The sequence below is a fragment of the Coccinella septempunctata genome, chromosome X (genome assembly GCF_907165205.1).
Source record: "Coccinella septempunctata chromosome X, icCocSept1.1, whole genome shotgun sequence".
Taxonomy (NCBI): domain Eukaryota; kingdom Metazoa; phylum Arthropoda; class Insecta; order Coleoptera; family Coccinellidae; genus Coccinella; species Coccinella septempunctata.
The window spans coordinates 22702869-22774957 of NC_058198.1; the positions used below are offsets into that span (position 1 = coordinate 22702869).

At 39.0% G+C, this 72089-nt stretch overlaps 3 protein-coding genes and 1 long non-coding RNA gene across 6 annotated transcripts; 3 read left to right on the top strand and 1 right to left on the bottom strand.

Moving 5' to 3' along the window:
• Positions 1-14090: 14090 nt before the first annotated feature.
• On the top strand, positions 14091-25887 carry LOC123322394. Its single transcript, XM_044910339.1, has 3 exons — positions 14091-14199; positions 22060-22906; positions 24715-25887. The coding sequence occupies exons 1-2, from the start codon at positions 14091-14093 to the stop codon at positions 22890-22892; spliced, it is 942 nt and encodes a 313-aa protein (XP_044766274.1). The 3' UTR covers positions 22893-22906; positions 24715-25887.
• A 418-nt stretch (positions 25888-26305) lies between these two features.
• On the top strand, positions 26306-27095 carry LOC123322039. The gene is made up of 2 exons (XR_006539031.1): positions 26306-26836; positions 27062-27095. It is a non-coding gene; the product is annotated as an uncharacterized LOC123322039 (long non-coding RNA).
• An 8598-nt stretch (positions 27096-35693) lies between these two features.
• On the top strand, positions 35694-39805 carry LOC123322133. Of its 3 annotated transcripts, none has more exons than XM_044909978.1 (4): positions 35694-35976; positions 36029-36278; positions 36558-36716; positions 39601-39805. In XM_044909978.1, exons 1-3 carry the CDS (start codon positions 35934-35936, stop codon positions 36586-36588), a joined length of 324 nt encoding a protein of 107 aa, XP_044765913.1. In that variant the 5' UTR covers positions 35694-35933; the 3' UTR covers positions 36589-36716; positions 39601-39805. The 3 variants fall into 3 exon arrangements, 2 of the variants coding, with proteins under 2 accessions (XP_044765913.1, XP_044765912.1); XM_044909977.1 differs by lacking the exons at positions 36558-36716; positions 39601-39805 and adding exons at positions 36971-37340; positions 37445-37587; XR_006539054.1 differs by lacking the exons at positions 35694-35976; positions 36029-36278; positions 36558-36716 and adding an exon at positions 38894-39478.
• On the bottom strand, positions 37917-38861 carry LOC123322395 (serine/threonine-protein kinase PkaA-like). The gene has a single exon (XM_044910341.1). It carries the CDS (start codon positions 38859-38861, stop codon positions 37917-37919), a length of 945 nt encoding a protein of 314 aa, XP_044766276.1.
• Positions 39806-72089: the final 32284 nt, after the last annotated feature.

Genomic DNA, 72089 nt, shown 5'->3' on the forward strand with positions numbered 1-72089 from the left:
AGCAGTCTTCAGAATGCTCGGAAACTCGCCAGCATAGACAGCCGCATTAATGGCATCCGATAGGTATGGAGACATTTCATGTTTGCAATGCTTAATCAGCTTCATCGGTATGTCATCAAAACCTGTGGATGATAAGTTTTTCGATAAGTCGATAATCCTTATAATATCTTCTGGGCTTACTGGCAAATAACCCATCGACCTGAGTGAAGAACATTTGCTTTTAGTGCAGTGGGCTAAGAGGAAACCACTGAAATGGTCCCTTTGCATGTTAGCGACTACCTGTGAAAAGAACAGGCCAAACTCATCAGGAGATATTGCACCTGTGCAGGTATACTAGTTCTTTTTTTCTTTACCAAGAGTATGTGCTTAGACAGCAATTGCCAAATGATCAACATATATTGTTAGTGCAACTTTCATAGTAATAACTGTCCTTTGTTAAATTCAAATTATGCATCAGGCTTCTTCAATAAGGCACTTTGCGCATGCTTGGTTGCGCGAGAAAAGATAATCGATTTCATTCAATCGATAGAGACGGTCACCGACATTTTGCGAATTTTCCACGAGTTTTTCACGAGATTTTTAATTTCTTTTAAATATTGAGATTGTGTGCTGGAGGTGAATCTTCGAGCAGAAAGGGGATCCCCAGGACCACATCACCGCCATCGACGGTAAGTGTCAGAAGGGTTTCGATGCATATTTTCATTCTTTGTGTTAGCGATATTTCCAAATTTCAAATACAGTCCACTAAATTTCACAGAAGCGCTAACATTTTGGTCCTTCGAGCCGGATTGACTAGTAGTCATTTCATATTTTTCCAATTTCCTTTACATTTCGAAGTCATCGTTGAATTCCATTCATAATTTTCACAGCGCAATAAACGCTTATCGCGCTCTTCCTCATAAAAACCTGGCACCTTATGCTCTCGATAAGATCGATCCAGTCTTCGTTCTAGCAGATTCAACATATTCCTATATATTCGTCAATTCATTTCCATATTTCCGATTTCGTTGAAATAAAAAGAATAATTTCATATTGCTATACAATTTCGAATTGAACACCTACATATCCTAATCTTTGTATATCTGAAATAAATAGATTGAGTTATAATGAGTAATTTAAAGAAGATGGAAAACAAACAAAAAATATATACCAGCCGAATTTTCGAATTTTATACCATCGCTGTTCAGAGTTCAACTGACATCTCTAAAAGAGGGCAGTTGAAACCTAGGTATGAAGGTATTTCAAAGATTTTTGATCGCTTTTCCGAATATCATAATGAAATTATCATGTTAATAGAAGGAGAAGAAGAATTCGAGTTACAAGAAAAGATTCGAAAGGATACTGAATATTTTTATTACGAAGGTCTTTCCATCTATCATAGTTTCAATAAAACTGATGCTCCCATTACGTCTTCACTCAGTGTTGAGGCTACTGCAAAACTTCCACCACTTAATATACCTTGCTTTGCCGGAGATCCGAAAACTTGGTCAACCTTTCATGATCTCTTCGAGAAATTGATTCATGAAAATTCCAATCTTTCTAATGTTGAGAAGTTTAGATATCTTCTATCTTTTTTAAAAGACGAACCTTTAAAATTACTGAATGGTATCGCTATTGATAATGATAATTACAACACAGCATTCAAGAAACTTACAGACAGATATCAAAATAAAAGACTTATAGCTTTCAATGCACTGTATTCCATTTTTTCTGTTTTATTAAAAAACAATTCCGCCAAAAATTTTCGTGTGTTACTCAATACATTTTCCGAATCGTTAGCAGTGCTTAATGCTTCGAATTTCAATACCGATGCATGGGATTTTCTACTTTTTTATACACTTCTAGGAAAGTTAGACATAGAAACACGTACCAATTTCGAAATTCAAACTGATTCCAGTAAAATTCCAGAATACATAGAACTTTATACTTTCGTGGAAATCAAATGTAAGGCTTTAGAATCTGTTCAACATTTAAATATTCCTAAAAATAAAGTTGCTTCATCGAGTAAAGAAAAGTATTTTAACAGAAATATTGACAAGATTGGTAACACCTTCTCGTTACAAACAAATGTTCAGAGCGATTCCAGAGTTAAGTGCTATTTTTGTAAAGGGTCACATACTTTAAACAAGTGTTCTGAATTCTCTTCAAAATCGCCGAAAGATAGATTTTCATTCGTAAAACAGAATAAACTCTGTTTGAATTGCTTACATCATTCTCATAGCCTTCAAAATTGCACTTCTTCATTCAAATGTCGTACATGTAGCAGTCGTCATCATTCGTTGATACATGTTTCAAAGAATAATTGAAAATAATAAGCTTCGACTTCCAGCATAGAGAACAATTCAATTTCTTCCACTCTATCGGCTAAGCCCGGGTGTCCACTGGAAGCGTACTCGAGCGGCTACGCGCTCACACGAAACGAGCGTGAACGTGCGGCAAGCCGCTACAGATCCCAAGTAACGTATTTCAATACAGCGTTGTCCACTGCAAGCGACTTCGAGCGGGCGTTTTCAAGCGGCTACGAGCTCGTACGCGCGATCCGCCTGAAATGGGATCTGTAGCGAGTGTAGCGCGTGCACGCCCGTTGGCTCATTCATTTAAGTCCGGTTAAATTGAGATTCAGTAAGGATTTTGCGCCTATAAAAGATTTCTATTGCTTAAATGGCTTCATCAGTGACCGAATTAAATCATCTTGGCTTTTTTCCTTCAAACGAATTGAGCATAACTTTTGGCGGCCAAGAAATAGGGTTTTTTGTAGTTTTTCAATCATATGTCTTCAAGTAATAAGGATATCGACTGATTACTTGCGAGAAAAGCTATAGAGTACTGAATTCTACGTAGAATGAGATCAAGTGTGTACTTTTTCTCACTAATTGATCCCAAAGTTCAAGTTTCAGGACAATTTCCTGAAACATTTTAAAATGTTATATTTCATATTGATTTCTCGGAAAAATCTTTGAAAGCAGCTTATATATGAGAGAAGTATAAAAACGTATAAAAAAGTTGTAAAGCATTAAATTTCACATCGATTGAAAACACGCGTTCATTACACAAATACAATTTTTTCGTTAAGATTTCAGATTTAAAACATCATAGACCATTTGGTGGTCATGGACAGTCGACGACAATATCACTGAAATTTTGCTCAACATTGATATACTCTAATATGGAAACGGGTTGAGGAACGCCGCCTCAATCGAGAATTTAGTGATATATAATAAAAAAAATTGAGCTTTGTTTATATTCAGTTTTCTAGGGGAGATAAAATCGAAAAAAAAAACGAAAACACGCATTTTTGGTCATCAAAAAATTAGCTGAGGAAGAAACCTAGGACAGTTTTTCTGGATGAGTCGTTCAAACAATTGAATACTTATTGGAAGAATTGTTTCACGTTGTTTTCATCGCATTGTCAGTAAAATAATATTCGATTCATTCAGTAGTGGTTGGGAAATATATAAGGTCCGTTCTTCGGTTGACAGTAGAAATGGTTGAATTCTCGATTTGATTTTGGCTATAAAAATTGCAGCCATCGCAAACAACAAGCGATCCTTCGGCTCCAACACTGAATTTAACGCACGAAGCCGCCTCCAGTGGAAAACCTCTGTAGCGCCGCGCCGCCTGTTTTGTAGCGGCTACAAACGCTCGTTTCGCGTGAGCGTGTAGCCGCTCGAATACGCTTCCAGTGGACACCCGGGCTAATACGTATTCGAACTGTAGTACTGTTTTGTTAGCTACTGCAGCGGTAGACATACGTGATAGGTATGGAGCATTTCAACAAGTGCGAATTCTTATCGACTCAGGAAGTCAATTAAACTTTATTGGTGAGAAATGTTTTCGCAATCTCGGGTTGAAAAGACATCAGTATTCCACAGCAATTTTTGGTTTGAACGAAATAGGCATAACGTCGTGCGAAATTAAGCCTAGAAATTCGGAAGGCCCAGTATTTTCTTTCGATGCTATTGTTATTCCGAATCTTTGCTCCAATATTCCTTCTTTCACAATTAAAAAACAACAGTGGGAACATTTACAGGGATTACCTCTTGCAGATGAGAATTATTTTCTTTCCAGATCAATAGACATTTCAATTGGCGCTGAATTATTTACTCACATTTTACTAAATGGTCGTGTTGTGGGTAAATTAGGTCAACCTACTGCTCTTGAAACTATTTTTGGTTGGGTTCTTTTAGGTAAAATTGATAGCTTTCATTCCGATTCGTCAATAAAGACATTTACAGTTCAATCTGATGCCCTTGTTGACATCTGTATTCCTAAAATTTGGGAAATAGAACAAATTCCTGAAAAGCAGTTTTTCTCCGTTGAAGACGAAAAATGTGAAACTTTCTTCAAAGAAACTTATACTCGGGATTCATCTGGTAGATTCATTGTTCCACTTCCTTTCAGAAACTCAAAACCAAACTTAGGTGATACTTACACTCAGGCGCGTCGCAGATTTCTATTACTTGAGAAACGCCTGATTAAAAATCCGTCATTGTATTCATCTTATTCTAACTTTATGAAAGAATACCTTGAAACCGGACATATGTCTCCTGTAACATTGAAAGACCAAGTTGAGGGTTATATTTGGTACTTACCACATCACTGTGTCCTAAAGCCAGAAAGTGTAAGCACGAAGCTACGTGTAGTTTGGGACGAATCGGCAAAAGGTTCAAAAGGGGTCAGTTTGAATGATACATTACTTCAGGGTCCAAAATTACAAAAAGATATTGTTTCATTACTTTTACTTTTTCGGCTAGACGCAATAGTCTTTGTGGCTGACATTAAACAAATGTTCAGGCAAGTTTTGATTTCACCCTCCGATCGAAACTTTCAGAGAATTTTGTGGCGTTTCGATCCCAATGATCCTATTTCAAAGTTTATATTAAATACAGTCACTTTCGGTCTCAACTGTAGCCCATATTTAGGGATGCGACCACTTTTAGAACTAGCTAAAATAGAGGAGAAAAATTTTCCGAAGGCCAGTCACATACTTCAACATCAAATTTACATAGACGATATTCTTGGAAGTGCCTCGTCTGAGTCTGAGGCTATTTCATTTTAGAAAGATTTGATAGATCTACTTAGTCGGGGAGGTTTCGAGTTGAAGAAGTGGGCTAGCAATTCTCCTAAATTACTTTCGTCCGTTTCGCCTTCCGACTGTCAGGTTGTTTTATCCTTTGATAAGGATGACCCTTCTTTTCTCAAGGTACTAGGTCTTCAATGGTATCCGTCTCTTGACACATTTTCATATAGTTGTCGAACATCCACTAATGAATGTACTGAGAGAGGCATTCTTTCAGATATTGGTAGGGTTTTCGATCCTTTGAGGTTTTTGTCGCCTATTTTATTGAAGGCCAAATATATAATGCAGTGTATTTGGTCTATGAAAAAGGACTGGGATGAGTCGCTTCCTCTTTCAATTCAAAATCCATGGAAGCAATTGAAGTCAGAGTTATCAGAGCTTTCCAAATTGAGTTTACCAAGACGAATTCTTGTTGATGATTTCGAACGATGGTTGCATGGTTTTTGCGATGCTTCGACATTAGGTTATGCAGCTGTAATTTATCTCAGAGTACAAAAGGCCGACTCTATTAATGTATTTCTTCTTTGTTCCAAAAGTAGAGTTGCACCTTTGAAGACACTTACCCTTCCTAAACTTGAGCTTTCAGCAGGAAAGCTGTTGGCGGATCTAGTCAAATTCGTCACAGATAGGTTTTCAGATCGACTTCTTTTCGATCAAATTACTTGCTGGACCGATTCACAGGTAGTACTTTCGTGGCTCAATGGTTCACCGAGCCGTTGGAAGACTTTTGTAGCCAATCGTGTACATCACATACAGGAGTTAGTCCCTCCAGAATCATGGAGTTATATTCCTTCGTCCTTAAATGCGGCTGACTGTGCGTCTCGAGGAATGAATCCCTCTCAGCTGCTTTACTTTAAGACGTGGTGGAATGGGCCGGAATTCCTATCGCTCGAAAAGGGTAAATGGCCGATTTTTCAGTTTCAGGAAAAAACCGGTCATGAAGAGGTAGTTTCCGCTGAAGAGAGGGTGCTTTCTTTTTATGTAGATGTTCCAACAGACGACTTGAAGAAGTTGATGAATAGGTTTTCCTCGCTTGAAAAAATTCAGCGAATTCTAAGTTACTGCTTAAGATTCTCAAAAAATTCGAGAACTTCAACTCTCAAGCAAACTAGTTTTAATTCAGTTCAAGAAATGCACGAATCTCTAATGTGTTTGATAAAATATACTCAGAACTCTGCCTTCTCAGATATTATAGAAAAACTTAAAAAAGACTGCTTGTTACCGAAACCATACCGCAGGCTTTCACTTTTTCTCGATTCCTTGGGTTTCCTCAGGGCAGGCGGTCGTCTTAAAAAATCGGACTTCATTTCTTATTCAGCGAAACATCCCCTGTTGCTACCAAGTTCACATAGACTTACGACCTTAATCATAGAATCTACTCATAAACAATACTTACACCCGGGAATGAAAACTTTACATAACTTACTTCTCCAACAATATTGGATATTATCTGCTCGTCGAGCGATTAATAGGGTTATCTCAAACTGTTTTCGTTGTTTTCGAGTTCGTCCAAATAAATTTAAGCCTCCTTAAATGGCTGATCTCCCGACATTCAGGATCTCACAACTGAAACCTTTTTCACATGTTGCGGTTGATTTTTGTGGACCTTTTTTCGTTACGCCTCATCGCATGAAAGGCGCAAAATATTTCAAGTCTTACGTCTGTGTTTTTGTTTGTACTGCCACTAAGGCAATTCACTAGAATTGACCGAACATGAGCGGTATAACTCTGTTTTCCACAATTACCTAGCCTAAACATTGGCTTGAGCAGGAAATGGCTCTATGCGTTGCTCAAGTTACGTCTCAGACCTTGTCGTCTCAGGATACCTGTGCCACAAGATAATCTAGTCGTAGCCGCAACCAAAGTTGCACTGACAGCGTTACCAGTGCAGCTTTTAAACACGTTCTAACGCAGCTCCTACAAAAAGATGGATCAGTCGAACAGGACAAAATTTGTATCCGGAGGTAAAATACCCTCCCATTCGGATCTCTGGGGGAGGGTGCCTGAGCGAGTGAATCATCGAACAAACACCAATGAAAAGCACATAGCTTTTGCAGCATGGAACGTCAGAACCTTGCTAGACAACCACAAGGTTGACCGACCAGAGAGGCGTACTGCCCTAATCGATAAAGAACTGAAACGAACATCCATTGCAATAGTTGCCTTGAGCGAGACACGCTTTTCGGGCGAAGGTAGCTTGGTAGAACAAGCGTATACTTTTTTCTGGAAAGACTTGTCGGAAGGCGAAATCAGACAACATGGCGTAGGCTTTGCCATTAGAAACGACCTGGCCACCAAACTTACCGTAAATCCAGTTGGTATCTCAGAACTTTTAATGACCCTACGCTTTCCTGCAGCGAATAACACGTTTGTGAACATCATTGCAGTATACGCACCCACTTTGAACTCCTCTGACAACTTGAAGGACACTTTCTACGAAACACTCGTTGCTATATTAAGTAAAATCCCAAAACGGGAACGAATTATTCTCCTTGGAGACTTCAACGCCAGAGTGGGCCGATGTCAAGACTCAGAACTATGGCCGGGAATAATAGGGAACGGCACAGACAGCATCAATTCGAATGGAGAACGTCTGCTGGCTCTTTGTGCAGAACACAATCTGTGTATAACGAACACCTATTTTATTACGAGACCCAATTCAACGGGGACCTGGCGCCACCCGCGCTCAGGGCATTGGCATACCCTCGACTATGTGATCGTGAGAAGAAAAGATCTGAAAGAGGTGTTGGTCACTAAACCCAGAGCAGATCTGGAGTGCTGGACTGATCATAGGCTGGTAATCTCGAGAATGAAAATCTCAATGCGCCCAAAATACCAACGCAAGCCAAAGTATCTAAGAGAGCGCCTTCAAATCTCCAAACTACAAAACCCTTCTACGAAGGAAAGATTCACAGCTGCCGTCAAAGATAGCCTAACACCACCGGATTATAACGACGACATTGAGACTCATTGGCTTCGCTTCAAGTCATCTCTTACCAATACAGCGAAAGAAATACTGGGCACAAAACGCTCCCGAAAATCCCCAGACTGGTTTGCCGATAGCGAAACTCATATCGCACCCCTTTTGGACGCAAAACACAAAGCGATGAAAACCGCAATTAACAAGCCTGGCGATGTTGCAGCCCAAAAAAGTTTTATAAACATAAAACGCGAGGTCCGTCCAGAAAAAAGAAAAATCAAGGATAGCTGGTGGAAAAAAAAAGCAAGGGAAATACAAGCTTACGCCGATAACCATGACCACAGGCGTTTTTTCGAAGCTATCAAAACTGTTTACGGTCCGAGCAGAAAAGCTAGCTTTCCTATAAGAGATGCTCATGGAGCTATTCTAACTGATGATAGAAAAATTTTCGAAAGATGGAAGGAGCATTATTCACAGGTCTTGAATCAAAATAAAGAATCGGATTTATCCATTTTAGACCAGCTCCCCGCGTATAGTCCGATGACATCGCTTGATGACGAAATCTCAACGTCGGAAATCATAAATGCGATTAAAAATATGAAAAATGATAAGTCACCTGGTCTAGACGGCATTCCAGCGGAGATATTCAAAGCCTTGGATGAAGACATTGTCAATAGTCTCCTAACACTATTCTGCAAGATCTGGGAACAGGGAGATGTGCCACAAGACTTCAGAGACGCTTTAGTTATCAACCTCTATAAGAACAAAGGCGATACGTCGAATTGCAACGATTACAGGGGCATATCGTTGCTTAGTGTGGCCGGTAAAATTCTCTCGAAGATCATGGCTAATCGTCTGGTTCCACTCTTAGAAAAACTATTACCTGAATCCCAGTGCGGCTTTAGACCAAATCGAGGTACGGTGGACCTAATTTTTACACTGCGACAGTTACAAGAGAAGGCCCGTGAACAACAATCAAGGATTTATACAGCCTTCATCAATTTAAGTAAGGCATTCGACTCGGTGAATCGGAGAGCGCTATGGAAAATCATGGAACGTCTTGGAGTACCCGAAAAATTCTTAGCTGTGTGTAAAAGCCTTCATACCAACAACACCGCCAGAATACAGCATAATGGCTCTACAACCGACCGTTTCCCAACCAACTCCGGAATAAAACAAGGCTGCGTATTAGCGCCTTTACTGTTCAATATTTTCACCATAGCCGTATCGATAATTGCAGATATGAGTATGCCCGTAAGAGGTGTTGGGATAAGATTCAGATTTGACGGAGGCCTGTTTAACCTGAAGCGCCTCAGAGCAAAAACCCGTACCAAGTTTATCACGGAACTTCAATATGCAGACGACTGCTCACTCATCGCTAGCAGCTCAGATGATCTACAGATAATGATGGACACCTATAAACATATATACGAAGCTTTGGGCCTTAGACTCAATGTCGACAAGACCAAAATCCTGGTAAGTCCGCCAGAAAGCCTTCAAACAGATATCAGCCTGGAGAATGAAACTCTAGAACAGGTCGAGCAGTTCAAATACTTGGGAAGCTTCATAAATACTAGGGCTAATAACGATATTTTCTAGAGTATGTGAATACTCTACAACAGCGATTCAAGTGGGCTGATCCAGCCAAAGAAATTGAGGTGAACGACCTTGTTTTGATAAAAAGCGATGTCGTTCCTCCACTCAAATGGCCAATGGGGCGAGTTGTTGAGGTGTTTCCGGGAGAAGATGGACATATTCGGGTGGTTACGTTGAAAACAGCCGCTGGAATATTCCGTAGGCCGATTGTAAAACTTTGTCCACTTCCAAAAAATTAATTCAATTTCATTTGAAATAACCATTATTTTTTTTTAATGGAGAAATTTGTTTTTATTCGATTTGAAACGGTGGTTTTATCCATTATCCTTCGGCTTCAAAATTAAACTTTAATTTTCAATGGTGACTTACATAATGGTCTCGAGTGACAAAAGTTTTCTTTATTTTTATTTCTTTTTGTTTTCTCCAGAAAACACTATGAGGGTTTTGGTGGCCGGCTATGTTAGTGCAACTTTCATAGTAATAACTGTCCTTTGTTTAATTCAAATTATGCATCAGGTTTCTTCAATAAGGCACTTTGCGCATGCTTGGTCGCGCGAGAAAAGATAAAATCGATTCATTCAATCGATAGAGACGGTCACCGACACTTTGCGAATTTTCCACGAGTCTTTCACGAGATTTTTAATTTCTTTTTCAAATATTGAGATTGTGTGCTGGAGGTGAAACTTCGAGCAGAAAGGGCATCCCCAGGACCACATCACCGCCATCGACGGTGAGTGTCAGAAGGGTTTCGATGCATATTTTCATTCTTTGTGTTAGCTTTATTTCCAAATCATCAAAGTTTTCACATCCTTGTGTATTCATGATTGAGATTTCACAGGAATAGGATAATGAATAAAATAGCCTTTTTCTTGACTAAAGCCGACGTTTCGTTGGTATTTTCCATTTTTTCAAGGCTGCAAAATTTAATTAAAACAGTTTTAGTGGAATACAATGGTAGAAGTCGAGACAACATGAAAAGGAACATACACTTAACCTACACAAACGTCTACGAATAAAATAAATAAATAAACATATAAGTAAGACAAATGTACCTCGAAACAAGTTATACGAACTCAACAAGTCAAACAAAGCTAAATTGAAGATCTTAATATTACGCATTGGACACTTTCGTCACCAAAAGCACATAGGTACTACGAGCTAAAAAAAACTGAAAGATCTTTTTGAAACATTCGTTCATCGGGCATTACAAGCACCCTACAATATTTATATTCGACTATTATATGAGTGGTTTTTAGCTTAGGCTTTATAACAACTGTATTCTTTGAGAAAGTACTTTTTTTTATATTATTATAATGAAGTGACTAAGAAAACCAAAACAACAACCTTGTCACAACCGCTCATGCTCACACCCACGCACGTATTGTGGGCTGCCTACACGTTATCAAGGCGGATTAACATTCAATTTGTACCTGTGTAAGATATTTGCGTAAATGGAGCTCAGATTTTGTGTGTCCGTTCTGTTGTTGACAGTATCATTTAATTTGATTTGAATCATTTCGCTGATGTTACGCTTCAACCAATTTTCTTCTCTGTCTAAAATTTTAACATTATCAAAATTGAAGCAGTGGTTGGTCTCAAAATGATGGGATGCCAAAGCAGTTTGTTTTCCTCTTTGTCTATTCTTTTCACCACAATCATAACAGTGTTGTCTAATTCTGTTCTTCAATAACTGTCTGGTTTGTCCAATGTAGGATTTAGAGCAGGAATTGCATGAAATCTTGTACACAACGTTGGAATTTTCAAGTGCCAGTGTTCTGTCCTTCAATTGAGAAAACAACAAAGATGTAGTCATGGTATTATATAAAGCGAATTTCGTGGAATCGGAATATGTCTGGACAATTCTTTCCATCTTCAGTGAGACCACTGGAATATACGGAAATCTGAAAAACGAGTACTGAACAGGGGTTCCCGAACGTGAATCAGGCTGATACTCATTGATGATTTTATTAACTAGGTTGGATGGGTAATTATTCATTCGAAGAACCATCCTAATTTTAGCAAAATTTTCATCTCTAAACTCAAGATCACTGAGTTTGATCGATCTGAACAACAGATTCTTTATTGATGCAATTTTGTAAGATCTACTGCATTCTGAATTATAGTTTAGTATACGATTGGAACTAGTAGGCTTAGAATACCACTGTATCTTCATAGATCCGTTGTCCTGCCTGATCACTCTAACATCTAAAAAGTTTAAAACACTATTATTTTCTTGTTCTATGGTGAACTGCAGGCGCGGGTGAAAACCATTGAACACCGATAAAAGTTCATCAGATTAATCTTTAGGGATCGCCAGAAATGTGTCATCCACGTAAATTTCGATGAAGGGAACAACAAAACTCAAACGCCCCAAGCACTCCCTCACAGCCTCCTCCATGACAAGTGCAGCCAAAGCTGGACTAGCGGGATTACCCATCGCACTTCCATCCAACTGTAAATAGTATCTTCCCTGAAAAACAAAATAACTCGAGTCGTAAATGAAATTTATGATCTCCAGAAAAAACTTCTTCGGGATGTCATAGTATGCAGAAATGTACGGCCAATTCCTTGCTATTATCTTTGTTGAGAGGTCTCTCGGGATGTTAGTGAAGAGAGAGACGACATCTAGTGACACCAGTATATAATCCTCAGGAATTTTCGCAGTCCTGATGAAGTTGACAAATTCATATGAGTTCTTCACACTATAATGTGATGTTGAAGTTGAAGCCCGACAATATGCCATGAATGAACTTAGATAAGTTATATGTTGGTGAGTTGTTACAACTGACTATAGGTCTCAGACTCAAGCCCGGATTATGAGTCATACGCAATCCATACAGTTTGGGTGGAACAGAGTTGTGTCTCTTCGTTTGTAGAGCCTGTCTGTCACTAATTGCACCAATTGATTTTAAATGATCAATGATTTCCTTAGCCTTAGTTTCAAATCTCCTGGTAGGGTCATAGTCTATGGCTTTGTAAGTTTGTAATATACTCATGCTTATCCATTACCACAGTCGATTTTCCCTTATCAGACCTCATTATCAACAGGTTCGGGTGGGCCCAGAGGAAGTTTCTTGCACTGAACCCCTGTTCAGTACTCGTTTTTCAGATTTCCGTATATTCCAGTGGTCTCACTGAAGATGGAAAGAATTGTCCAGTCATATTCCGATTCCGCGAAATTCGCTTTATATAATACCATGACTACATCTTTATTGTTTTCTCAATTGAAGGACAGAACACTGGCACTTGAAAATTCCAACGTTGTGTACAAGATTTCATGCAATTCCTGCTCTAAATCCTACATTGGACAAACCAGACAGTTATTAAAGAACAGAATTAGACAACACTGTTATGATTGTGGTGAAAAGAATAGACAAAGAGGAAAACAAACTGCTTTGGCATCCCATCATTTTGAGACCAACCACTGCTTCAATTTTGATAATGTTAGACAATTTTAGACAGAGAAGAAAATTGGTTGAAGCGTAACATCAGTGAAATGATTCAAATCAAATTAAATGATACTGTCAACAACAGAACGGACACACAAAATCTGAGCTCCATTTACGCAAATATCTTACACAGGTACAAATTGAAATCGTATTCCTGTGAAATCTCAATCATTTATTTCCAAATTTCAAATACAGTCCACTAAATTTCACAGAAGCGTTAACAATTGGTAAGTCTCAACGGTACAGGTAGAAAGAAAATATACAACAGGCAGATAAAAGGTGATTCACAATTAATCGGATAGGTAAATCAACCCTATTCAATTATACCAATTGCGAAAATGAATTTTTCAATGTCCAGAAATTCACTCACCTTCAATGAGAAATTAAAACAGTTCAATTCGAACAGCTCTCAATAAGCAGAATAATGAGACATCGGAAATCATTTTCACTAATATAACGGAGTAAGAACAGTTCAATTTTCAACAAATCAGTAAAAGAAATAATCAGAAATCACAAGTTATTTTCAATGCGATTCAACACAGGTAAATTCTCAATAATTCGAAATACAGTTCAATAATTCACAAGTTTATAACAGTTCAGTTGGCAAGAAATAGAACACAAATCCAGTATATTTTTCACTGTTTTCTCGTTCAAGAAATAGTAACTCACTGTTCTGGGAATTCACTCACTGTCCGGGAAAAATTCTCTCACTCCCATTGCTTCCTACCAGATTTGGAATGGTTCCTGCTCGGGCACCATTTTGTAATGCCCTTTTGTCGAGTATCTCGAGAACCAGCTATTCTTTAAATGGGAAAAAGCAAACCTACCCTGGTGGCTTCGAGTCGAAGACAAGGTTTCGTGTTATCTGGGTTATTAGCGATAACCAGTGAAAGTCAAAACCAGAGTTCACACATTTATTCGTTGACTTGTAGTAAGGAATACAACAGGCACAATTACAGTTTCGGTCGAGTAAAAGACGTAATACAATAGGATAACAGTCTACTCTACAAAACTAAAGAGGTTTTCCACGGAATCAAATACAAATATGCAAAAATGGTGGATTTACGGAGTGAAACGGACGGAAAGAAAGAGAAGGGGACCCGATCCCAAACGTGTCACGGTTGTTACGGAATCTTTCGCCAGCCAGAACCAAGGTTAGGCAACGGTCATCTACTCTGTTTTCCGATTCTGACGTGTTTACACGCCGGTCAGAAACTAACTCCAAACAGAGAGAAGGGAAACTTGGTGAAGGGTACACAATGGGTTACCATGCTGGTTTCTTTTGCTGACGTGTTTTCACGCCGGTCAGAAAATTACTTCCAACACGGAGAAGGGAAACGGGGTAAGAGGTACACAATGCGTTACCACGCTGGTTTCTGTTTCTGACCGCGATGTCTGAGGTGTTAGCGACAACCAGCGAAAGTCAAAATCAAAGTACACAAATTTCATTTGTCGATTCGTAAAAGGAAACACAAAAGGCACTATTACAAAAATCCGTCAAGTGATAAGCACGATATAATGGGTTGAACAGATACAGTCTACTCTACACACTTGAAAAGGTTTTTCTCGGAATCAGATACAAGTAACAGTATAAAGCGAAGTTACGGAGTTACACGGACGGAATGAAAAAGGGGGATCTGATCTCAAACGCGATAAGGCGTTTACGGACTCGCCAGCCAGAACCGTAGACTCACACTAAACGGACAATAGTATCGGAACTCAGCAAGGTTAGGAGTTGAAATAAGAAGACACAGACCTACAAAGGTTACCCCTAGGTGCTTTATTCACCCCTGTGTGCTTTATTCACACCAGCAGATTATCGTATTAATAGTAGGGGTGTACAATGGAAAGTAAGGAAAAATAAAGGAAGGGTAGATTGTCCATAGTGCGTTCTGTACCCCCTAGGTATACACACCAGCAGGGTATCATACTTACAGTAGGGGTAGAACACAAAATGTGGCATAGGACGTGTGAGAGTGGAGGCTGAAGTTTCAAGATAATAAAACGGTGTGTTGTCTTACCTGTGGACTCTGGACGGTTCGGTTCTGGGCGTGCAATTACACCGAAACAGAAATACACTTCGGCGAAGCAAGAAAAAAATTAGAACAAGAAAAAACTAAATTATTATTCTAATATGGCACAAAGTTGCTCCACTGAAAGGCTTCAAACGTAAGAAACCTCGAATCAGCGGATTCAATGAATTAAAAATGACCTTTGGGCGGACATCTGCTTTTGTACCCACAGGGGGGGCGCGGAAACTAGATGTACCCTGGATCTCGAAAATCGGTAAAATTTTCGTCGATGCAGACGTCTTAATTTCTGCTTATCGGTACTGACGAACAAAAACTCAGTTGTCTTCCAATTCAGGAAGTTTTATACAGTGCGACATCGTTTTTCAGAACTGAAAACGGAATAAAAACGGTGCGGAACGTTTACGGTTCCGAACGATGTCGAAATCCTTAATTGTAAACTGAAAATATTCCCTTCAAAAATTAACACGAAGTGGAATTATTTAAAACGAAACAAAAAGTCTGTTCTAGAATGAGGGCTCATTTTTGCCTAGAAACCAATTCTCATTGCACTAGATTTAAAAGTAATGCTTGATCTTGATCATCTGATTTTTTTGGTTCCTCCTCAGAACTACTAATGCATTCAACAAATGAAAGCTTAGATTCCCGTGAATCAGAATAAGCAGTTGTTGCACACTCATCATCTGTGGAAACAGACATTTCTGAATCATTATTAGATCCACTGGTAGACTGTGACTGTATTCGGGTTCGACAACTCTCGACAGTCCGAGAGTTGTTTAAGAACTGCGCAAAACTATTGCGCCCTAGTATTGAATCCTCCTGTCCGAAAGCCGAACCCGAATACAGCTTATGTGTGTGTGTTTGTCTATTTGCGTCTTTTACGCATGGGCTCGACCGTTGGTCATGTGTCCAGTCTCCACTATATTAATATATAACACTAACATTTAGACACTCACAAACATCCATGACCGCAGCGGGATTCGAACCCGCTACCTTTGGCGTACTAGCCGACATCCCAACCGACTAGACTGCCGAGGCAGTCCACTGGTAGACTGCTCGGGATCATATCCATCGAATGAAGAATTATCCTCATTCAATTGCACTCGCAATGCTCTTTTATAATATTTGTTCAAAAATAGTTTTCTAGAATTACTCATTTCAAATGGAAATAGAGGAGTATACTTAGTGATATAAATTACATGCAAGAGTAAAACTCAGAACTCTGGTAAAACACAAAACGGGGAAATATTCGATAGCGGAGGCGCGAAAACTACTGACAACTAACACCCACAGAGCATCAAATACACAAAACCTCAGAGAGATAATCTTTGGCTCGGATGTTCTCCTTATTTACCCGATTAATCTTTTACAGTCCACCAACATTATTTTCGCCGTCGAGCCGTTTTTTTTGTGCCATACTTTATAATTTATGCACGTATGAAATCAATATTCGAAATCAATTATATCAATAAATACAGTGTGTCCAGAAAGGGTAGGGGTATTTGTAAATTCAATTAAAAACAAACCACAAGTCAGAAAAAAATATATATATATTAAATTTTACAGAAGATATTGGAAATTTAATTGGCAAAGATTATGTTGTCCAAATGTTGACCCCCACTTTGCTGGCATTCCTCCAAACGAAATCGGAAATTAGCCACCACGCGTCTACACATCTCTCCCGAAATGGCGGCCATTTCGGTGCGGATATTGTGCTTCAGTTGCAGTAGAGTTGGTGGTTTATTTTCGTACACTTTCTGCTTAATGTATCCCCACAGGAAATAATCAAGGGGTGTCAGATCGGGGCTTCTCGGAGGCCAGTTGATGGTTCCTCGACGAGAGATCACTTTTTCTGGGAAAAGTTGATTGACAACCGCAAGCGATTGGTTTGAAGTGTGGCAAGTCGCCCCATCTTGTTGAAACCATGTCTCCGCATTAAAATCTGTTTTCAAAATAGTGTGCAACGACGGCCTTGGCCTCGTTTGCGAACTGATTGAGACGGATTTTGTCGCACTGAAACTCTCACTTCTTCAATCGCTTGTTGGGTTCGAACAGAGCGTGGGCGACATGGATAGTGAATTTTCACATTCGAACCGGTATTCTCAAATATTCGAATCCATTTTCTGATGGTATCGTCCTTCGGTGCATTCCGTACATTAAATTCTGCACGATATAAACGTTGAGCTGACACTATCAAATCACCATTGCGATAATAAGCGCGTATGCAAAACGCACGATGGTTTCCCGGGTACGCTTCCATGCAAAGATTATAATAATCTTTGCTTCCATGGTTACTGAATCTCCGAATCATGGCGGAGCACGCTATCCTCTCCACCCCCCCCACCAATCGAGCCGTTACCCGGACAAAGCCGATACAAATACCCCCCACCCTTTCTGGACACCCTGTATATAAGCATAATTTAAACTTCCACTTTATGTCAATCATTGAACGTATAGATATGTGCCTCGAATGGCTGATGATGAGAATGATTGAATTTGTGATTAAGTATGTTTTTCCTATAGAATATAATTCCATTTGGGATGATAGCGAAATATGACAAAACAGATATTTCATCATAAATATATCAATTCAATTCAATTTATTTACCAAGCATTATACAGTGCTCATTAGAGCTACAATACAATGACCCCGAAGAGCAAGGCAAGCCTAGCTGTGCTCAGGGATGGTTCCTTACATAACTAACTTATAAACTAATTACAATTATATAATTTAGTGATCATAGATGTCACCCCAAACAATAAAAATAAAATAAATTTTTCATTATACTTTGTTTAGTGGTTGTTGCAAAATTAAATTCAGTTTATGACTAGTGATGCTTCCATAAAATAATTCATAATAGATTGATTTTTCACGGAACTTTGAGGAAAGCAGTTGGTCAAAAAACTACATTCAACTAATGCCAACGTTTCGTAGATATATTTCTACTTCTTCAGGGCTACAAAAGAGAAATTTACAGAGATTAAATATGGCACAAATATATCTGGTATAAAAATTGAATAATAGATTAAAAACAATGGTTCCAAAACAACCACATATAACAATTGGTTACAAAATCGTACAATTAAAACTATATACTAAAATTACACTTATTCGATTTATTTTTTTTTTCTTTCTATTTGGATTTGACAGGAACACATATTTAAAATCGAAAAAACCTTACCAAAGTCGAACTTATGTTTTACACACAAAAGATCTTAATATTAGCTTGTTGAGCAAATTGGAATCGAACTTGTAGAGAAGCTTAGGAAAACTCCGTCTAAAATTTTGAGGCAAAATACAAATCATCACAACGACGTATTACATTCAATGAGTGTTCCGAAACTGAAATATTTATTTCGATTTTAACCTGTTCAACACAGGTAGAGTCTAGAATATGTTGTTAAAAAAGTTGAATTCCCAACTCACTGTAATGAATATTTGTTTTTGAAAAGATCCAATATATTATTATATATCAAGCTCAAATTTTGTGTGTCAGTTCGGCAATTAACGGTATCATTGAGTTTTATGTATATCATTTCACTGATGGTTCTTTTTGTATAATTTCTTTCTATGTCTAAAACAGAAACCGCTTGAAAATTAAATTGATGTTTATTATTAAAATAGTGGGTTGCAAGGGCCGTCTTTGTATCTTTAGATCTAAATTTTTCTTGACAATCGTTTTTGTGCTGACTTATTCTATTTTTTAGATATTGTTTAGTTTGGCCAATGTAACTCTTCGAACAATTACTGCAAGGGATCTTATAAACCAATTCGCTCTGATCCAACATAGGGTCAACGTCTTTCAATTTAGAAAATAATGAGCTACAAGTTGAGATGTTGTATGAAACTAATTTTATATTATTGGAAAACGATTTTATGAGCATATTTATTTTGTTAGTGAGTCCAGGGATGTATGGAAATTTTACATAATATATACTTTGAGTACTATTCTCATTTTCTGCACTTGCACCTATCGGTCTAATTTTAGTGTTGTTATTCCTAATAATTTTATCACCAAATGATTTCGGGTAGTAATTCAGCTTTAAAAGGTCTTTGATTATTCCTAAATTATCTTTGTGAAAAGAGCTGTCGCTAAGATTTTTAGATCTGTACATAAGGTTTCTAATTTTCCTTCGCTTGTCCTTGATATAATTATCACATTGTAGTTTCCGTGAAACCTACTCCGTCAGCACGATTCTTAAGGCTGGAAACGCACCGGATGCAACATTTTGTTGCGAGACGTTGCGGGATGTTGCGAGATGTTGCAAGCTCCGCATTTTCTTCGGAATCAAATGGGACGGCACGCACCGCTTGCAACACGGGTTCGAAACGTTGCGAGACGTTGCGAGATGTTGCGAGGTGTTTCGCATCAAATTTAGTAGGTGCTCTACCGAAGGTTCGAACTGATCGAATGCAACATTTTGTTTCGAGATGTTGCAAGCTTCTCGTTCCCTTCAGAATGAAATGGGAAGAAAGTTGTTGCGAGACGTTTCGCAACAAAAAGGCGAAGCAGCCCTGCCGAAGAGGTTGCAACATTCACCTTGCAACATACTAGAGGACTGATCTATTGATCGAAGTTCTGTTGTCCAGATGATGAGTAGAAATAATACAAACTATACTTTAGTCAATAGTTGATTTAGGTCACTTTTTGCTTTTACATTATGAGGCATACTGTATCTCATTGCGTCACCAATGCAAGAAAATTTATACCTGTACTATTCTGTAATTAAAATTTGACTGTTTTCTTCATCGTAGGCTACATATTCGTAACTTACAGATGAAATGCAGAAAACAACCATAATTGAGTAAACTCATGCAGTGGAAATGATTATATCCACAGCAATCATCAAACTCTAGTGCCATTACATATTTGGAGACAAATATTCTATTTTTAAATTCATTTCCAATTTTTCACCCGAAACATAGTCAGACGACACTCGATATTTTTGACAGAGTTCCCCTTTCAAGTTTGAAGCAATCACCAGTTGTAAGAAATCTGGAATAAAATGAATCGATGAGAAAATAAATCAACAACATGAAAATATAACCCAGTCAAATTCAACCATTAATTGAAAATTTTTTTTTACACTTTGGAAAAAATATAATTTGGACAATGTGTAATCTTTTATTTTGAAACTACAGCTTTTTGTGATGATTGACTCCTTCAGTACCATTCATACATAAATACAACTTATGTATTTTCAAATGAGAGTTAAATGAATCTTCAAGCGGAATTCGGTTAGTAAATGAGGGCAATCGATAGATGAAATTCATCCAACTACATTCAAACCCATGGCACTTCTCCGCAAATCTTCAAAGACACCGCCGATGCAGCTGCGCGCGTTTCGAAAACACGAAAGTCGAAATACGTGTGATCCTGTCAAACTTCAGAAATACACTAGGAAAAATTTGTTGCAACCCAAATGTTGCAAGCGAAAGATAGTTAGATTTTAGCTTGCAACATTTCGTTGCGAGACAAAATGATGCGCAACGTCTCGCAACAAAATGTTGCATCCGGTGCGTTTCCAGCCTAAGAGTTGACGAAAAACAGGCCTCTCTTCGTCGTCCCATAATATCCCGGTACACCATATATCCATTCCGTTTTTCGTGCTCCGCAGCATAACATCGGGTTAATTGACACACAAGCTACGTGTATTTTAAAGAAAAAAATGCCCAAACGAAGCCGTTCTTCTCCTGTGCGTGGAAGGAAATATAGTGAAATAAAAAGGATGAAAAAACAATTACGCGAGATGCAGAATCAATTGTGCAAAATTTTGAGTGATGATTCTAGTGATTCAGTGGCTAGTTCTGAAGACGAATTATCAGGTAGGCTCTGTTTCTGTCTTTACCTAGATACACTAATTTACTTCTGTGTCTCACAAAATGAACCGATAATCATTGTATTTCACGTTTAACGAGGAAGAAGAACGATGATAAGAAGTAACCATTGGTTATCTAAAATGGAATTATAAAAAAAAAAAAAAAAAAAAAAAGTTCATATTCCTAGAATGGTTCAATTGTCCAATTGTTTTCAAGAGTTATGAACGATGATTTTCAAGTTAGAACTTTCACTACTTTGTAAAAAGATCACCTGTCGCTCAAACAAACAGGAGAAACGTTCGTTATCTCCTGAGAGAGCCCCTCAAAGGAAAATTGTTCGATTTTCTGGGCTCTCTCGTTGAGCATTTTATCATTTTCGAATTGCATTCGGTCGAATCAATTCTCGACAGGTTGCGATGTGGTCACCTTTTTGATTGTTAGCCTTGAGTGTTATTATTTATCAAGGTTATTAATTGAAAAAAAGGTAAATTCTAGGTAGGTTCAAATCCGCCACATTACGCTTAGATCTTTCCTACTGCTTATGATAAGGGTAACGGTCGTTGTCCCTTGAGACAGCTTATAAAAAGGAAAATTGTTCGATTTTCTGGGCTGTCTCAGAAAGCAGTTATTTGATGATATGCCGGCCGGATATCTCAAATAGAATTCGTTCGAATTCATTCTCAAAAGAAAGGAAACAAAGTATTGAAATAATAACAGTAATGATAATAATCATAATCGTTTTCAACTTGAGTGGACAATAACCTCAGAATTCATATTCCCTTTTTTTCCACTGAAATATCAACTGGAAGCTTATTCAGTTTATTTTATAGTGTATATCAATTCTATTGCACTGGCTATTCGTGGAATATCAGTTGGAAGGCCTGTTGGTATGTCCAATACTAATTAAAATGAAAGCATTTCTTAAATCGAAATAATAAATTCCCTCATAGGATTTCCTATAGTGGATATTCCAAAGTCAGCGGTTCTCACAATCAGTATCAACTCAAGTTTATGAAGCTGTCAACGCTCCTTGAGATTGTTTATGTTATCGAGAGCCGAGCCAGAGTTTCTCTCTGGCTGAGTTGTAATTCAATGGGCCTATTCGAATATTTAGGGATTCGAATTAGAATATTGGTTGAAGTCAGTTTTTTTTGATTTTACAGATAATCTTGAACACGACTCTCAACCTAATATCTTGGAGCCTGAAATAAATATTGTCGAAGAAAATTCGACCGCTTTGGATAGTGATCTTCCAGAACAGAATTTAAGCGTATTGGGTCTCAAGCCAAATGTTGACAGTATCGATGGTGAACCAATTCATGATGAAATTGCCATTCGTTGGAATTCCTATTTGTTGAAGGGTTTAACGAAAGACCAGCGAAACGATCTTCATAAAACTTATAAAATCCCTGTAAATTGTAAAGCTCTGCTCCCTCCACAGGTTAATAGTGAAATCAAAGCTTTATTACCTAAATCCGCACAGGAACATGATAAATATATGGCCAACTTACAACAGCAGCAGGCTCACGGCCTATCAGCCTTAGGCACCCTACTACAAAACATGCTTCCTAACTTAGAACAATCGGAAAATGTCAAGATTTTAGCAGACGCTTGTCAATTGTTTAGCAACGTTCATCATGACATATCGGCTCACCGAAAATATAAAATAATTCCCCATTTGAGTTACGATTGTAAAAAGGTCGCGAGAAGTATGGAGATGGATGAATTCCTTTTCAACAAAACTTTCGCAGAGGCGGTTAAAACGGAGCAGTCTTTAAAGAAGGCCAGTGCTGTCTTCAAAAATAAGAAATCTTGGCAACAGCCGTATTCACAACCTGGACCTTCAGGTTCACAGACTCCCAAGAATTATTTAAACGAACAGCGTCCAATTTACAAGGGACGCAAAAAGGAGAGGGGGGAGAAAAAGGAGAAGAATTCGTTAGATCACCGCCCCAGATACAGGAACACAGCCAAGAAATTTTACAAACGATATTAAGTCCCACGTCAGAGGTAAGCCGCTACGCCGGAAGACTTTCCAGTTTTATTCAAACTTGGAGTACTATTACACATGACCATTCAGTTTTGGGATGGGTTAGGGGTGTATCTATTCCCTTCAATTCGAAACCTCGACAGATATTCGAACCTTCAGTAAAAATCATTCAGGAGCAAATGAATGATTATAGGCAATCGGTAGACGATTTGATTAAAATAGGCGCTATAGAAGAATGTCTTCCGACAGCGGGGCAGTTCATATCTTCTTATTTTTTGATAAGAAAATCAAATGGTAAAAACAGATTTATATTGAATCTCAAGAAACTTAATACTTTCATTGATGCTCCTCATTTTAAATTGGAGGATTATAGAACTGTTTTGAAACTCTTGAGTAAAAATTGTTTCCTATCAAATATAGATCTTAAAGATGCCTATTTTCTTGTGCCCATAAAGCAAAAATGCAAGAAATATCTGAGGTTCAGATTCAATAATATATTGTATCAGTTCAATAGTTTACCTTTTGGCCTTAACATAGCCCCTTATATATTTACTAAACTGCTGAAACCAGTAGCCAAGAAACTTAGACTTTCTGGTATTGTGACAGTTTTTTATTTGGATGACATTCTTATAGTTGGAAGAAATGAGGAAGAATGTTCTTGCAATACACAGTTAGCACTTGGACTTCTTCAAAATTTGGGTTTTATAATAAACCGGGAAAAAAGTACATTGAAACCTAAACAATGCATTAAATTTCTGGGTTTCATTTACGATACCGTGAATATGCGCATATCATACCCAGAAGATAAAATAATCGTCATTCAAAAACTGATTAAAAAATTCATGGAAACGAACAAAAACCAGGACTTGAAAGATTTCGCTACGATGATAGGCAAATTTGTAGCATCTTGCCCCGCCACATCTTACGGGTTCATTCATATAAAACCGTTTGAGAGATTAAAATACAAGTCATTGTTAGGGGACTGCCTAAATTATCAAAAGAAAATTACTCTACCAAATTCTCTGAAAACTGAATTGGATTGGTGGTATAAAAATGTCGGGTTAGGACAGAATATAAAAACTAAGCCTTTCTCTGTTGAAATATTTTCAGACGCCTCACAGACAGGGTGGGGAGCCTTTTGTGAGGGTTTAAAATGTCACGGATTCTGGGACAACGAGGAATCTAAAATGCATATAAATTTCCTAGAAATCAAGGCCGCATTTTATGCCCTGAAATCCTTTGCCAAATTCCAAACTGATATTCGTATATTATTGAGAATAGACAATCAGACTGCTATTTCCTGCATTAACCGAGGCGGAAGTATAAAATATTCATATTTAAATTCTATCACTAGAGAATTGTGGAAATGGTGTGAGGAGAGGCATATTTCAGTATACGCTAGTTACATTTCTTCAAAAGCAAATACAGATGCTGATGCAGAATCGAGATCGTTATCAATAGACATAGAGTATGAATTGAATGAAAAAGCATTCGAACAAATTAAATTAAAACTTGGAAACCCAGAAATAGATCTATTCGCCACAAGAATAAACAAGAAGTGTGAAAAATTCATTTCATGGTTTCCTGATCCAGATTCTTTTTCAGTTGATGCTTTCACCACAGATTGGTCGAAATATTTTTTTTATGCCTTTCCTCCTTTCTCCATAATAACGAGGGTTCTTGAAAAAATCATTCAAGAAAGAGCATCAGGAATAGTGGTTGTTCCATATTGGCCATCACAACCATGGTTTCCTTTATACAATAAATTATTAGTCGAACAACCCCTTATCTTCAGACCGGATAAATATTTACTCATTTCTCCTTTTAGAGAGAGTCATCCACTTCACAAGGAGATTTCCCTGGTGGCGGGGAAATTATTCGGAAGACTCTTCTGAATAAAGGGGTTCCTGAGTGTGCCATTGATGTCATGATCGCATCTTTAACAAAAAGCACTATGAAGCAGTATTCAGCATGTTTCAAAAAGTATTGGAATTTTTGCCTAAGTAAAGGACAAGATCCATTTGTGTATAAATTACAAACTTACTTAGAATTTTTATCAGAACACTTAAACCAAGGAAATTCCTTTTCGGTAATCAATTCATATAGATCAGCGTTAAATTTAATATTTGGTCCTTTAGAAACCGGTGATCAGAAAATAATAACAAGATTTTTGAAAGGCGTTGCCAATGTTCACCCACCAAGACCTAAATATTCTTTCACGTGGAACCCTGATCCGGTCCTGGAACACTTAGAATCATTATACCCTTTAGAAAATCTAACTATAGAATTGCTAGTAAAGAAACTTGTCACACTTATGGCTCTGACTTCAGCTAGTAGGGTACAAACACTCTCAGTAATAAAACTTGAGAACATCAATATTAAGCCAGACAAAATTGAGATAAAAATTCCGGAAAGAATAAAAACGACTGCCCCAGGTAGATATCAACCGTTGTTAATTTTTCCATTTTTTAACAATAATCCGAAACTGTGTGTAGCCTCCACTATTGTAGCATATATAAATCAAACACAGTTGTGTCGCAAAGATGTGAAGAATCTCATATTGACCTTAAGAAAACCTATTCACGCTGCATCTTCACAGACCATAAGTCGCTGGATCAAAAAGACCTTGTATGATGCAGGAATAGATACATCAGTCTACTCTGCCCATAGTATAAGGCATGCATCCACATCAGCCGCTTTTAGGGCTGGTGTAAATATCGAACAAATTCGAAATACGGCAGGTTGGACACCGACTTCAAAAACTTTTTTCAAATTTTACAATAGACCCTTGAAAGAACCTAACGATAATTTTGCCAGGGCAATTATGAACCTGGGCAAATAATTTTTTTTGTAATTTCATGTTACTTGATAGTACCTGTACCTTTTATTATTCTGTCTCAATTAAAGACGATTCTGGAACTGTTACTTTAATTCCAGATTGTGATGATTCACTCTGTATGAAATATTCAATTTATATACTGAATATATTTTATTCGAAAAATCCCTTTTTTACTCTGAACATCTACAATGTGATAATTATATCAAGGACAAGCGAAGGAAAATTAATAAATTAATCGACTTACCTGAAGGAAGATTAATTGTAATTTTCCGAGCTTGTCCGTAGATATAATTATAACCCACCCTCCCAGATTATAGGTTTCGTTAGATACTTACTACCTAAATCTAGCTCCCTGATGTAAGGTGATTTTTCGAGAGTCGCACTTTCACGGAATGGATATATGGTGTACCGGGATATTATGGGACGACGAAGAGAGGCCTGTTTTTCGTCAACTCTTAAGAATCGTGCTGACGGAGTAGGTTTCACGGAAACTACAATGTGATAATTATATCTACGGACAAGCTCGGAAAATTACAATTAATCTTCCTTCAGGTAAGTCGATTAATTTATTAATTGCTGCTACTTTATATGAAAAATTGCAGTGTGAATTATAATTTAAAATTCGCCCAGAACTAGTCGGTTTTCTATACCAGTTTGTGATCAGAGAGCCATCATTTTTTTTGTGAACTGTGACGTCCAAAAATGGCAAAGAATTGTCCCTTTCCATCTCCAAAGTGAATTGGATGCGATGATGGAATTGGTTGAAAACAGTTAAAAGTTCTTCACATTTGTTGGTCGGAATTATTAAAAACATGTCATCCACATACAATTTAAGAAGCAGGATATCAAAAGACAAATTCATTACAGTGAGTTGGGAATTCAACTTTTTTAACAACATATTCTAGACTCCACCTGTGTTGAACAGGTTAAAATCGAAATAAATATTTCAGTTTCGGAACACTCATTGAATGTAATACGTCGTTGTGATGATTTGTATTTTGCCTCAAAATTTTAGACGGAGTTTTCCTAAGCTTCTCTACAAGTTCGATTCCAATTTGCTCAACAAGCTAATATTAAGATCTTTTGTGTGTAAAACATAAGTTCGACTTTGGTAAGGTTTTTTCGATTTTAAATATGTGTTCCTGTCAAATCCAAATAGAAAGAAAAAAAAAATAAATCGAATAAGTGTAATTTTAGTATATAGTTTTAATTGTACGATTTTGTAACCAATTGTTGTATGTGGTTGTTTTGGAACCATTGTTTTTAATCTATTATTCAATTTTTATACCAGATATATTTGTGCCATATTTAATCTCTGTAAATTTCTCTTTTGTAGCCCTGAAGAAGTAGAAATATATCTACGAAACGTTGGCATTAGTTGAATGTAGTTTTTTGACCAACTGCTTTCCTCAAAGTTCCGTGAAAAATCAATCTAACATGTCTCTACAAGGAAATGATCTATCAGACCGATAATTCATAATTTTTTTCTTTACTATTTTATTTTTACATTGCAATGTTTTATACTTATTTGGCAGAATGTTGAAATATTTAGTCGCTGTATAAATACTGTTTTTCTTTGATAATGTAAAATTATATAGAGGAATGCTTAATTGCTTATTTCTTGTAATACTTATGTTATTGCAAAATTCTGACTTCAGTTTTTTATAATGAAATGCAATACATTTAGACACATAGAGCTGCTTAATGGTAGGGATATTTCCAGTTTTAAGTATTTTAATAAATTTATCTTGCAATTTCACAATTGGCTGCATATGAGTTGCATAAGCTCCCCCCAAAAAAGCACAGAGTAGTTTAGCAAACTATAAACATATGCATAATATATTGTCACTAATACTTTTATTGGCAAATATTTTAATTAAAAAGTTATGTAAAGAAAGTATCTAATTTTTTTACCAACCATTGAATATGGAAATCCCATTCAAGATTAAAGTCTATGTAAATACCAAGGTATTTAACAATAGTTGACCTATCAAGTTTTTCATTATTTATGTAGATATCAATTGATTCAGGTACACTATCAAAGTAACTGCCAAACGTAATAACTATTGTCTTTTTGACATTTAGAGTCAATTTATTTTTAACAAACCATATTTGCAGTACTTTTAAGTATAAATTCATTGTACTTTCTGCTATAGCCCATGTTTTTCCTGTACTTAAGACACTAGTATCATCAGCAAAAGCATAAATTAGTGGACAACTTAGGAAGATATCATTTATATATAATAGAAATAATAACGGTCCCAAAACTGTTGCTTGAGGAACACCTATATTAATTTCTTTGAATTGACTAGTTACATTATTGACTCTTACACATTGCTCTCTATCAGTCAAATAACTTTCAAGAAGTTTTAGCGCACATCCTCTAATACCATAATCTCCTAATTTTTCCAACAAAATTTTATGATCAACTGTATCAAAAGTTTTTTTCAAGTCAATGAAAGCAGCAACCACTTTTTCTTTTTTTTCAATGTTGGTATATATTAGCTTGAGAACTTTATCTAAGGCAGACTCAGTACCAGTATTTTTTATGAAACCATATTGGTTTTTATTAATTATTTACCCCCAGGGGGCTCTTTATGAGTACGGGTGTGGCGAGCCCGGGGCCCCAGCCGGTTACCTCACCTAAAGAGGCGTGTGGTCCCTGCGATAAAGGGACACTTATGGGTACTATGTCAAACAGTACAGCCTCGGAAACTTCGTTGGTCACTCGAAGCGAAACAGACCCTATGGCTATCTGCGGTGCTGGGCAGACCATAGTAGGGCTACAGAAACTCGAGGTGAGAGGTGGTAATGGCGGAGCCTCCCCTCGTAAAGCTACCGCTGACTACATACTGAACCAGACGACGGAGACCTTTCCCCGGTATCTGGTCGTTAGTAGAAAAGATGGTGCTGACTTCTCTAATGTCAGTCCATTTAAAATAGTGAAATTATTGTATAGTACTGCAGGATCGATTAAACAGGTGAAAAAGATGAATGGAAACCTACTCATAGAAACATCAACTCGGAAACAATCCCAATTGCTCTTGTCCACAAATAAATTAGGAGAATACGAAGTTGAGATTAGTCCACATAAACAACTTAATCAAAGTAGAGGAGTCATATACTGTCGAGATCTACTGAATTGTACTTTAGACGAGATTAAAGAAGGACTTGCTGAAAAAGGCGTAATAGACGTGAGAAGAATGAAAACCAAACAGGGCTCAGAAATCGTAGAGACTGCTGGTCATGTTCTCACCTTTAACACCCCGAATCTACCAACTACAATTGATGTTGCTATCTATAAGAGAATTGAAGTACGACCTTACATACCACCTCCTATGAGATGCTTTCGATGCTTGAGATTTGGACATTTAGCAATGAAATGTATAAATAATGAAGTTTGTGTGTGTGGAGAACCGAAGCATACCGGAACTGCTTGTAACTCGCCATACAAATGTCTCAATTGCGGAGGAGAACATCTAGCTGATGACAAAAAAAGCCCCAAATACCTTCTAGAAAAGACGGCTCAAAAAATTAAAATCATCGAAAAAATCCCATATAGTGAGGCAAAGAAAAAAGCTATAATAACTACCCCCACTCAGGGAGTAACATACTCGAATATACTGAAAACCAAATTCGTAGAAGAAAACGAATTGCTAAAGAGAATCATCCCAGAGCTCACTAATAAAATAGAATCAATGATAAAACAATACATTTCAACCCCAACAGTTCATTCGAGCACTCCACAAAGCGCTTCACTCGCTGACAATCCAGTAATCACGTCAATCGAACATTATGAACTTGACAATGTACCTAAAGTCGCTATGCCTCCTCCCCGTTAAAATTAGACACCACTAAAAACTACTCCAAACGAAAAGGAGATGAGAGATCACCACCTGGAGATGACGCCGATGAATCGGAGTCTAGTCAAAGTTCCCAAAAAATCCGAGCAAGTACCAGAATAAGAAGAGCAGGGAGAAACAAGAAGCAAAAACCAGAGGATGAATATGGAATTATTAGAACCTCAGATATTAACAGCTGATACGATATCTGTGATAATACTATACTGTGATTCTCAAATACTATTTTTGATATTTCAACTTTTTAAATTTATTCATACATGTTTATTTATACATATTTATATATACATATTTATATATACATATTTATTTGTACATCTTTTATACTATCCATAAGCTCCATTAAACTCTGAAAGACCCCACTTACATTCAAGATGCTCGAGAATGAAATTTTGAATATGAAGAGGAACAATTTACTTCAGTGGAATTGCAGAGGCTGTTACAGGAGACATTGTGATATAAAGATCCTTATTAGAAAATATGACCCTGTATGTATTTGCCTACAAGAAACACATTTTTCACCTGAACAGACCTACAACCTCAAAGGGTATGAGGTGGTTAGAAAAGATTTTGAAAACGCCAACAAAAGATGTGGAGGAGTTGCCATATTAATAAAAAAAGGCTTTAAGTATAACAGTTTATCACTGAATACAGCAATGCAAGCCGTGGCGATAGAAGCGTTTTTACCAAGCAAAATAATAATCTGCAATATATATCTACCAAATTCCAACTGGCAGATTCACGAACTCGAAAACTTAGTAAATCAATTACCTCATCCACTTTTAGTCATGGGTGATTTTAATGCTCACAACACTTTGTGGGGGTCATTAACGGACGACTCCAGGGGACGTGATTTGGAAAATTGGCTCGAAAATACAGATATTACACTGCTCAATGACGGATCTCCAACCCATTTTAATGAAAAAGGAAACACATTGACAGCAATTGACCTAACTATCGCTAGCAGCATATTATCTAGCAAGTTGATATGGAGAGCTGAAACAGACTTACATCATAGTGACCACTTTCCCATAATCGTTGAGACTGATAATTTCAGAGATATCGCATACACCACGGAGAAATGGCTGACAAAGAGGGCTGATTGGAACCTTTTCAGAGATAGTCTGGTGATACCTGAGTTTATAAATGTGACCTCGATTACAAATGCCATTTTAGCCTCAGCAACAAGAAGTATACCGAGAACCGGAAAACACGTTCTGAAACACTCAGTGGCATGGTGGAATACTGAAGTGAAAAGTGCTATCCAATCTAAGAAACGAGCCCTGAACAAATATAAAAAACATCCCTCGACTACTAACCTCATTGAATTCAAAAAGGCACGTGCAGCATCAAGACGGATTATCCTGGAAAGTAAAAGAAATTCTTGGAATAATTTCACATCCTCTATAAAATCTGATGCGGACGTTCAACGTGTCTGGAAGAAAATAAACTCTCTATCAGGGAAAAATTTCGAGAGTAGACCAGTATGCTTACGTACCTCTCTCAACGAAATGACTAACAAACATCAAGAGATAGTCGAGTTATTAGCCGACCATTTCAAAAAAGTCAGTAGTACATCCAATTATGACTCAAATTTTCGTGAAACGAAAGCTATAAGAGAAATCCCTCTGAATTTTTCAAGTGATCATTCCTTACCATCAATGCACCAATACAATCTGCCTTTCAATATATCGGAGCTGGAGAAGGCGATGTCCCAACTTGACTCAACGTCTCCGGGACCAGATGATATCACTAATGACATGCTCAAACAGTTATCAACCGAGATGAAGGAAGCATTACTCCATATGTACAATCAGTTATGGGAGGAAGGTAAATATCCAGACGAATGGAAACAAGGAATCACCATTCCCATACTCAAACCTGATAGAGATCCCTGCCAAACATCAAATTATAGACCCATTAGTCTCACCAGCTGTTTAGGAAAATTGATGGAAAAAATGGTTACAAACCGCCTACAATGGTATCTCGAAAAAAATGATAAATACGTTCCATATCAGGCTGGATTCAGGAAACATAGATCAACAGTGGACCATTTGGTCTTGCTAGAGAACTTTATCCAGGAGACTTTCAGACAACGAAAACACTGTGTTGTGGTATTTTTTGATATAAAGGGTGCTTATGACATGACGTGGAGATATTCTATCCTTGAGAAACTACACAAAATCGGGCTCAGAGGACACTTACCCCTGTTTATTTCTTCTTTTCTGAACAACAGGCAGTTCAGAGTTAAACTTGGGCATACGTTTTCAGCTGTGAAGTGTCTTGAGAATGGAGTTGTACAGGGATCACCCTTAAGTTGCCCCCTTTTCGATGTCGCCATAAATGATATAGCTGAGAATGTGGACAGTTCCGTTATGAAGCTTCTATATGTGGACGATCTAGCAATTGCGTGTTCCGAATACAAAATGGAGGGCATAGCTGAAAAACTCCAGGCAGCTATTGATATTATTGTCGACAACGGACAAAGAATAGGATTTAAGTTCTCAGAGAGTGTTCATTTTTTTAGGAAAACCGGAGATCATCCTGATCCAGCTCTTTTCATGAATGGTAATTCCATTCCATCTAAAGATACAGTAAAATTCCTGGGATTAACATTTGACAGGAAATTAAATTGGAAATCACACATTGAGCAATTGAAGAATAGATGCCGCAGATCTCTCGACATTATAAAAGTACTCTCACACACCAAATGGGGTGCTGAACCTAAGAAACTCCTGATACTACACAGAGCTTTAGTGATGAGTCGCTTGGACTACGGAAGTATAGTTTATTCCTCCGCAAGAAAAACTGTTCTCTCTAAACTGGACAGCGTTCATAATATGGGCATAAGATTGTGTATTGGTGCGTTCAAAACAAGCCCCATTCAAAGTCTATACTGTGAATCAGGGATTATGCCATTACATCTACGGAGGAAACAGTTGCTCTGCTCTTATATGATTCGCCTGAAAGGCTACAAAACACATATCAACAATAATTATCTCTTCGAAAAAACAGCTAAGTTTCAGACAAGACCGACTATTACCAGACCCGCTGGCATAAGATTTGGAGAGTACCTAGAAAATATTAACCTTAATATCCCTGAAATATTTTATTACAGTTTTAACGAAATACCACCATGGAAAATTCCTAAAATGAGAACACACACTCAATGGGCAAGTTTCCTAAAACTCCAAAATCGAATTTAAAATTATTTATGGAAACCCCTTTCCATTAGTTATCCAACACGTAAAAGATTCGCTTCAAAATTAAGAAATTTCAGAAATATACCCTTCGAAACTTCGAGTATGTAAAAGCTTGTGACGTAGAATGCCTTTACTGAAGTCTAGTAATTTTTGTTAATTAGACAACAGTGGAACTGATCAAGAAGATATAGAATTCTATATCCACACATTTCAAAAAATTGTTTCTGTAATCTGTGTCTATATATTCTTAAAAACCATAGACATAGACTGTGCCTTCCCTTTATATCTATGCATGAAATACGGTCAAAAAAAGTGACAGAGAGAAAAACACGTCGGGAATGCAGTTGTCTTTTTCTAGAATTTTGATTGGTCTACACTCACCTCTATGTGAACAAAAAAGAGAAAGGTAATGTCCCGACGAGCTTTTCTCTCTTTCTAATAAATAGCCAATTTCATGCTGGCATTGCTCAGTCCATGTCTCTATGTCTATGTTAAAAACGATGACATTTTGTGTCATTGTTTGATATTTCTATGCACTGTTTGTTTTCCTTGTCAAATGTGATCACCAAACTTGATATTTATTAAGTCTATGATGATCATAAAACTTTCATGACCTTTATTGATTCGACGGGCGTTGCCGGATTGTGAAAATGACGTAGAATGTTCCTAAGAGAGCACTTCTGAAATCAGAATTTTCGTAAGTGAATACAGACGTATTCACTAATTCTAAAAAAATATATTTCGATATATTTGAGTTATAAGGATTTCAATGACATATATTTTCAAATTTAGGAAAATACCCCATTGCTTGCTCTGGAAAAGGAGAATACGCCACACGAAGTTTACCAGAAAGAGTTCCTCAATATTTTGGACAAAATTTCCCCTAATTGTGTAATATACACAGACGGCTCCAAAACCAAAAATGGGGTGGGAACTGCCATAACAATAGGAGAGGACTCACACTCTTGGTCTCTCCCTCAAGAGTCTTCTGTTTACTTTGCTGAGCAGTATGCCATTTGGCAAGCTTTACTTTTCTGTTTATGGTATAAAAAAGAAAAATCTGTCATAGTGACAGACTCTTTGAGTGTTTTAACATCCCTGAGAGATATTTACACAAGCGACCCTATCACCCAGAAGATACAATCCGTGTCTGCAGAACTGCGAATGAAAAATTGTGAAGTAGAATTAATCTGGGTACCAAGCCATGTCGGAATAAAAGGTAACGAGGTAGTTGATCGAGCAGCCAAAACCGCTGCTGCCTTAAATGAGAAAGATGTGAAGACTATAAAGATCACTGACTTGATTAACTTAGTAAAGCAGTGCATTTCTTCCGAATGGCAGAGAGCATGGAGCAGTTTGTAACGGGGTTTTCCTCGGTGTACTCGAGCGCCAGCTATTCTTTAAGGGAGAATAGCAAACCTACCCTGGCAGCTACTAGCCGGAGACAGGGTTCCCTTGTGTCTAGGGTGTTAGCGACGCACAATGATAGGCAGAATCAACGTTTACAACTTTTATTTGTCGATTCGAAAAAGGGGAACACAACTAGCACTATTACAAAATTCAGTGACTCGAAATCGGTGAGATTTACAGGGCAAAAACTAACGGAATAACAATGGATCCGATCTCAACGGTATACGGGGGTTAACGGAGTTGTTCGCCAGCCAGAACCTGAGACGTACACTTGACGGACAGATATTGGACTTCAGCCAGGTTAGGGGATAAAAGACAGCACAGAAATACGACGGCTCACCTTCAGGCTCGTTCGGCACTCCCCGGGCGTCCGCACCAGCAGAATGCCTCCCTAACCGTAAAGGTGAACACCGGAACGGGGTAAAAAGACAGGAACTGGGGAAAGGGTGCGCCACCCCAAAGTGTCCTCGGTACCCCCCGGGCGTCCGCACCAGCAGGGTACTTTAACGACAGTAGGGGTGAACTAGATGAGACGGGAAATTTCGGGAAAGGGTGAGCCACCCCAAAGTGTCCTCGGTACCCCCCAGGCGTCCGCACCAGCAGGGTACTTTAACGACAGTAGGGGTGAACTAGATAAGACGGGAAATTTCGGGAAAGGGTGAGCCACCCCAAAGTGTCCTCGGTACCCCCCGGGCGTCCGCACCAGCAGGGTACTTTAACGACAGTAGGGGCGGAACTCAGACTCGGGTATGAGAGACGGAAAACTGAAGTTCCAATATTAAAAAAAAATATAACGGCGTGTCGTCTTACCTTTGGCTTGGCCACTTGCACTCGCGAATTTCAAAATCACCCAATATGGTGCACACTAATTACAGAGAGAGAAAAAAAAACTAAAAATTTATATTCTGAACGGTGAAACCCAAAACTCAAAAGAAATCTTCTAATAAAATTCAACGGCGGAAGGTAAGGCGATTAATGAAACAGAAAATCAAGCGTAAGTCGAATCTAAGTGAAAAATCGTAAGTGAAGTGGCCTGCGGGGGAACATCTGATTTTATACCCACAGGGGGGGTGCGGAAATCAGATGTGCCCGACAGTCGAAATTCGGTAATTTTGCGTCGATGAAAACGTCTTAATTTCGACTTATCTGTGCTAGCGAACAAAAAACCTCGGTTATCTTCCAATTCAGGATGTTTTATACGGTGCGACATCGTTTTTAGGAAATAAAAACGGAATAAAAACGGTACGGTATGTTTACAATTCCGAACGATGTCGAAATCCTGAATTGGAAATTCGAAAAGATTTTTCGGAAATTAATTCGAAACAAAATTATTTAAAAATGAAAACTAAAATAATTATTCTAAAATGAGGGAATAGGTTGGAAAACCCATTTTCTCATTACATCCCCTCGGCTCCGGTTGAAAAATTGAATCCACGATGAAATAGGGGATTAAATTTTTCACGGTGAAATCTACTAAGTCCGGTTAACGGTTTGACTATTCACGGCAAGACGATTGAGATCGGATTTACAATAAACAAGTTCACCTAATCTACTCCAGGTGGCGTATACTCGGCGAATGCTATCCTGGTTGCTCCCACTCTATGGTCCGCGTTGACGTATGTCCGCCGGTGGTTCTGTCGAAGTTCGGTGTTCTATCAGCTAATCTCCAAAGTCCAATTGTCAAATTTCGCCGGGTGGTTCCAAATTTCGATTTCCATTTCCATCGGTGAAAGAAATGCCGGAAAATAGTGGAAACAGTGCAGGACGGAATCTTCAAAGTGAGTACCATTTCGATTTGTCATTCGTTGTGTTATTTCTGAACCATTTTAGGGTGGACTTCGCAAAGCCGGCTCCGGGCACATGTCATGGGGGTTAACAGTTACCAATATCGTCCAACCAGGGTAGTTTGGAATACTGGACAGCGTCGTTGGCTCCCCCCTGTGACGGTGGTGCGATTCTCCGATGGTGTTGGAGTCAGCAGGAGTTGTAGGTTGCACGAAAAGGAGAGAAAAGCATTTAGTATACTGATATCCTGGAGCAGAGGGATAACAGGGTGTACGGTGGAATTTCGGAAGAAACGGTAAGTACGGTCGGTAATTTTAATAAGGAGATACAAATATACTGTTCTATTTCACTTACCGTTCAGGCCAGTTTGTAATATCGGTGTAAGCGTTGTCAGCCTTCTATTGCTATTTTCTATTCGGTTATTGTATTTAACAGTGCCACAGGGGTGAAGTAGAGACAGACAGGACGGGTGTATCTCACTTGTTATTATCGGACCCACAATTAATACAGAAAAATTGAATTAACTGTAACGGTTCTTGTTTTTCCATTGAATTAACGGAATTTTCTGTTGTAGGTGTGTGGGATACCACTTACCCACTGGATGACAGTCAGACGGTCTTGTTTGGTGGCAATAAAGCTGCACAGAACAAACAAAAACTCTACGGAACAGAATCTTCCAACACTGGCAGACCAGGTTAGATCTATCGGTTATGGTGGAATCGCGGAAATCTAGGTATGTACATTCTGGCAGTTAATAAGGAGATACAAGTATAAGGCTCTATTTCACTCACCTGGGCACTTATTCAGTGAAAGCAGCGGTAGTACCCCATTATTAACCTATTTTCGGTGATGAATATTTTTAACGGTAATAGAGGAGTGAAATAGAGACGGACAGAACGGATGTATCTCATTTATTATCGGTGATCAGTACAATATAACGGTACGGTTTATTTTGATTACGGTCATTAACGGGACTTCTTGTCGTAGGTTTTGGCCACATAGTAGCACCTCGGACAGGCCTGGGTCGTCTTCTTGGACGTCTTCCGGGGGAGCGGTTCCTTCTTCTGAACTGGAGCGGTCTTCCGGGGAAGCGGTTCCTTCTTCGGAACTGGAGCGGTACGAAGCTTCTTGTTTCCTGGACCGGTAGGAGACGGTGTTGGATCTTTCTTCTTCGCACCTCCACATGGACAATCCCGGGAGAGGGTGCCCAACAGACCACAGCGGCTGCAGAACAGGGTGGGGGTTCTGCTACAGGTGGCTCTGGTGTGTTCCCCCTGGCCGCACCTCCAACACAAACCCGGGCGGAGCTCTACGTATACCTGGGGGCCCATAGTCCCAACGGTTCTGGTGTTTGGGGGTAGGTACTCGTCTTTGTCGGTTTGTTGCTCTTGTGTTTGTGTTCCCTTCCGTATCCTTGCTTTCGTCTCCAGGTACCTTTTACTGACTCCGGTTTTTCCCCAGGATTCAACGGTGCTGGATGGGACCTTCTCCCTGGGCGGTGTTGTCCCTGGTAGTCTCGCCGGTCCGAGCGCTGGGGACGGTGTTGTGGAGCAACCGGCGGCGATATTCGGCGTCGGGCGGAGGAATGCCTTCGCTGCTCCCAACGGTAAGGGGACCGGTCTGGGTGGATCTTCGGGTATATCCACCTCTTCGGGGTCCACAAATCCCAGCTCCTTATCGAGGCGTTCCAGGATCTCCACCTCCATGTGGTCGTCAGCCATGGTGGTGTCGGATGGAGGACAAGTCGTGGCCTCAACGGTCGGTTCCTTCTAGAAAAAGACAGGTGAGTGAGGTACTATTTCTGCATGATCGTTAGTGTATATTTATTTTTTTTTTCTGACTTCTCTCTATCCTAAGACAGAGAGACGGAGTACCTCTTGTCTTGTCAGTTTCTGGCGGCACCCAGATTCGGCGGACGGAGCCGGACGGGAATCTAAAGTGGTGTCGGGCTCGCGGACCGCCCCTGCCTCCCGGCAGGAGCGCCCTCACTTTCCGCTTTAGGCTCCGGGTCCATTCTGGGGGTTGCGGTGCGGTACTTAATCGGTGTGCCAGGTCCGGTGGCAGGCGGACGATCCACGGACCATCGGACGGTGGTGCTGGGGTTGTCTCCAGGTCCACCACGGTGGACAGATGGACGGCCGGCCACTCCCACTGGTCGGCGGAGCGGCGGAGGGACGGCTCGTCCATCAACAGCCCTTCGATGAACCAGACCACGGACGGGTGCAGAAGGGGCCAACTCCCTCTGGCGTTCTTCGCCTGGGGAGGAGGCCCAGTGCTCCGTAGCCTGTCCGTCGGTTTGGCAGGGCCGGCCCGTGGCCACGTCCATGGCCACGATCCCTAAGGCCCATAGATCCACCGCGGTGTTGTACGGTTCCCGGCGGTGTTGTTCCGGGCTCCAGTACACTGGAGTGCCAGCCAACTCTGTCAGGAGTGGTCGGCACGGTGTAATTTGCTCGGCCACTCCGAAGTCAGCTAGCATGAACCGAGCCCCCCGTCTTAGCACGTTACCGGGTTTCAGATCGCGGTGGACCACGCCGTGCCGATGGCATTCGGCGAGGCCCACGGCGATCTGGCGGGCCACCCGGAAGAAGGATGAGGGGCCCCTCCTCGGACCCTTGCGGGCGAGGAAGGTCCCCAAATCCTCCTCACATAACGGCAAGACCAGGTATAAGTGAGGGGGCTCCACCAACGTCTCGATGAGCGGTAGTATGTTGCAGTGGTCAAAGAGGCCCATGAATTCTGCCTCCCTGGCGGCTAGGGGATCCAGGTGGACCTCTTTGATGGCACGGCGTTGGCCGTCCTGACCACGTTCCCTGGCACTGAAAACGCGGCCAAAGCCGCCTTCCCCCAAAATGGCCTCTACGCAGTACTTCTCCATCCTGCAACGGTAATCAGTATTAGTTCAAATATTCGGAGAGAACACGGTTCTGGCTGGTCCGGATGCCGCATCTTCGTTAAGAAAAAAAACTTTATTATTATATTTTTTTTCTCTAGGGGCCGGACAACTTGTGATGTACTGACGGACGGACGGTACGGATTCACAACCCGGCATGGGGCCACGGACTGCACACTTGGAGTAGGACGGAGTACGGGGAAAATGGTACCTGTCGAGGGAAGGAAAGGTAAAACGGTTATTTGACTAGTTTACCAAGTGGAGGTGCTGTGAATCGGTGGAGCATCTCGGGCATGCTCGAAGAGCAAGCTCTTCGCTCGTCAGCATCCGACGTGGCCACGGGGTATCTTCCCTACCCTCGATGCAGTCACAAGCCTCCAGTGTGTCCCACAGGCCACAACGGTCACAGCTTCGAGTCGACGGTCCCCTAGTCAGCCAGGTCGGTCCGGGGAGGCCACAACGCCAGCACGCCCCGGATACGGTTGTCTGCAAATCGGACATCTGAAACTGATTTTAAGTTCAGCACGGTCAACACCCACCGACGGCCGGAGGGCTCTGGCGGACGAAACGGGGAACCCCTCGAATGAGACCGGAACCAAATGGTGAGTTCGGTAAATTTTCTAAACGGTTATTTACGGTATACTCACTAACAATCTGATGGGTGAAACGGTTTTAAATCCTTTACATGAATATTGGTGATTTTCTTACCACTGTCATCTTTCAGGTCATAAACAACGGGTGAAATTACTTTCACAACGGTATACGGACCAGAGAACTTCGGAGCCAATTTGGCTGCAAAACTATCAACGGCAGACGACAGCGGATTAGCACGGCGCAGAACTCTATCACCGACATGGAAACGAACTTCTCTTCGACGGAGGTTGTAATGGTGCGCTTGCTGCTCAAATGCACGGTACAACCTGGTATTGACAAACTCATAGGCCTCCTGAAGATGACGGATTTGTTCTGTACGGTGAGTAAGATTTACTCTACTTTCTTCGGGGCTTCTGTTTGTCTCCTCGGTGTCTTCGTCTTGGGTGTTTGACGAGTAGATTGCCTTTGGAACTGCTAATTCCCTTCCATAGTTCAGGAATGCCGGTGTGAATCCTGTAGATTCTTGTTTTGCGGTGTTCAGGGCGAAAGTTAGTTCACCTAATTTCTCATCCCAAGTACGGTGATCGGCTTCACAGAACTGACCTATCATAGTCTTCAACGTACGATTGGATCGTTCTACGGCGTTGCACTGTGGTGTATACGGAGGGGTGAAACGGTGAGCAATGTTTAGCTCTCGGAGACTGTTTTTGAACAGTCTACTGTCATACTGTACCCCATTATCAGATATCACCAGTTTCGGACAGCCATATCGGAGTATAACTTGTTCATACAGGGCTGAATAAACGGTTTTGGCGGTGGCTTTCCGCAACGGACGGCATTCAACCCATTTCGTGAAACGGTCCTGCATCACCACTACGTAAGAATTTCCCTTCTTGGAACGGGGAAGTGGTCCGACCACATCTGTACAGACCTCTTGGAACGGTGCATCAGTCATTCTATGTGGTTGCATTTTTCCAGGCGTCTTCTGTTGTGGTACTTTGTACCTTTGACAGGATGGGCAGTTTCTTACGTATTTTGCGACATCTCTGAATATCCCTGGCCAGTAATAATTCCGGGCTAGCCGAGAGATGGTTTTGGAGATTCCCAGGTGACCAGCTAATACAGAATCGTGATTTTCTTTCAGGACCTCCAGTCGTTGTTCGGTGGGTACACAGAGCTTCCATGGTTGTCCGGATCCAACTTCAGTAAAGTCGGAAGAGTCCCAGAAGTGACGATACAGTTTCCCATCCTCAACGGCGTAGTCAGGGAAATCTTCTGGGTCTCTTTGTACCTCTTGGAGCTTTTTGTTGTACCAACTGCAGCGAACTTCGACGTCGGCCAGGCATACGGAATCTACAGACGGTAACGGGTTTCGGGACAGACTGTCGGCGACTTTGTTCAGGGCACCTTTCCGGTATTGGACTTCAAAGTCGAATTGCTGAAGGAAAACGGCCCATCGAGCAATTCTTCCGGACGGTGACTTGATGGAATTCAGCCATTTTAGACTCATGTGGTCGGAAATTACGGTGAAATGAAATCCTTCCAGGTATGGTCGCAGTTTCTCTATCGAGAAAACAATGGCGAGACATTCCTTTTCGGACACGGAGTAATTTCTTTCGGCGGTGTTCAAGGTACGGCTGACATAGGCGATCACCCTTTCCTCTCCATCAAGAACTTGGGTCAGGGCTCCTCCAAGGCCTACGTCACTGGCGTCTGTTTGCAGGACGAACGGTTGATTGAAATCCGCACAGGCCAGTATCGGTGATTCGGTCAGTTTTTGTTTCAGGAGGTCGAACGCTTTTTGTTGTTCCTCACCCCACTTCCAACGTGGTTTCTTCTTTAACAGGTGAGTTAACGGTGCAACGACATCGGAAAAGTTCTCTATAAAACGGCGGTACCAGCTAGCAACTCCCAGAAAACGGCGCAATTCACGGATGGTTTTCGGCGCTGGGAATGCTACGATAGAGGAAACTTTATGCGGGTCGGTACGGATTCCTTCGGAGGTAACGACATGTCCTAGGTATTTTAGGGATTTTCGCACAAAGTCACACTTTTCGAAGAGACGAAGATTGGCTTCTCTCAACCGCCGGAATACTTCTCTTAAGTTCTCCAGGTGTTCCTCGAAAGTTTCCCCCAGGACAACTATATCGTCCAGGTAAGCGAACGCCTCCGGTTCCATTTCTGGGCCAATAACGGTGTCTAAGAATCTCTGGAATGTGGCTGGACTAGCGTGAAGACCAAACGGCATGATGGTGAACTGGAACAATCCCCTTCCTGGAACTGTGCAGTAATCGGACGGCTCTCCTTTGCTAACGGTATCTGCCAATATCCTTGTTTCAGATCCAGTGTGGAGATGTATTTGGCCTTACGCAGTTTGTCCAGAATCCCAGAAATGTACGGCAACGGGTATGCATCTTTTACAGACACTTGGTTGACGGCACGGAAGTCGATGCAAAAACGGTATTTTCCGTCTTTCTTCCTGACCAATACTACTGGTGAACTCCACGGTGACTTGGAGGGTTCAATCACTCCCTCAGCCAGCATACGGTCTACTTCCTGATTGAAGATCTCCTGCATTTTCGGGTTTAGCGGTCGGTATCGTTGTTTGATCGGTTCGGTGCCCGGTTTCAGTTTGATCTTATGTTCAATCAGGTCAGTTGTACCATATAGGTCTTCAAACTTCTTTAATTCTTCTTTCAGAAATGCCTCCAGCTCCTGTTTCTGAGACTCCGTCAACTCCAACAGGTGTTCTTCGGCGGTGTGAACTTCTGCGGTGGTTTCGACAGTAGTCATCGGTTTCGAGATCAGACGGCCTTCCAGAAAGCACTCGGCGGTACTGAGATTTACGGAAAACTTGAAAGTCGACAGAACATCCATCCCCAGAATAATGTCAACCGGTAAGTTTGGTACCAGTAAGAATTTCAAATCAGGCAGAGTGTAATCGGAAATTTGCACGGTGGTGGTGTACAGTTTCGGTGTGACGGTGGTTTGTCCGTTCGCTATTACGGCGAAACTGTTGTGCATTGTTTGTCCTGTGATTCCTTTACGTTCACACTGATCGGATACGGCCTGACTGCAGAAACTCCTGGTCGCTCCGGTATCTATCAGTGCTCGGAAGTGTTTGCCGGCTATTCTGACCTCTACCAACGGACGGTTATCATTACAGGTAGTCGGTGCCAGTGGAGTCAAGATTCCGGGAGATGTGGTCGACTCCGCCTCCAATCTCCCCTTCAGTTTCCCGAACACGGACAGTCTCGTGAGAGAATGTTTTCCCTCTGGCATCGAGAACAGAAGATTTTCGGTGGCCTGCGACATTCTCGACGCATGTGGCCATATCCACCACATCGGAAACATTGTGTTTGGAAGGACACTCTCCTCCCTGATGGTGGCTCGGTCCGGTCAGCGGGGCCATTTTCGGCTGGACGGCGGGGTGGCGGTGTTGCAGGTCTGGATCGACCTTCGGACCTGTCTCCAGAAGTCGTACGGTGTGACTCCTGTCGCTGGGCTATTGACTCTCTGGACCTGGGTGGCTTCGGACGGCTTTCCCCCGGCGGAGAAAGTCGTGTCTGGTTGGCTTGTGTCGGCGGGACTGATTCCCTGTGATCAGCTGTTTGGCGAGCGAACCTGTTCTCCGGTATCCATAGAAAAGCTCGCTTGGTATCGGCTCAGTTGACGGGGACTGTACGTCAGGTGAGGTTCTTCCACGAAACCTGGTTTGGAGGGTGGCCGGGTGTACTGGCTCATCTGCCATTGGACCAGTTCGAAAACTTTTCCCTTACGGAGAAGTTCATCATAAGTCTTGGTCTCCTGGAAGGCCAAGGCTTGTTGTAAGGGCGGGATCAACCTCTGTCGGATAAGCCGGATCTGCTCCACCTCGGATGGTTTTGCATAGGTGAGTTTCTGGAATAAGTTCTGCATCCGGGTAACATATAGAAGCAACTTTTCTTCAGGGCCTTGTGTTCGCCTTTTTATTTCCTCCAACAGATTCTCCTCGTAATTAACTGGCAGAAATGCTTCTTTTAGCTGGTTGCTAAAATCCTCCCAGTCCTCGAAAGTACCTCTCCGGGGAATGAACCAATCCCTTGCATCCTTTCTCAGCAATTCATACACTGATTCGAAAACTTGTTCCAGGGACACTTTACGGGATTCAGCCAGTCTCTCCACTTCTTCAAGAAATCCGGTCACACTACCAGTGCCATCAAAGGAGATGTTCCATTTGTGTACCGGAACAGTTGGTACTGTTGATCGAGACTCCGGTTCCGATCTGGCAGGTGTTGTGATAATTGGCCGGTCAGAACTTATCCACGGTGCAGGTAAGTGTGGAAAAGACACCCTTCGTGTGGAATTAACCCATCTACTTTGTGTCGGACCCTCAGGTGTTGTTGTCCCACAGTCCTGTGACTGTGTGAGAGGTATCGCTGGTAATTGTCGCAGTAATGCTCTACATGTCTGCCTTGTTTCATTCATGACCTGTTCTAATGTTGGATTCCTTACAGGTGTACCGGTACGTGAGACATTAACTACAGCAGGAGGATCGACACCATCTCCCAAGTCGATAAGTGATGGCTCAACCTTTGATAACCTCTCCGGTTGGATCGGTGACATCCCAGGTGAACTGGGCACCTCCTCATCCAAAAGAGACCTCTGACCTCGGTTGGATGTCTGCGGCTGTTCATGATCACTCCTCCTACGCAGCTCCTCCAGTGCCTCCAATGCTTTATCTGTAGTCGCCTTCATTTGTTCAATCAATTGTAACTGTGCTGTGTCTGCGGTGACAATAAAGTTCAGCCTGCCTTGAATGTGTATTAATCTGGTGTAAATTCGCGAAAATTCGTTAGCCGCATTACTATGATTGAAGTTCTGAAGGGATTCCACCAAATCGGTTAGTTTATTTTGACAGATCTCAATCTCGGAGGCGGGATTCAATGATGTTGGGGGTAGTAGAGGTTCATTAGACTGAAGCACTTGTCGTAGCAGACTCCGTTTAGTCATCACAGTACCGGGTATCGATTGTCCCCTCAGTTGTAATTCGAATGTAAGTTCATCACTGAGTAACCGGTTCACATCCATGTTCGACATATTATATTTAACTAAGTCCGATTCAGAACGCACCAATATTTCACACCCGGTATGTCTTTCACAATCCGTTTAAGTTCTGAGTCCAACCCGGTAAGTTAATCGTATTCACTTAAGTTCGAAGTGGGTATCAGTGCAACCCGAACAAGGTCTAAGTCCCGGTGTATCAGAAAAAAAAGTCTAAGTCCCGGCGCACCAAAACAATCTAAGTCCCGATGTATCACAAAAAAAATTTCAAAAATTTTTAAAGTCCAACGTTACTCGAAAAAAATTTCAATCAGTCCCACTAAAGTCCGAAAATATTCGAGAAATGCCGCACACAATCGCAAGTCACTTCGTATAGTCCGAAAAAATTTCCTGAAATTCGAATAGCACCAAAACGCACAGGTTAAATTCCAAACTTCTTTCAAGTTCAATAGCCAGAAAATAAATCACAATAATTGACTTTCAGTTTTCAGAAAAATCAGAAATAATCGGTAGGTTTCAACAGTACAGGTCAAAAGAAAATAGAAGACATGTAGATAGGTTATCAACAGGTAATAGGTGATTTCCTATTGAACCGATAGGTAAATCACACCTATTAAATTTTACCAATTGCGACAATAAGTTTTCAATTTTTTCAAAGTCCGGAAATTCACTCACCTTCAATGTGAAATTAAAACAGTTCAATTCAATAAATCAAAAATATGCAATTAGAAATCGGAAATAATTTTCACTGATATAACGGCGGAATAACAGTTCAGTTTTCAACAAATCAATACAGTAATCGGCAAAAAGAATAATCACAAATTATTTTCAACGGGGTTCAACAGTAGGGAAATTTTCAAAATATAGTCCAATTCAATTCACAGTATAACAGTTCAATATGGAGTGGCAGGGAATAAAACACAGTTCAAGTTTATTTTTCACAGTTTTCCGTTCAAGGAATAGTTACTCACTGTTCTGAGGTTTTACTCACTGTTTCGGGAATTCACTCACTGTCCGGTTAATGTCTCTCACCTCAGTTGTTTCCTGGTAGATTCTGAACGGTCCCTGCTCGGGCGCCATTTTTGTAACGGGGTTTTCCTCGGTGTACTCGAGCGCCAGCTATTCTTTAAGGGAGAATAGCAAACCTACCCTGGCAGCTACTAGCCGGAGACAGGGTTCCCTTGTGTCTAGGGTGTTAGCGACGCACAATGATAGGCAGAATCAACGTTTACAACTTTTATTTGTCGATTCGAAAAAGGGGAACACAACTAGCACTATTACAAAATTCAGTGACTCGAAATCGGTGAGATTTACAGGGCAAAAACTAACGGAATAACAATGGATCCGATCTCAACGGTATACGGGGGTTAACGGAGTTGTTCGCCAGCCAGAACCTGAGACGTACACTTGACGGACAGATATTGGACTTCAGCCAGGTTAGGGGATAAAAGACAGCACAGAAATACGACGGCTCACCTTCAGGCTCGTTCGGCACTCCCCGGGCGTCCGCACCAGCAGAATGCCTCCCTAACCGTAAAGGTGAACACCGGAACGGGGTAAAAAGACGGGAACTGGGGAAAGGGTGCGCCACCCCAAAGTGTCCTCGGTACCCCCCGGGCGTCCGCACCAGCAGGGTACTTTAACGACAGTAGGGGTGAACTAGATAAGACGGGAAATTTCGGGAAAGGGTGAGCCACCCCAAAGTGTCCTCGGTACCCCCCGGGCGTCCGCACCAGCAGGGTACTTTAACGACAGTAGGGGTGAACTAGATAAGACGGGAAATTTCGGGAAAGGGTGAGCCACCCCAAAGTGTCCTCGGTACCCCCCGGGCGTCCGCACCAGCAGGGTACTTTAACGACAGTAGGGGCGGAACTCAGACTCGGGTATGAGAGACGGAAAACTGAAGTTCCAATATTAAAAAAAAAATATAACGGCGTGTCGTCTTACCTTTGGCTTGGCCACTTGCACTCGCGAATTTCAAAATCACCCAATATGGTGCACGCTAATTACAGAGAGAGAAAAAAAAACTAAAAATTTATATTCTGAACGGTGAAACCCAAAACTCAAAAGAAATCTTCTAATAAAATTCAACGGCGGAAGGTAAGGCGATTAATGAAACAGCAAATCAAGCGTAAGTCGAATCTAAGTGAAAATCTTAAGTGGAGTGGCCTGCGGGGGAACATCTGATTTTATACCCACAGGGGGGGTGCGGAAATCAGATGTGCCCGACAGTCGAAATTCGGTAATTTTGCGTCGATGAAAACGTCTTAATTTCGACTTATCCGTGCTAGCGAACAAAAAACCTCGGTTATCTTCCAATTCAGGATGTTTTATACGGTGCGACATCGTTTTTAGGAAATAAAAACGGAATAAAAACGGTACGGTATGTTTACAATTCCGAACGATGTCGAAATCCTGAATTGGAAATTCGAAAAGATTTTTCGGAAATTAATTCGTAACAAAATTATTTAAAAATGAAAACTAAAATAATTATTCTATATATATATATATAGTCATTTTGACCCTTTTTACCCACTGGGTGTAGGGTGTTGTGTGGCCTCTACATCTGAATATATTCCCTCCATTTCTTTCTATCCAATGATATGCGTCTAGCTTCCGGAATATTCGTTCCCCTCTTATTCAATATCTCCGCAATGACTTGTCCCCAACTTCTCTCTGGTCTTCCCCGTCTCCTCCTTCTGACATCTTTGGCATCCCAAATTCTCCTCGTCATTGTATCCTCCTCCATTCTATTCAAGTGTCCCCACCATTCCAGTTGTCTCCTCTCAATAAATTCTTCTAAAGATTCCACTTGCAAATCCTCTCTAATTGATTCATTCCTTATCCTGTCTCTTCTAGTCACTCCCATTACTCTCCTTAAGTATCTAAAATGAGGGAATAGGTTGGAAAACCCATTTTCTCATTACAAGTTGCAACGCAAAGCTAAAGCCTTTTAAGAAAGATGTTCGGACACCTTATATACATATCTGTTACATTGCCTAGACTTGATATGATAAGAATACATCGCTTGCGTATAGGTCATACAGCCCTTACTCACCTGTACATTTTTAAAAAGGAAGAAAGACCAAAGTGTGAATTATGCAACATAGACCTCAGCACCTTCCATATTTTATATGAGTGTCCTAAATACACGAGTGAACGTTCACAGCACAACATAACAGATGAGCCTAATTTACATGAAGAAGAAAGTATTCGGAACACTATTGAATTTCTGAAGACCATTCGTATATACCACAAACTATGAAAATCATAGACGTCTTGTAATTTTCTTGCTGGTTTATTTGATTGTTCTCTTTTGACTGTTTGTTTGTCTCTTCACTTATTCTTGCATTCGTCACAAATTGTCCATATACATTTATTTTTGTCTTTATTTTGTAAAGTAAATCTTAGGCTAATGACCATAGCAGTCGATGCCAATATAAAAAAAAAAAAAAAATAATTAATTATTTTGTGTTTAATAAAGAAATCATATAGCCTTGAGTGAATTAGCTTTTCAAAGACTTTGGCAATATTTGAGATGAGCGAAATAGGTCTGTAATTAGTTATAAAAGTTTTATTTTCAGATTTATAAACTGGTATAGTCACTGCTTTTTTTAAAGCATTAGGCCAAACCCCTTTTTCAATACAAATGTTAAATATTTTTTCAGTATTCCACTAATATAAAAACTGATCCTCTTCAGAACTTTGGTATGAATCCCATCAACACCCCCACCTCTATCCTTTAAATTTGCAATAACTTTACTTATTTCTATTGCACTAATAGGCTCAATAAATACTGACTTGAGATTCCTAATTGGATTACTAGTTGAGTCATTATCAGTATTAGTAGGGCTGATGTTGTCAGCAAGTTCATGACCAATATTTGTACAAAAATTATTGAAATGTTCTGCAATTTGATTAGGGTCAGTGACAATTTCATCTTTTACATTTATGTTTTCAATATTATTAAACTTGGATTTTTTACTTCCCATTTTGTTATTTATATAATTCCACATATTTTTTGTGTTTTTACAACTTATTTCAGCTTGCTGTATTTCATATAATTCTTTTGCTTTATCTATAACTTTTTTTAACAATTTATTATATACCCTGTAATCGTTTTTAAATACTTCAGACTCTTTATATTTTTTGGATAAATTATATAAAAATTCTTTGTGCTTTATGGATTCAAAAATCCCAGGGGTCATCCATGTTTTTCTAAATTTGAGTTTAGATTTTTTAACTTTTATTGTAGATTGTTCAATGCATAAATTAATGTCTTTAATAAGTAAATCAGTTGCAGTATTTGGGTTATCAATAAAGTTATACTTATACCAGTCAATCTGATTGCAAGCTTTAATGAGTAGATTATAATCAATTTCAAAAAAGAAATTATTTTTATTTACATCCCTATCATCACTATTAAAAGCACAAAAAAGAGGGCAATGATCAGGAAACACTTGTCTATACATAATAGCATTTAAAAGAAGATCAGATTTTATGTACATATTATCTATACAAGACCCTCCAGATTCGTTTGGCCTAGTTATTGTTCTGAACATTGGCATGTAACCCCCAGCAAAACAGGTATTGAGTAATTCCTCAGAAGTATTACAGGTATTTAATATGTTTATATTGAAATCACCTATTAGGACATGATTTTTTTTTCTTTACTATTTTCAACAATTTGTTTTATTACTTCAAGAAAACGATTTTCATTAAAGTCATGACATCTGTAAATTGCTGTAATTAATAGATTTGTATTATTTTGATCTATGCTGACTTTACAGTTTAGAACCCTAAAATTATCAATTTCAACAATTTCAGTTGAATGAGTTATATCTCTGACATATACAACTACCCCATCAGCAAGATTAATATTACCATGATTGTAGTAAATTTTATAGTTCTTTATGGAAAATATTTATTTATTTATTTATTTATTTAGCATACAAAAGCCGAGGTTTAACCTATGTGGCTCAAAACAAATAGAACAAAAGAAGAGACACAGAATGGGCAAAATGTACAAAAAAAAAGCTGAAAATATATATATATGGGTTTTCAAGCTGCCAGGTCTCAGAACAAACTATTATTTGAGGCAAAGTACACAAACCATGCACATATGATTCCAAAGCTGCAATGTTACTGTTTAATCTTCTGATATTAACATACAGAATTATCCAATTAAAATTTCTAATGCATTCATTTAAGTTATTAATATTATCATATTCAGATTCTTTAAAAAAATCTTCAGTATTATCTTCCACCATTAGTATAAACCATCAATGCAAGATGCATATAATCCTTCATAAAAATAGTAGAGTTTATAACTTAAGTCATATGATTATATGGATAATCTGTATTATTGATTTGCCTCTGTAATAAATATTTATAAGATTCACATGCATCAAAATTCATAACCACATGGTTTGTGGATCTACTTAATTTGTACATTTCATTAGCTAGATCACAATTATGACATTTCAAATTGTCTTTATTCAAACATTCATGTGTATAGTGCTCACCTGAGCAGATCCCACAAATTTTCTTGTCACAGTTTTTGGAAGAGTGGAAAAAGCCACAGCATTTGAAGCATGGATAAAGATTAAAATCATCAAAAGTACGACAACGATTGAAACCAAAATAAATGCTTTTAGAGTCCATAATTCTTTTGTACAAATCAGAGCTAACCTCAACAATTATGTTCCAGTTTTTGTACTTCTTATTCCAAAATTTGTGAAGAACTTTGATACCAGCATCATCATTCCAATGATTTCTCTTAATTAATTCCATTTTTAGGTCCTCGTAGCTAAGTTCTTTAATGTCCAAATCAATTCCAATAATTTTCAGTTTAGGTTTTTTGAGTTCTTGCACTTCAACTGTCATGCCAGATTCTATGTTTTCCTTAATTAAATTATGTATTTCTTCAATGTCATCTTTATTTTTACATTTAATAATGATCCTGCTTTTTATCAGTTTAAGATTGTTTATTTGAATTTTAGTAGAGGTATATAACAATTTTTTTATTATTTCCATTTGGTTGTTACCATCTTTGCCCTTTAGATTAATGATAATATTCGGAATATTTATCATCTTTTTTGGCTTCTGGGACATCAGAGCACTAGCATAAGTAAAATCAGCACATGTCTTTATATTGGAAACATCAACATTTGATTGAATTTGTTTATCCTTTAGTAGTTTATTTTCTTCTTTTAGAGAGTTATTTTTTTCATTTGATTCTTTGTTCAGTTGCTTCAGAATGTCATTTTTGTCATCTGTCTCACTAACTCATTCATCCAAAAGAGTATTTTCTTTTTGAAGGGCATGAGTACTAATTTTGAGCATTTTGTTTTCAGTAGCCAGTTTTTCAATTTCACTCTTATTGCTTTCATATGCCTGTTTAAGTGATGAATATGCATTTTTGTATTTGTTTATTTCATCATTTTTTTCTTTTAAGTCACTTCTAAGTCTAGCGAAAAGCAATCTGTTGGTGTAATTTATTTCATTACCAGTATCGACAGAGGTTAGGTCAATGTCTTTGTGGTTCTCACAGATTACTAGCAAATCAGTAACAAAAACACCGTTTTTTAACTCTTGGTAATCACTTTTATGATAAACTGCATCACATAGTGCACAAACAACAATTCCTGAGACTTTTTTAGGGTGACATTTAAAAAATATATCAGGAGGTTTAGCTCCTCCACTTTTATTAGCCGCCATGTTGCTATAATGATGTACGTAAGATTTTTTCTGTACATTCTATGTACGTATAGTGGACGTACAAACTGGAATATACATTATACATGTCCTATACGCACAGTGGATGTCCATTCAACATCCACGGAGGTTTGGACTTGAGCCTGACGTAAAACGGACATCTATTGGATGTCATGTGCTGTGTGGAATGGGGGCAGTTGAGTAAGAGGAATTCCTCCGACACATTGAACCGGCAATATTTGAAGTTTGTGGATCAATGCCTCCTCCATAGCTGATGTGATTTGTAAGTTGCGTGAGTTGAGCACTGTGGTCGTCAGCACCATAAAGATAATTGAGGTTTGTGAATTTAAATTCGTTGTGTCTTGGTGAAACTGATCCAGAGGCGATACTGCCTTTTGTAACGCCACTGTGTGTGTTGTCCAGCTGTAGATACACAGTGGAGGGTGAATCATGTATGTCAACCTAATCCAATCTGTAAGCTGCTGTATTATACAGCAGGTAATGCCTGCCCCCTCCAGCCTCTTCCGCTTCACGCATGACGGTGGAATACCCTAGAACACCTTGATCGTGATGTTGCGTGGTACTTCCATATGTAATGATGTGACGAGGTTGGACTAAATTTTCCAGCATTATCTTTGCTACACTGGTTCTCCAATTCTGAAACTATTTCTGCAATAATATCAAAATCTCCTCCATGTTTCCACTCTTCAAATTGAAGAATTTCGAAGAAGCATAGAAACTTTGTACACCTTACACTAAGTTGAACTCACACTGCAATGGGTACCGCCGATACGTGTAAATTTGCCAAGCTTCAACCGCTTCTCCGATCCGGAATTTGGCATACATCCTAACTCAGCAGATGCACTACTATGATTGTTGTTGGTCTCCGTCGGAACGTCGTGCGGTGTTGCTGGCGCTGATCCTTTTTGCTCTCCAAGACGTCATAATCATCTTTACAATAGACGTCGCTACTGTTACGAAGCGCGAACTATCAACAACAACAAAAAGAGTTGTGCTTTGGCTATACATACTATAGAAGGAGAACACCACCCCAATTGTTCATGACAAGTTGGGTGGTATCATGGCAAAATGATTATACATGATTTTATTATTCATATGCTGAAATTGTATTCAGGTTTACCTGTGAATTCTTCTCCTGATGAACCTTTGGCGGAAGGGATGAGCTCAGAGTTTGTTTGCATTGGTTTTTGTCCTTTATGAACCTCAAAGCTTTATATGCAAACTGTTCGGTCCTTTTATAAGAACATAAATTTGAAGCTGAAGCGATCGCTGAATATTTAAATTTCGCGCCAATATATTATATGTCAACACTGGTGGCTTCGCATATGTGAAGAACCATTCGCTTTACACACATTGATTAGAATTGATTGATTCGACACATTGTCTGGTTGATTGAATTGAGAGATTTTCGCTGTGACCTGTGCCATCATATTTCTATACAAAATTACGCAATATTGGATTTGCCACGCATTGATTTCACCCGCATATTTGAATGGAAATTCCGCATCGCCTTTTGATTGTGTTCAACACCGCATTAGAATAAGAAGTTGGAGCAAATATCCAGCCGCAAAGGGCCCCTGTGAAGAGCTGGGAACTGGAGCAGAGCCCTCAAGCTATCGCAGTTCGCTGTTTTCATCATTGTTGACCGCATTGTTTGTTATGAATTTGGTTATTTCATACACATATTTCGCTTTCGCTCCAGCTTCAAATCGCAAAATTATACAGTCCACTTTTCTCAACAGTTTACCTGAGCTATCGGACATAACACAAACCATTTGCTTATGTATACCTCGTCCTGCCCTGGAAATAAATACCAATTCATCAAATTTTACATGTGCATCATTTTTTGTTATATTCACGTTTTGTTTGCAAAAAAATATTTTTGCATCATTTTCCACTTTTTTTGGCTCTTTTATGTAATTTAATATATCTATACTTTTACGGTACCTACAGTAGAGTTACTTAAGTTATTTGCTACTTACCTTTTCCAGTTTCCCTTGATGATCGTTTCTTGTTAATTTCTCTCCTGTTGGAGGCAAGCAAGGAGAGCATTTTTCCTCTTGCTGCATCAGTAGACACTCTCAATTTGCTGGAAATTTCTTCCCAAACAACATTTTTTTAAAATTTGTTGTGATGATATTTATGATTGGAAAGCCACAGTTCTGCCTTCTCCTCGTAGAGCCCAATCAAGTCGAGGCTCTTTTCGTGGTCCCACTCCATTTCAAATGGATTAATTAATTACGAAATCACGATTCGAGAGATCTCACCAAAATTCAATAACAAATTAAATACCAAGACCCATTAACTTATCATGGTCCACAGGTGTTTTCGCTGATATGACGCCAGATATGCAAGGAAATCCGAATCCCTTTGATGATTAGTCTGTTTACAGACATGAGACGAAACGGGATCGAGCATTTTTAAACGTTTTGAAACAGGCTTCGTGAACTTTATTCAACGACGATGAGAGTGTTTACACCACCTGTGCATCAGAATCAGAAATAATTGGTAAATCTCAACAGTACAGGTAGAAAGAAAATATACATATGAGAAATTAAAACAGTTCAATTCAAACAGCTCTCAATAAGCAGAATAATGAGACATCAGATATAAGTTTCACTAATATAACGGAGTAAGGACAGTTCAATTTTCAACAAATCAGTTAAAGAAATAATCAGAAATCACAAGTTATTTTCAATGCGATTCAACACAGGTAAATTCTCAATAATTCGAAATACAGTTCAATAATTCACAAACTTATAACAGTTCAGTTGGCAAGAAATAGAACACAAATCCAGTATATTTTTCACTGTTTTCTCGTTCAAGAAATAGTAACTCACTGTTCTGGGAATTCTCTCACTCCCATTGCTTCCTACCAGATTTGGAATGGTTCCTGCTCGGGCACCATTTTGTAATGCACTTTTGTCGAGTATCTCGAGAACCTATTCTTAAAATGGGAAAAAGCAAACCTACCCTGGTGGCTTCGAGTCGAAGACAAGGTTTCGTGTTATCTGGGTTATTAGCGATAACCAGTGAAAGTCAAAACCAGAGTTCATACATTTATTCGTTGACTTGTAGTAAGGAATACAACAGGCACAATTACAGTTTCGGTCGAGTAAAAGACGTAATTCAATAGAATCACAGTCTACTCTACAAAACTAAAGAGGTTTTCCACGGAATCAAATACAAATATGCAAAAATGGTGGATTTACGGAGTGAAACGGACGGAAAGAAAGAGAAGGGGACCCGATCTCAAACGTGTCACGGTTGTTACGGAATCTTTCGCCAGCCAGAACCAAGGTTAGGCAACGGTCATCTACTCTGTTTTCCGATTCTGACATGTTCTCACGCCGGTCAGAATCTCACTCACAGCTCAAAGAAGAGAAAAATGGTCCACAAGAGTTTACCACGCTGGATTCTGTTTATGACGTGTCTTCACGCCAGTCAGAAACTAACTCCAAACATGGAGAAGGGAAACTGGGTTTAGGGTACACAATGGGTTAATATGCTGCTTTCTGTTGCTGACGTGTTTTCACGCCGGCCAGCAACTTACTTCCAACACGGAGAAAGCAAACGGGGTTAAAGGTACACAATTATTTATAACAATGGTTTCTGTTTCTGAAGTTTTTTCACGCCAGCAGGAAACTTACTTCCAACGCGAAGAAAGGAAACGGAGTAAATGGTACACATTGCGTGACCACGATGGTTTCTGTTTCTGACGTGTTTTCACGCCGGCCAGAAACTTAATCCCTACATGGAGAAAGGGAACGGGGTACAGGCTAAACAATTATGCATCACGCTGGTTTCTGTTTCTGACGTGATCACACGCCGGCCAGAAACTTACTCGCAACACGGAGAAAGAAAACGGGGTAAATACTACATAATGGGTTACCACGCTGGTTTTTATTTCTGAAGTTTTTTCACGCCGGCAAGAAAATTACTCCTAACACAGAGAAAGGAAACAGGGCAAATAGTACACAATGAGTTACCAAGCTGGTTTCTGTTTCTGACGTGTTTTCGCGCCGGCTAGAAACTTACTCCCAACGCGGAGAAAGTAAACGGGGTAAATAGTACAAAATGGGTTGAAACTGAGATTCCCAAATAAGATACGGAAGGTTTTCTTACCTCTTGGCTGGGTATCGGTTTGATTCTGGACTCTGACACAGACGGCTAGCCGTGGGTTTTAATACAAAAGTGTCGTCACTTCTTCAGAACAGCTGATGATTGAGCGTCCAATCTATTTAAAACACTTCTCGAACAAGATTCAATTGAACACCCTTCACGGCATGTATCAAATCAACGGAACTAATCGAATTAATAGACCTGATCGGTAAATTTGAATCGATGATGTTTTTCACGGACCGATATCGTTTTTCAGAACTGAAAAAAACATGTCGGAATCCTGAATTGAAAACTTGAATTCCCCTCAAAAATTAAAACGAAATAAAAAGTATTCAAAACGAAAGAATTTTTCTGAACTGAGGGTGCATTTTTGCTAAAATATGAATCTTCATTGCAAACATCACATATAAACATAGAAAATCATCAACATTAGCAAGTTTCTCATTACCATGATATATTCCTATTGTTTCAACGTTATTTTTTTCTGTGAATAAACTGCATAGTATGGGGTATTACTGACCCCCTGAACTTCTTGAAAAAGGCAAGCCATCAATATTCATAGATATTGCTAATGTAAAATATTATTGGAAGAACGATTCATGAGTTTTTCTTAGCAATCTTTCAAAATCCAATATGAAAATATATCCCGGGAGCAATTACAGTTAGAAATACTTTACGAGGAATTTTCAATAGTGTTCAGGCATCTTTTGGTAATCCATAAAAATGTGATTGTAGAAGTCTAAATGAATCATTGACAGCATTATGAGGGATATTATGTTCCAATGCCCACATTGCCAGTTGGTGAGTAAGTGACTGCGTCCACTTTTTTATGGTCAGGAGGATTTGGGCCTAGTGTAAAGTCTTTTTCCTCGGGGTACTCGAGCGCCACCTGTTGTATAAAAGGAAAATAGTAAACCTACCCTGGTAGCTTCGAGTCGAAGACAAGATTCCGCGATGTCTGAAGTGTTAGCGACAACCAGCGAAAGTCAAAATCAAAGTACACAAATTTCATTTGTCGACTCGTGAAAGGAAACACAAAAGGCACTATTACAAAAATCCGTCAAGTGATAAGCACGATATAATGGGTTGAACAGAAACAGTCTACTCTACACACTTGAAAAGGTTTTTCTCGGAATCAGATACAAGTAACAGTATAAAGCGAAGTTACGGAGTTACACGGACGGAATGAAAAAGGGGGATCTGATCTCAAACGCGATAAGGCGTTTACGGACTCGCCAGCCAGAACCGTAGACTCACACTAAACGGACAATAGTATCGGAACTCAGCAAGGTTAGGAGTTGAAATAAGAAGACACAGACCTACGAAGGTTACCCCTAGGTGCTTTATTCACCCCTGTGTGCTTTATTCACACCAGCAGATTATCGTACTAAGAGTAGGGGTGTACAATGGAAAGTAAGGAAAAATAAAGGAAGGGTAGATTGTCCATAGTGCGTTCTGTACCCCCTAGGTATACACACCAGCAGGGTATCATACTTACAGTAGGGGTAGAACACAAAATGTGGCATAGGACGTGTGAGAGTGGAGGCTGAAGTTTCAAGATAATAAAACGGTGTGTTGTCTTACCTGTGGACTCTGGGCGGTTCGGTTTTGGGCGTGCAATTGCACCGAAACAGAAATATACTCCGGCGAAGCAAGAAAAAAAATTCGAACGAGAAAAAACTAAATTATTATTCTAATATGGCACAAAGTCGCTCCACAGAAAGGCTATAAACGTAAGAACCCTCGAATTAGCGTAATCGGCACTCGCAGCATCAATCGGATTCAATGAATTAAAGATGACCTTTGGGCGGACATCTGCTTTTATACCCACAGGGGGGGCGTGGAAACTAGATGTACCCTGGATCTCGAAAATCGGTAAAATTTTCGTCGATGCAGACGTCTTAATTTCTGCTTATCGGTACTGACGAACAAAAACTCAGTTGTCTTCCAATTCAGGAAGTTTTATACAGTGCGACATCGTTTTTCAGAACTGAAAACGGAATAAAAACGGTGCGGAACGTTTACGGTTCCGAACGATGTCGAAATCCTTAATTGTAAACTGAAAATATTCCCTTCAAAAATTAACACGAAGTGGAATTATTTAAAACGAAACAAAAAGTCTGTTCTAGAATGAGGGCTCATTTTTGCCTAGAAACCAATTCTCATTGCACTAGATTTAAAAGTAATGCTTGATCTTGATCATCTGATTTTTTTGGTTCCTCCTCAGAACTACTAATGCATTCAACAAATGAAAGGTTAGATTCCCGTGAATCAGAATAAGCAGTTGTTGCACACTCATCATCTGTGGAAAAAGACATTTCTGAATCATTATTAGATCCACTGGTAGACTGTGGCTGTATTCGGGTTCGACTTTTCGACAGTCCGAGAGTTGTTTAAGAACTGCGCAAAACTATTGCGCCCTAGTATTGAATCCTCCTGTCCGAAAGCCGAACCCGAATACAGCTTATGTGTGTGTGTTTGTCTATTTGCGTCTTTTACGCATGGGCTCGACCGTTGGTCATGTGTCCAGTCTCCACTATATTAATATATAACACTAACATTTAGACACTCACAAACATCCATGACCGCAGCGGGATTCGAACCCGCTACCTTTGGCGTACTAGCCGACATCCCAACCGACTAGACTACCGAGGCAGTCCACTGGTAGACTGCTCGGGCTCATATCCATCGAATGAAGAATTATCCTCATTCAATTGCACTCGCAATGCTCTCTTATAATATTTGTTCAAAAATAGTTTTCTAGAATTACTCATTTCAAATAGAAATAGAGGAGTATACTTAGTGATATAAATTACATGCAAGAGTAAAACTCAGAACTCTGGTAAAACACAAAACAGGGAAATATTCGATAGCGGAGGCGCGAAAACTACTGACAACTAACACCCACAGAGCATCAAATACACAAAACCTCAGAGAGATAATCTTTGGCTCGGATGTTCTCCTTATTTACCCGATTAATCTTTTACAGTCCACCAACATTATTTTCGCCGTCGAGCCGTTTTTTTTGTGCCATACTTTATAATTTATGCACGTATGAAATCAATATTCGAAATCAATTATATCAATAAATACAGTGTGTCCAGAAAGGGTAGGGGTATTTGTAAATTCAATTAAAAACAAACCACAAGTCAGAAAAAAATATATATATATTAAATTTTACAGAAGATATTGGAAATTTAATTGGCAAAGATTATGTTGTCCAAATGTTGACCCCCACTTTGCTGGCATTCCTCCAAACGAAATCGGAAATTAGCCACCACGCGTCTACACATCTCTCCCGAAATGGCGGCCATTTCGGTGCGGATATTGTGCTTCAGTTGCAGTAGAGTTGGTGGTTTATTTTCGTACACTTTCTGCTTAATGTATCCCCACAGGAAATAATCAAGGGGTGTCAGATCGGGGCTTCTCGGAGGCCAGTTGATGGTTCCTCGACGAGAGATCACTTTTTCTGGGAAAAGTTGATTGACAACCGCAAGCGATTGGTTTGAAGTGTGGCAAGTCGCCCCATCTTGTTGAAACCATGTCTCCGCATTAAAATCTGTTTTCAAAATAGTGTGCAACGACGGCCTTGGCCTCGTTTGCGAACTGATTGAGACGGATTTTGTCGCACTGAAACTCTCACTTCTTCAATCGCTTGTTGGGTTCGAACAGAGCGTGGGCGACATGGATAGTGAATTTTCACATTCGAACCGGTATTCTCAAATATTCGAATCCATTTTCTGATGGTATCGTCCTTCGGTGCATTCCGTACATTAAATTCTGCACGATATAAACGTTGAGCTGACACTATCAAATCACCATTGCGATAATAAGCGCGTATGCAAAACGCATACATCCTAACTCCGCAGATGCACTACTATGATTGTTGTTGGTCTCCGTCGGAACGTCGGATTCCCAATAAATGGATAAAGAATTGAATGACACATTCGATACAATGTGAAATTTTGAAGTTTGAAAAACATAATAAAATTTTTTTAAGATTAAAATAACTTTTAAATAGTAAACAAATTATATAGTAGTAGAACTTATGAATTTGCGTGCGTCACTTTTTGTTCGCTCTGTATTTAACTACAATATTGTGGATTTTTACCTAAACGTTTCCTCTAAGCTGAATTACTTGCCTCTGCTGAAAATTTTCTATCGCAAAGACATGCTATATTGTTGGATATTCAAAAATTTGTCGCTCATATTAAAAATGATGTAGTTATAGGTACCTTTTATGTATAAATGAAGTCAGAAAATAGGGTGTGAATCATTCATTCGGGTTAAATATAAAAATATATATAAAACCGGGCAAAATTTTATTCATACAATCCTAATCAAAAAAAATCACTGGATATCCTTCAGTTGGATTTGTCTAATTTTTTTAACTCTTGTTCAAATGATGATGTTTTAGATTCACTGATTTTATTTATTTATTTATTCAGAAATACATCCAACAGGCCGAGGCCCAATTACAGGTGTATACAATGATACAGAAAAAAAAATAACAAAACAATACATCGACGTTGATGAGGCAGACAAGAGTTAAGAGAACACACAGTCTTAGAAATAGAAGAAAAAAAAAGTCCATAATGAGTCATTAATCATCTTAGTTGCTCAACGCGCGGTTCAACGATCTCCTGAACTGAGACAATGAAAGAAAGAATATGTCAACATTTCTCAGATTGTTATAACTCCTGCACATTGTTGTTAGTGGGCAGAAAAAATGATGATAGGAATTAGGTACCTCAATATGAAATGTTATGTGCGATCTGGAAGTGAAACGGGGAACATTAAATTGCAGTGACGAGAGTAGAGCCATCGAATCTACCTGATTGTGCACGATTTTATAAAGAAATATCAAGTCACTCATCTCACGGACCTTTCTAAGCGAATCGAACTCAAACTCATTTAAAAGAGATTCGTAACTATAGTTTCTATCTGGATAAAAACCATGCTTCATCAGAAAAAGGAATTTAATGAATTTTTTCTGAACCCTTTCAATACAATCTATGTACTTCTTATGAAAGGGATTCCATACCACACTACAGTATGAGAGTTTATTTCTAACAAGAGCCTGATAGATGGATGAAATCGCTTTCAACGAAAAAAACTCCTTACAATTGCGTATTACAAAACCAAGACTTTTCATAGCACTGCAAGTTATTTCTCTTATATGAGAAGAGAACGTTAGTTTCCGATCAAAAAGAATTCCTAAGTCTCTCGTCTCGTTTACCCTCGTCACCTCCAAGCTGTTGATTTTATATTCGAAAATAATCGGTGTTAGTTTCCTCGTAAACGTCATCGTCTTACATTTCTCTATATTCAAGGATAATTCATTATCAACACACCATCTATACAGCCTATTAAGATCGTCTTGCAATAGAAAGCAATCAATTAAACTTTTTATTTCTCTAAATATTTTGAAATCATCCGCAAAAAGTAATTTATGTGAACAAACTATATCCAAAATGTCATCTATAAATAAAACAAACAAGAGTGGTCCTAAATTTGATCCCTGGGGAACTCCCGAAGTCGCAGCGAACACAAATGACTTCGATCCTTCATACTCAACGTAGTACTTTCTATTGGTCAAAAAGGACTCTAAGAGAGACACAAGATCACTCGACAAACCAAAACGGAATAACTTTCGAAGTAGCTTTTCATGAGACACACGATCGAAAGCCTTACTGAAATCAGTGTAGACTACATCCATCTGATTTCTCGAATCTAGGGATTTGAAGACATGTTGCGTGAATACAGAAAGATTTGACACAGTACTACGAGATCGGACAAAGCCATGCTGACACTCGGAAATTGATGTTCGTACGTGCTCAAAAATTAAATCTGACAAAATAATTTCTATTAATTTGGAAAAAACTGATATCAGGGCAATCGGTCTATAATTAACAATCTCTGACTTCTTACCGAACTTCAGAATGGGGCACACTCGCGAAACTTTCCAGATGTCCGGGAAAGTGCCGGAGGTTATCATAAGGTTATACAGTATACGCAATGGCTTAACGAATAGTTCAATATGAGATTTAACAAGATTAACTGGGATACCGTCCGGACCAATAGTGAATTTGTTTTTCAGTTTTTTAGATGCAGATATAGTCATATCCTCAGAAATATCACCTATATTCAATACCGGACTCAAGTGAGGAGACTCAACAAAATGAGAGTTAGAATTCCGTTTTTGGCTGTGACTGACATAAACACTCTTAAAGTTCATTGCAAATGCATCTAGTATGTCCTTAGGTGTTTTCAATATTTTATCATTAAAGCACATGTGTCCCGGTATTCGTGACTTATTTTTTTTTGAATTAATATATTTCCAAAAATTACTGGGATTGCTTTCCAAGTCAGCTTGAGACCTCTGGATGAATTCCCTATAGGCTGATTCCACGTCAAGTTTAACAGATTGTCTGAAGTATCTGAAGCGCTCACGATAAAAAATCAATTTATGTCTTCTATACATTTTGAGATAGTGGTTTTTTACTTTTATTTTGTGAATCAAGTCCTTTGTAAACCATAATGGGTATTTACGAGAGGAACATTTTTTCTTGGGAACACACCTTGCGATAACATCTTGAATGACAGTGTTGAAAACATCACTAGCATCATGTATATTTGTGATACTACCCAAAAGCTGACTCCAGTCTATACCACCGAGAAGTCCATAAAATTTTTCCACATCTAGATTTTTGAAGTCATATCGTTTGGCAGTAGAGGTGAAATTCTTTGGTATGGCAAGGTAGGATGAAGCCCGCACAATAAGTCCAGGATGATGTGGGTCAGCTGGCACTAATGGATCGTCATCACTGAGCACCTCACACGCGGCATCCTCCCGATAGATAACCAAATCTAAAAGTCTGTTATTGTGATTCCGCACCGCACTACACTGTCTCATATTACAGAAGTTCAGGAAACCATCAAAACGAGCAGTGTATCCTGTATGTGCAGCACCCTCGTAAACACTTTGAAGCTCCGGTATATTGAAGTCGCCAACAATTACCATATTGCCACCATCATATTTGTCTTCAATTAATTCAAAAAGTTCATCATACACATCTACAGACATTCCAGGGGGAATGTAAACCACAATAATGGTCATCGGAACATGATTGGAACCAAAAAGTTTTACAGCCAAAATATCAATTTTATCTATGGAACAGTTGAGCTCATATATCTCAGAATTGTACTTACAATCATCAACCGCCAGCAAAACTCCACCTCCCCGTGTCCCTGTACTACGATCCTTGCGATAGACTGAATAGTTTGACTGAAACAGTTCACCATCAGACACACTCTCATTCAACCAACTCTCAGTAATGGCGATCACACTTTGGCAATTAGATGTTACATTTTTTATGAATGTGTGTGTTTTAGTATTTAATCCTCTACAGTTTTGATAACAAATCTCGAGCTCGTGTTTATTTACATCTGTACTTGGTCGAATGTTGGATGAACTTAGAAGTTTTTTCCTTTCTTAATTATCGATGGGCTCTCATTTCGAAACCTGATCATAATGTCATCTTCCCCATTTTTCTGACGTTCGAGCAATTGTTGACGTAACAATGAAAAGTAATTGCGCTGTCTAATTGTTTGGTCTGGTCTAATGTATACATTTTTGAACCTCTCAATACTCTGCAACTTTTTATTATTTTTAATCAAAGTGAATTTATCTTCTTTGTTAGTAAGAGAAACTTTAATAGGTCGTGGTTTTCCACTGAGTCTTTTACCCAATCGATGCATTCGTTGGCTGGCGATGGGAGTATCGGGAACAATTGCTGAGACTATATCACATACAAATGAAGTTGGGTCATCGACCTCCTCGGGTACCCTGAAAACAATAATATTGTTTTCCCTGCGTTTCATTTCTTCTATTTCCCCCGCAATATGAGCAGCATCTGGGAGATCCCCTGAAGTACTCGATAAATTTCTTTCCAGACTTTCGATTTTATCATTCAACGTTTTTATCTCCTCCGCATGATTCATTCTCATATTACTCATATCCTTGTTCAATGCATCTATCTTCCTCTCAAGTATGCCTAGTTTTTCACTCAACACATTTATTATTCCAGATGACACCGAATCAACCAATGTTTTCACAAATTCCTGGTCTCCACAGATTTTTCTCATCATAGCATCGGCGGCATTTTGCACATCATTGAATTGATCAGGTGTAAGCGGCATTCTTACAAATTTCAAATCAAAACTCCAATTTCACCTCGATGAGTTTATCCCTCAAAAATTTATTCAGAGCGAGTTATAATAAGAGATCGATATTACACGTCCGCTCTCAACGACGACATATGCACATTATTGCATATGATCTCATTCAAAGCATCTATTCTCATGAAGAAGGCCGACAGCAGCATTTCTACTAGACATTGCTTATTAACATCCAGAAATTTAGCGTCATATTTTTCGAATTTCTTCCGAATATTTTCGTCTGTTGGTGCTAGGGCATTGGCGTGGAATTTTGCCCACTGGAAGATCTTCCTCAGGATGTCGGAATCGACCATTGGCACATCTATATCTATCTTCCACTGAATTATCTACATTTATGTCTAGGCACTCTATCATGTATACGAGTGTTTCGGAGCATTCCAGAAATGAGTAATTAACCTTGAGTAGACGATTACCTCTTGACCGAATTTTCAACTGAAAAAGGATGATCTTGGATAAAGGAACAAAATTATGAATTCTCAATACTCCAGATACATTCATTGTGGAAACGTTTGATTACTTACATTTTTTCTAATGCTTTCCGTGCTATTGTTTCTGGAGTATACTCTAATTTCTCTGGTATCAAAGATTCACGTCCAATTTCAACATCGCTGAAATAATAGAGTTCAGAATGTCCTGAGGTCGGCGCGCATGACAGGTTACTTATAGCTAACAGAAAATTTCCGCAATAAAACCTGAAAATGGTGATTTTTGTTAAAACATGAAATTCATTGAAAAAACATTAAGAAAATATATAAAGGAATCATCATTATCATCATAATACAGCAAATTTCACGTCCATTGTTGGACATAGGCCTCCTCCAAACGTCTCCAGTTCTCTCTGTCTCTGGCTGTTGCAATCCAATTTGTCGCTATCCTCTTAAGGTCATCCGTCCATCGAGTGGGAGGTCCGCCTACGCTATAAAGGAATAGATGAATAAATTTATTTTCCAGACTCTCATCCAATTCTCAATCGAAGTTAGTACACTGAAGATATCGTTCACCTCAACCGATGATGAACAGACTGTATCTGATGCTATTACCCAAAACCTCCTATATAGTTACGGAATGCACAAATCGTGAAATCCTCATCGTTTGAAGGCATTATAGTATTGCTAAATTATGTTTAATGGCTCTTTTCTAAGGTTATTAAGTTCCTTGTAGCACAATAAGTTCTGGAAAACCCAATAAAAATCATATTTTCTTGGAAACCAACGAACAGAGTGAGTAAAGAGTAACGAATAGAATAATTTCTTTCGGTATTTTGATCTTCAGAAGAAAAATGCTTTTTTTCCGAATATTGTATTCACAGCACCCGCTGTAAATGTAGTAAAGAAGTGAAAATATTTTTTATTTGTGGAAATTGTAATTCAAACTATCATCCAAGTTGTATATTGAAGATATGTGGTACTTTCGTCGACAAAAATGGTGTGGTGACGTGCTGTGGTGATAACCATAAATGTGGAAAAGATTACGAAATTGACCTGCTGAAACAAAGAATTATGAGTTTGAACGAATCCCTTTACGAAAATTCTATAAGGTCTGATGCAACAGCCCATGAAAACATCGCACTTAATGTGCATACTGACCTAAATGCAACATCAGAATCCATAGAAACTGATAGGGATTCCTACTATAAAAGCTTAATTATTGAGCAGAAGAACTTGCTCATCGAAGAACTACAAGATAAAATTAAAATTCTTAAGAAGCATATAGAACTTTTAGACAGGTATGAATCACCTCGGAACAAGGTAACTGAAAATGAAAAAAATGTAAACACAAAACACAATATGCACAATGTCGAATCCGATAATGTTATCGATATCAGCGGAATTCCGGAGGAATCAGCTGAGAGAGATATGTGCGAAGGAATTCCATCTGAAAACAATAAGAGGACGTTGACATCACATGAAACATCATCTGAGACAGCGAATGTTGACGCTAACGAATTTGAAATCGTTAAATATAAGAAGAGAGCCGTTAACAGAAATAATCCGAAGAGAAATAGAAAGAAGTTGACGAGACATACAGAGAGATCGAAAAACTCCGTGGGAGATGGGGAGCATTTCTGGAATATAACCGGAGCTTCGTCTGATAACCCAGTGAAAGCAATCGAAAGAAAGGTACCTCTGTTTGTATCGAGAACACCCGGAAATATATATTTCCCTTAAAGTATGCATTGATGAAAATAATTTAGCAAAAGCTAAAAACAACGACTATTGGCGTTGGAACTGTCCACGATTGTCCTACCATTCAGAAAATACTCGACTTTTCACTTGAGCGGCATTGTGAGATATCCGCTGTGAAATTGAGACTCCACGGAGTTGATTTAATAATTTTATGTGTATATTCCTCTCATTTTAGAGATTTTAATTTGTTCATAGCTAATTTTGAGGCTTTGCTAAATTTGTTGAATGTTTGTCATGATAAGGTTATAATATGCGGTGATTTTAATGTTAAATTTGACACTTTTACTAACGTCGTTTCAGATCCTGAAACGAAAATATTTTTAAGTCTTTTATCATCTTTTGGTTTTGAACAGAAAATTTTTCAGCCCATGTGATGGGCTTTTTCTCTCACCCTGGACGCTCCTTACCTTTGCTCGGGCGCCAGTGGGGCAATCAGTGGAACCCCACGTCTCTCACAGAATCTCCAAAAATTAGAGAGCCCGGGTAGACTTGAATGATCAGTGGAGAAGGGTAGCAGTGAAAACTAGGGTGGTAGCGTCTTCTTTGTCTCTGCTTTCTGACGGTTTTTAATCGTTCAAAAAGAGTACCTACCTCTTCTGACGAAAACCTAGTTCTAACTGATTTAGGGAACTGTCTCTCACTGGCAAAATAACTGGCAACAAAATAAATGTTTAGTCCTTCATTCCTACTGTATTAAATTATATACAGAAATGTACAAGTCTCAACAAATATTGATGTCAACCGGCGTCCTGGTCAGTGTGGGGGCGGCTGATGAAACACGGTCTCTCCAGGAAAATAAGGTTGAAATAGACGGTGAATACGGTTAAATTTTGTACGGTCACTCCAGAGGAGTACGGTAAAAATAGACGGTAGTTACGGTCTGTTGAGATCCTGGCAAGTCACTCCTTCTGTCGGCGGAAATCGGTACAGTGGCTGGTCTCAGTCGAATGGCAGTGCACCCTGTCTCTCTCTCCTTGTCTCTCTCTCTCTCTCTCTGTGACCCTCAAAATGGCTGCCAGTCAGACAGCAGGTCGGAAGGAACTGTCAACCTGTAACTTGATCGGTCGGAAGTCGGCAATCTATTAACAAAATAAGCACCAAAAATACGGTAGGAACACCAAGTCCTCCTGGGACCCAACGGCGGTCGGATAACGGACGCGGAAGCCGGCACTATACTCAGTCTACGATCACTAGATCAAGTTCAAAACGGTAGGTAAGTATTTTCAGCCAGTCCAACGGACTAAAGAAAGCGGAAAATAGCCCTCAGGTATGCACTACGTAAGGAATAATAATACTACAAGTGACTTGCCTTAAAGTTTCAAAGTTCTTGACGTGATTTCCAACTCACGGTAATAACACCTTACGCACTTTCCTCGGCAGCTCGATCTCCACTGACCTCGCTCTTGACCTTCCGCGCAGGGCTCGAAGAAGTACCACTCCTCGGGAAAACTGCCCCACTATCGGTAACTCATTTCCCCATTGGCTGCACTCAAATTGCTCGGTCAATCAGCCGGCTCGGAAAGAAACAGAAACAACTGAAGAGAAGGAAAAACTGAACAAGTTGAAAGACCGCTCTCGACTCAGAAAATGTACGGTTGAACGGAAATAATTATAAAATATATGAATTCTGAAAACAAAAGACATATACGGTTTCCGCTAAAAATATGGGACTGGTCGGTGGAAAACAATGACATAATATCAATCGGTAAATACCCCCTATGATAATATAACGGTTTTCTTCGGAGATATTTCGGTTGATAGGTCTTATTATACAAGTATAGGTGAAGATATTTCCTTTTCGTGGCGGGGCAAAATCTGCCTCGTCACACCCACCAGGAACAACAATTGTTTGGACAATATTTTTATAAATTTTGACGCGAGGAGTGAGTGCGCTGGGGTTTTACCGTGCGTGTTTTCGGATCATGACGCTCAGATGTTGAATGTAGTAATTCCAGCTAAATTGAGAACTTACAAATCCGTGAAAAATAGACCTCTAACTTCTAAAGGATTTTACGAAATGCATGAAACTCTCGAAAGGCTTAGCTGGAACTTCATTGATGATCCTTCGTTGGATATCGAGTATTGTTTTGACTTGTTTCAGCGGACCATTGTTGATGCTTTTATCGCGTCCTTCCCGGAGAGAAACTTGAGGGTGCAGGGTCCACATGTGGATAACGGCTGGTTTACCTGTGAGCTGAAGAGCATGAGGGAGGACTTGCTTCTGGTGAACTCGATGTATAAGTATTATAAAACATCTAACTTACTTATACTCAGGAACAAGCTGCGTAATAGATATAGAACAGCAATAAAGAAAGCGAAGTCGGATTACTTTGACAGCAAGATAGAGAGCTCCAACAATAAATCAAGGACAGCCTGGCGCATTATTAATGACCATATCAGGGACAATCACGCCCGACAGCCGGCAAACATCGACGCGGACAGTTTCAATGTGCATTTCTCAACAATTGCACAGAAAGCCCTTAAAAATCTACCCCAATCCAAATATTCTCTAAATGAAACTTTTTCAAAGGAAATGTTCACTCTTGAGGAAGTCAGTCAGATTACTGTGAGCACAGCCTTCTTAAACTCAAGCCGTGCACAGAGAAAGGCAACGTCGCATTTGCTGCATCTGGGGGTCCTATAGTAGTACGATACGGACTCCCTACGCTAGCCGAGCTAGCGTTCCTAGAGCGATTGTTTCAGAATCGAAATTCATACGTATGTACATATTTAAAAAAATACAATTCTTGTAGTGGATATAACGGAATTATACCTATATGTTTTTTGAACATGCTCATTTATTGTAACAGTTATTATTTCCCAAAGAATTATTGTATAGATATAGACGATAATTCATGTTATTATTTCAGCCAAGAAAAGAATTTATATTTTGTTTTGGATTGATGAGGTAGTTTCCACAACACCCAGGAGGTACTACCGTGAAGCGTTACTTTTTGATGGGTAGTTCGCCAGTAGCCATATTTTCCCAAAACAAGTGGTTTTCAACCATAAATTAAAAAATATCAATAACAAAATATAAACTCTGTAGGTTATTAATATAAAAATAAAATAAAATAAATATTCTTCTTCAAATAAATACGATAACAACTAGATAAATAAAGTTAAGTTAAAGATAAAGTTTGCAATTTCCGTTTCTTTTGGGGAGTGTTTGAATGAGTCTTTTTGGCTTCTAGATTCAAGTTGGATTTCTCTTTCCTATAATTATTCAAAAGGATATTGGCAAAAACTGACAGCAAATGAAATAAGATTTTTTTATATTCCTTTCCACATACACAAGTTTGTTGAAATTCTTCAAATGCGTATTCTGACTGAATACTCAAAAAAGTTAATTTTCCAAGAATGTACTTTTGATCAACTGTACGTAAAAAATTTGACTCTAAGGTACTATTATTCAAAATTACTTCGAAAATAGCACACATATGGTGAAAAATGATCCTAACATGAAAAGTTGGAACGGACAGACCCCCCCTCTGCAAATGATCGAAATATTCATTTTCTACAAAACTACCTTTCTCTTCGACAATCAAGGATAAACAAATGGAACAATTTAATTTTTTGGAAGCACTGTGTGATCCGTATCCTGCAATGTAAATTTTGGCAGATTCATCAACGGCGCAATCGATTAAATAATCTGAATTCAATACATCCGTGAATTCATCAATATTAGAAGTGTCCTCGTCAAAAGTAAAAGTGGATGAATCGTTATTTTCAAAAAAAAATTTTTTTTTTATATCGTCAAGAGAAAAAGTTGATCCAGTTGATTTAAATATACGCTTCACACGAATTTTCTTTTCGGCATTCAAAACTTCATCTAAAGATACATTATAATTACAACCACTCAGAAGTCTATAATTGCCAAAACGCTTCTCAAGTTTTTCAGTGGTGAATTTACCCGGCAAAAAATATTCAATATTGTAAACAGCAAAACTATACTTAACTATGTCCAAAAGTGTAGACGTACACTGAAAGAAAGCTTTATGAGTGTCGTTTGTGAGATGGCCATTTGAATCTAGATCATGCCATTTATTTATCCATGAAACAAATTTTTCTAAATATTGGACTCTATAATCATCAATACCTGAAATAGGTTTTGAAAATTCATTCCTTCTAATAACGCCTTTAATGACGCTAGTGTTGTTTACCACGTCCCACCAATTTCTTATCAACTGCAGAAAATCTGCAGTATCATTGAAACCAAAATCTTTAAGAGCAGCTATGGTTGAATCATGAAATAAATTATCTACTAATGAAACCTTTTGCCTTTCAAAGTTATTTGGAAATAAAGTTTTAAAGTTCAATTTATAGGCTTTCTTTATAAATGAATGTTTCTCAGCTTCATAAACTTTTTTCAAATCACTAAATTTTGCGTACTTAATGAGCCCTGTTTCAAAATCAGGATAAACAAATGTTTTGTCTAAGTTTTTCAAATTGAACCAGTTGTTGCGAATGTTCTTCATTACATGAACAAAATCGTAGGACAGAAATATAGTTTTGCCATTTCCTAAAGGATTTGGAATACAATTTGTATTGGACAATTTTTTAAACATAGTTTGATTTATTCTACAATTATCAGTGACTATACAAATAATTTCGAACCCACATTTTTGAACTAATTCGATGACACTAGTTGCGAAAGGAATAATTTCAACTCCGCTTATGCTATTGACAGGTACTAATTTTACAATTTCATGAAAATTGCCAAAAGCTGAAGAAATCATAAATGCTAAAATAGTTTTAGCCAAACTGTCTTTGTTGGCAGCGTATCCGATCAGATTTTTGGAACGGTATTCCAATCTTGGTGCTATATAAATTTCATCTATCAAAAGAACAACAACTTTTTCTCTAGGCGTTAAGGTTGATGACATATTTGATATGTAATTATTATTATTTATATCGTTACTCGGAGAAACATTAAGTTCGGAGGAAATTCTCTGTAAATATCTTCTATGGGGTAAAATGAAGAAACCCCTGAGAAGTTCATACGTAGAATGGGAAGTTGTGTGAATCATAAAGGACATAATAATCGTTGAAGACGAATATCTGTTTTTTTTTGAATTGATTTGTCTCAACTGGTCAATTAAAATTTCGATATTTTTGGAATAAGGGAAATTGTTCTCGCAGGATACAGTCAACGCTTGGTCTAAATGTTTTAAGATAATTTCTAAAAGATTATTGAAGTATTCAACAGAATTTTCAGCAGCCTTGCCTTCTAAGTTTTCTTTGTACCTAGACAAAATATTCTCGAGTTGGGACCATCTATTCAATTTCATATCGAAAGGGAGAATCCATCTTAAATCATTGAAACACAACTTGTTTCTACCCAGAAAAACTTGGACCACCATCTTTTCATCAATTAAAATTTGAGATTTAAATACCAGTGACTCTTGATTTTCCTGAACTGTCAACTGATAAAAATAAAGTTTATTCTCTGTTTTATAAACTATCCAATTTGCTATGTCTAATTTATTGGAATAATCATTCAACAATTGATTGAAATTTTGAATAATGTCTTGAGCTTCAAACTCTGCAATAATTTGATTTTGGTGGTTAATATGATTTTGACGCCTTTCCTCGGGATTTTTCCTTGGAGGAACAGAGGGTTTCGAGAGGTATGTAGGCAAATTTGGAAAAATTGATGGAACTGAATTTTCTTTCAATTTTGGAAATTTCAAAAGGTTCTTTCCAATCGTTCCATCCTTACGTGTGAATTCATCGTATCTAATGACTTCACATTCTTGGAAATGAAGGGAACACACTACTGAATTTTGAGATGGAGTCCAATTTTTTCGAGGTATAGAAGCCACCCATTTTATTTTCAAATTGGGGTCTTTTGGAAATTTGAATACTGACACATACCTGTTTTGTGAGTCGTAATTCGACTTACAACCTGTAACACAACACCGACGAGGCATTTCAAAGATTCCTCTGGAAATATGCACTTATCACACAGTAATCCACCGAATTTGCACTGAAAAACACTTAAAAACTGGGCACTTTAGGACTTATGACACCACTGCACTATTTTAAACACTAAACAAGAAACCGTAAACACGTGAATTCTGCGATACCGGGAGGAAATATTTAACCTATAACTTCTTGCTCTCCTTAACCCTTTAGGACGTGAAGTTCATATCGCGAATATCGGACTCCCTGACAGTGTTGCCATTTTTCTGGCCACGGCTCGGGAGATAAAGACGGCTGTGCTGTGAGAGATATAATTCTCAATATGAAAAATACCTCATCAACTGATTATTTTGGACTTTCGATG

Excerpts from the sequence above, each read along its gene's own strand:
- LOC123322394 (XM_044910339.1), top strand. The coding sequence starts at position 14,091 with ATGCAAAAATGGTGGATTTACGGAGTGAAACGGACGGAAAGAAAGAGA. Across the intron at positions 14,200-22,059 it reads TTTCGCCAGCCAGAACCAAG|ATAATCTTGAACACGACTCT; the intron begins GTTAGGCAACGG and ends TTGATTTTACAG.
- LOC123322133 (XM_044909977.1), top strand. The coding sequence starts at position 35,934 with ATGCCGGAAAATAGTGGAAACAGTGCAGGACGGAATCTTCAAA. Across the intron at positions 35,977-36,028 it reads TGCAGGACGGAATCTTCAAA|GGTGGACTTCGCAAAGCCGG; the intron begins GTGAGTACCATT and ends GAACCATTTTAG. Across the intron at positions 36,279-36,970 it reads GTGGAATTTCGGAAGAAACG|GTTTTGGCCACATAGTAGCA; the intron begins GTAAGTACGGTC and ends TTCTTGTCGTAG.
- LOC123322395 (XM_044910341.1), bottom strand. The coding sequence starts at position 38,861 with ATGGAGAAGTACTGCGTAGAGGCCATTTTGGGGGAAGGCGGCTTTGGC.